Source organism: Microcaecilia unicolor, chromosome 11 (assembly GCF_901765095.1).
Source record: "Microcaecilia unicolor chromosome 11, aMicUni1.1, whole genome shotgun sequence".
In the NCBI taxonomy this organism is placed as follows: Eukaryota; Metazoa; Chordata; class Amphibia; order Gymnophiona; family Siphonopidae; genus Microcaecilia; species Microcaecilia unicolor.
The window spans coordinates 195,262,514-195,324,959 of record NC_044041.1 but is presented as its reverse complement, the minus strand read 5'-3'; the positions used below and the strand labels follow the sequence as shown (position 1 = coordinate 195,324,959).

Genomic DNA, 62,446 nt, shown 5'->3' with positions numbered 1-62,446 from the left:
ATTTTTCTTTGATCTACCACAGCCCTGTTAAGGCATTTTCTATAAAGGTTTTAGAGCATAAAAAATAGGTGAACTGGGATGGTGAAGCTATTTAAAAAATGTTGCCGAGGGCTGTCTTTCTCCTCCCCACCACCCTAGGTACACCAGAAGTCCGAGCTGTCTTGATTCCTGAATTTTGAATCATGTGGTAAGTGGTGATTGGGCTGGGATATGGGATACCTTCACCAGCCATCAGGTGCTGTGTCTGTCATTTCCACAGCATCCACAGCTCTGCCTCTTTGAGCAGATGAAAATTAACAAGTTCAAAGGAAAGGTCTTAAAACCCACAAGCCTTCTGACTCTCTCCCTCCTCTTTTCTCAGGGCTGGTGTTAGGAGATGGCAAACAGGGCTAATGGAGGCATAGTTTGCAGGCAGGATTCGGGGCCCTGCTGTTCCCAGTTTCTGCCCTGGACCCCCTACATGTCTAACACCGACTTCTCTATCACATAAGAAATTCAGAAAGGGAGAGGGGTGGGGAAATCTAAGAGAGCACTAAGATTCATGATAAAGCACCTAGTTCACTTCAAGATAAACATCAATCATGCAATTCATTCCTGCTAACGTGGAAGGCCATAGAGTAGGATTTAATAAAATAATTATACATTTTAAGAAGGCTATTTTTATTACTTCACTGGGAACTATTCTAGGAGCCTAGTCTCCATCACCTTTATACAATAGGTCGAGTTTTTGCAATCTTTATAGATGTCCTTTTATAGAATGACCTCTAAGTCAACTATGATGTCATCAATTATATAGATAACATCTGTAGAAGGGAACGATCTAGTCTTCAAAGCTCAAGGACATCACCACCTCTGGATAATCTGTATATTAAAAGCAGGGCTGACCCAACCATTAGACAAGACTAGGCAGTGCCTAGGGCAGCAGCTTCTGGCAGGTGCAATAGAGCAGCTGCACTCAATGCAAAACAATAGGTCCTGACAATCACACAAAGTCACCAGCAGGGCGGCACATTTTAATGGAAGGGGTGGTGGAGTGAAAATGATTGTTGGGGGAGGGGGTAAGGTGCCTAAAGGTTAATTGGGGGGCAAGATTGAAGGTTTGCCTAGTGCATTTAGAGACATTTTCAATATGATGTCTAAATCCAATTTTGGACGTTTTGTGGAAAACGTTCAAAAATCCAGTAGTGAATATGGCCATTTTCAAACCAGGAAAAAACAGCCAACTTTTCGTTTTGAAAATGGCCATTTTGCTAGATGTTTTTGTGCTCAGTGCGTCTATCTCTTTGGAACATTAAAAAAAAAAAGTCCAAGGGAAAAATGTATGAAAACAAGCCATTGGGATGTGTGGAGGGCCAGCATTCTTAGTAGACTGGCCACACAGACATCCCAGAAGAGCAGTGGGGCACCTTAAGGGGAACTGCAGTGGACTTCACTTAAAAGCTCACAGGTGCACATCTCACTTGTTGATTCCTTATATTTTATTTTGTTACATTTGTACCCCACGCTTTCCCACTCATGGCAGGCTCAATATGGCAGGCAATGGAGGGTCTAGTGACTTGCCCAGAATCACAAGGAGCTGCCTGTGCTGGGAATTGAACTCAGTTCCTCAGTTCCCCAGGACCAAAGTCCACCACCCTAACCACTAGGCCACTCTTCCACTGTTGCTACTATTTGAGATTCTACATGGAATGTTGCTATTCCACTAGCAACATTCCATGTAGAAGTCGGCCCTTGCAGATCACCAATGTGGCCGCGCAGGCTTCTGCTTCTGTGAGTCTGACGTCCTGCACGTACATACGTCAGACTCACAGAAAAAGAAGCCTGTGCAGCCTTCTACATGGAATGTTGCTAGTGGAATAGCAACATTCTATGTAGAATCTCCAAAAGTAGCAGCATTCCATGTAGAATCTCCAATAGTAGCAACATTCCATGTAGAATCTCCAATAGTATCTATTTTATTTTTGTTACATTTGTACCCCGCGCTTTCCCACTCATGGCAGGCTCAATGCGGCTTACATGGGGCAATGGAGGGGTTAAGTGACTTGCCCAGAGTCACAAGGAGCTGCCTGTGCCTGAAGTGGGGAATCCAACTCAGTTCCTCAGTTCCCCAGGACCAAAGCCCACCACCCTAACCACTAGGCCACTCCTCCACATATTGTATAGTGAGCCCTCCAAACATCTACTGTACTCAACTGAACACCACTACAATAGCCCTTATACCTACAGGTGTCACCTTTATGTAGGTACTGTAGGTTTTTGGTAAGTTTTGGAGGGCTCACACTTTCCACCACAAGTGTACAGTTAGAGTGGGATATGGGCCTGGGTCCCCTTCTCGACAGTGCACCGCATCGACCACTAGGCTTCTCCAGGGACCTGCTTGTTGCTCTAATAGGACTGGCCATAACATCTGAAGCTGTTATAGAGGCTGGTGTGTACTGTTTCCTTCATATCTTTGGGGGTGGGAAGGGGTCAGTGACCACTGGGGGAGTAAGGGTAGTCATTCCTTTATTCCTCCAGAGGCTATCTGGTCATTTAATGCATCTTTTTGTTGTGACTTAGACATGACTGAAACAGGTCTAGAACAAACCGTCCAACTTTTAGCCCCGGATGTTTTTGCTTTGTTCCATTATAGCAGAAAAACATCCAAGTTTTGGGAACCCCAAATCCTGCCCCCAACATGTCCCCTTGTGATTTGGATGCACTGCATAGAAAAAAAAAACCCATCTTAAAATTTGGGTTTTGAAAATAGCGATTTGGATGCTTTGGCAAACAAAATGTTGCCACTTTGTTCTGCTTTTCTGTTCTGAAAATGAGCCCTTTAATATCCATGCATTGGCCCTGGATAAAATAAATCCATCTAGTGCAGGTGTGAAGACAAAAAACAAAACAAAACAGTAAAAGAATTCAGAAAAGCCTGGGATAAGCACAGAGAATCCTTAGCTCTAAAGGGGGAAGGCAGAGAATGTGGGGTCGATGAGAGAGTAGTGGATGCTCGGAATGCCCTCCCGCGGGAGGTGGTGGAAATGAAAATGGTAACAGAATTCAAACACGCGTGGGATAAACATAAAGGAATCCTGTTCAGAAGGAATGGATCCTAAGGAGCTTAGCCGAGATTGGGTGGCAGAGCCGGTGGCGGGAGGTGGGGATAGTGCTGGGCAGACTTACACGGTCTGTGCCCTGAAAAGGACAGGTACAAATTAAGGTAAGGTATACACAAAAAGTAGCACCTATGAGTTTATCTTGTTGGGCACACTGGATGGACCATGCAGGTCTTTTTCTGCCATCATTTACTATGTTACATTGTATTAGGGGAAGGTAATTTGACAGATGTGATGGGCCTTCTAGTCTTTATCTGCTGTCATATGACGGACTGCAACAAATGTCATTTTATTTGGACTCGAAGATACGAGAACATTGTGCTCTCAGTCATAAATCAATATATTCTTTCATCAGGAATGAGAGCTTGACAGGGTGGTTTCATTCTGGCGTTTCAAATCAAAATGTGGATTGGGAACCGATGAGGGTAAACAGAAATCTATTTGAGGAAAAAAAGTGTGGTATTATGGGAAATGGGAAAAGAATTAAGAAGCAATGGTAAAATGGGTGGGAGGATCTTAGGCTGATAATTACTAAATTGTATTATTCATATTTTTTGGCTTACATATTGTACCTCACCTTGAGTGAATCAGTAAGGCATATAATCAAGCTGGACTAAATACTTTTATTATTTATTAGGATTTCTTTACTGCCTTTTTGAAGGAATTAATTCAAGGTGGTGAACAGCAAAAATAAGTCAGACATAAGCATTAGACAATTACAGCAGTAAAAATATTTAAATAACAATATAAAGTATGGCATAGTATGCTACATTACAATGTCAACACAATACACAATAAAAAAATTTTAATAGTTAGTGTAAGGAGTGGCCTAGTGGTTAGAGCACCGGTCTTGCAATCCAGAGGTGGCCGGTTCAAATCCCACTGCTGCTCCTTGTGATCTTGGGCAAGTCACTTAACCCTCCATTGCCTCAGGTACAAACTTAGATTGTGAGCCCCCCCTGGGACAGAGAAATATCCAGAGTACCTGAATGTAACTCACCTTGAGCTACTACTGAAAAAGCTGTGAGCAAAATCTAAATAAGTAAATAAAGATTCTAGAATTCTAAAGAACAAGATTCCATGCAGAATTTCAAAGTGTAGCAACATTCCATGTAGAACCCCAAAGAGTAACAAGATTCTTTGGGGTGGAGGAGTGGCCAAGAGGTCAGAGCACTGGTCTTGCAATCCAGAGGTGGCCACTTCAAATCCCACTGCTGATCTTGGGCAAGTCACTTAACCCTCCATTGCCTCAGATACAAACTTAGATTGTGAGTCCTCCTAGGACAGAGAAATATCCAGTGTACCTGAATGTAACTCACCTTGTGCTACTACTGAAAAAGGTGTGAGCAAAATCCAAATAAATAAATAAATAAATAATAATAAGGTATAAGCAAAGATGGAACATATAGATAGGCAAGACAGGAATAAGGGGATTAATTTAAAAAAGGTGTCTGAATATGATCTTAGCTAGGGTAGGACTGGATTAACATGTCCTGCTTTAGTATATACAGCAGAAGCCAATGCCACTGTGTGTGTGTGAGATTAGGACTATAAGAGGTAATCATGCCAAGGAAACTTGGGTTATTAATGAAATCTTTAAATGAATGAAACAGGGTTATAATGCTGCGATTCAGATCCACTGAATGGTATCAAGGGACTTGCAGTAACCTTGCTCACCAGTAGATGTCACCTTTGCCCTGCTACTACTGCTTTACTCCAATGTCCACTGGGATAAAATTCCGTTGTCACTGTTAGTCCACTTGAATGTACAGAAATAAAGGCGTGTCGAGACCTTCTTATTGGACTTAATGCACATCTTGACTAACTTGTGGCTATTTTTATTATTTCAGTGGGAAATATTCTGTGTCACATTTATACAAGAGGTGGAGTTTTTGCAATCTTTATAGTTGTTCTTTTATAAAATGACCTAAATAATGTTCTAATGGATGCTTATTAGATGTATCATTAGTATTGCACTAACATTGTATTATATTTCTGGAATTTGAATTCCAGTGCTGCTAAATGTGTATATTTTGGATAGTTACTACTACTACTACTACTACTATTTAGCATTTCTATAGCGCTACAAGGCGTACGCAGCGCTGCACAAACATAGAAGAAAGACAGTCCCTGCTCAAAGAGCTTACAATCTAATAGACAAAAAATAAAGTAAGCAAATCAAATCAATTAATGTGAACGGGAAGGAAGAGAGGAGGGTAGGTGGAGGCGAATGGTTACAAGTGGTTACGAGTCAAAAGCAATGTTAAAGAGGTGGGATTTCAGTCTAGATTTAAAGGTGGCCAAGGATGGGGCAAGACGTAGTGGCTCAGGAAGTTTATTCCAGGCGTAGGGTGCAGCGAGACAGAAGGCGCGAAGTCTGGAGTTGGCAGTAGTGGAGAAGGGAACAGATAAGAAGGATTTATCCATGGAGCGGAGTGCACGGGAAGGGGTGTAGGGAAGGACGAGTGTGGAGAGATACTGGGGAGCAGCAGAGTGAATACATTTATAGGTTAGTAGAAGAAGTTTGAACAGGATGCGAAAACGGATAGGGAGCCAGTGAAGGGTCTTGAGGAGAGGGGTAGTATGAGTAAAGCGACCCTGGCGGAAGATGAGACGGGCAGCAGAGTTTTGAACCGACTGGAGAGGGGAGAGGTGACTAAGTGGGAGGCCAGCAAGAAGCAGATTGCAGTAGTCTAAATGAGAGGTGACAAGGGTGTGGACGAGGGTTTTGGTAGAGTGCTCGGAAAGAAAGGGGCGGATTTTACGGATGTTGTAAAGAAAGAAACGACAGGTCTTGGCGGTCTGCTGGATATGAGCAGAGGAGAAAGAAGAGTCAAAGATGACCCCAAGGTTTCGAGCTGAGGAGACAAGGAGAATGACAGAGCCATCAACAGAAATAGAAAACGGGGGGAGCGGGGAGGTGGGTTTGGGGGGGAAAATGAGAAGCTCGGTTTTGGTCATATTTAATTTCAGGTGGCGTTGAGACATCCAGGCAGCAATGTCAGACAAGCATGCTGAAACTTTGTTCTATTAGGTTTCAATCTACTTTTTTCAAGTTTACCTCATTTATTGTATTTATGTTTATTCTTGGTTATTTTACTATTGTTATTCAGTTAACACAATTGTAAGTTTTATGTTAAGCTGTACCTTCTGTACACTGCCTTGGGTGAATCTCTTCATAAAGGTGGTTAATAAACCCCAATTTTAAAAATTCGAACAGAATGAGCGCAAGATGGCAATTCTAGTTTCCTAATCACAGTGGGGTCATCACAAAGGGTGTTAACCCTTTTCTCACCTCCTCCCCTTGGTGACAGTCTCATCCCCCCCCCCCACCCCTTCAACTCATCTCCCCTGCCTACCTTCTTTTTTTGTTTTTCAAGTCACTTAACCCTCCATTGCCCCATGTAAGCCGCGTTGAGCCTGCCATGAGTGGGAAAGCGCGGGGTACAAATGTAACAAAAAAAAGCCGGCAGTGATCCCCAGATCGGCACCAGCATTTCCTCTGTACTGCGGGCTGCCTCTCTGATGTAACTTCCTGTTTCCTCAGAGGTGAGCCGCAGTACAGAGGAGATGCTAGTGCCGGCAGCGTATGGGTATCGCTGCCGCCAACGCCGCCTTCTGAAAACAAAAAAAGAAGGTAGGCTTGGGGAGGGGGGGTTGAGGGAGGAAGGGGGAGGGAGGTGGGAGAGAGAGAGTGGGGAAAGATGTTGGACTCGGGGGGGGGGGGGGGCATCTTATCCCTCATCTCATTCCTGCCTCAGGCAGCAGATTGCCTTGGGCTGCCCCTAATCATTGCTATGCAGCCCAGTTACAGAGAAGGCTAACACAAAGTTGGGAATCATTGTGTTACTGTTCTAACAGTTTTTCATATGATGGCAAACTGTTTGAATATCTTCAAGAACTGATGGATGAACTTTAAACGTGTGGGAACCTTTCAGTTTTAAGGCCAGACAAGCAGACTTCTTCTCCAAAGATTCTTAATCCAAGTGGACAGTCACCTTAATGTAAACTTTTTCATAGAACGACTAACAGTGTGTTGTAGTAGAGACATATGTGTGTTCACCAAGAACTGCTAAAAGCTTCAGCTTCATCTCTGCTTCTGTTTGGCTGGAGACCAGTAACCAGTTTCACAAACATAGGTAACAACACCGTTCTTATAGGTTATACTCACTGAACAGCAAAACTTAAGATGAAATGATCAACGGTTTGCATGACAAGGATTTTGCAATAGTAAAATCCTGTTCATTTGCTTTTTCATTTGGTTTACTACTTTTCATCTGGCTTTCTACTTTTACTTGTAAGCATCAGATGTAACCAAGTGAAAGTAGCAAAACTTGGTGAAATTACTACTTTGATAAAAGCAAAAATTGTTTCTTCTTAATTGATTTAAATATAGTAAGTAGGAGTGGCCTAGTGGTTAGGGTGGTGACTTTGGTCCTGGGGAACTGAGTTCAATTCCCACTTCAGGCACAGGCAGCTCCTTGTGACTCTGGGCAAGTCACTTAACCCTCCATTGCCCCATGTAAGCCGCATTGAGCCTGCCATGAGTGGGAAAGTGCGGGGTACAAATGTAAATAAAAAAATAAGTAGTTACATTTTGTAGATAACTGTCACAAATTAGCTGCAGTGAAAAACAGGTTCAGACTTTCTAGCAAACTAGGCCTGTAAAATCATAGGATTTCTCAGACCTGATATTTCACTGGATTTCAGCAAACACAAGAAATGTGACAGTCTGACTAAGCTAATGAAGCTTGGCAGAGTTACAAAGTTGGCAAGGATTGTGTAACATGCAGCTGGACATAGGCATTTTGAGAAATTTGATAAGAGATAATTGGGCAAAGATAAGGCCAGGTGCAGAAAAGTTGAATTTAGAGGGGGGCTGAGCCAAGCTTGGAGATAAGCAAACTCACTAAGGTTGAAACTTGGTCATAATTGGATGTGTGTGGCCAATTACGATGAAATTGCAGGTGGCCAAATGTATGGGCTAATAGAAAACAATGGTAGAAGGAAAGTATAAATACTGGCAATTTGTTAAGTCAGTCGAAGAATATAGTAAACTGTGATGGCACCTGTTGCGTGTCGCGGAGCGCTGCTCTCCCAATATGAGAAATGAAATGACTGACATATGCACTTTGATGATCTTGTGCTAATCCTGCTTTTGGTGAGTAATTAATAAACTACTTTGAGAGCTAATTTCTCATAGTCACCTAATCCCAGTGTCCTTCTGCTTATTGACCAGGTCTCATAATTATTTTATATTCAATTTACTTTTAGTTACTATACAACACTACAAATAACAACATCACCACCCACCAAAATCCCCATGCACAAAACACTCCCGAGGAAGCTCTGCTGCGCTCGTTTCTCCAGCAAATAAAGGGTTACTGAATGGAACGTACTAACCAGAGGGGTGGTCGTCTGATAGTCTTTAACAAACTTTTCAAACTCCCACTAGCGCCGCGTTATATAAAATCAGTACTATTATCATCACATTGTGGTATAACTACAAACCGGAGAAATAATTCTGCATCCTATAAAACGAACCATGCGAGGTGAAAACCGATTACGACTCCCCCCATTAGTTCCATAGAGTTGTCCTTCGCGTCCCCCTTGCGCCACTGCGAGGAAGGGAACTAGATGGGATCGTACCATCTTGGCGGGGGGGGGGGGGGAGCTCAAGGAGGCCTCTATTTCGTTCCACATAACGTTCATTAAACCAAGCACGCAACCTGCTTTTATGCCAGAATAGCAAAAAGAGGAAAATACGGACCTTAATTCTATATCTCACGTAGTAGCATTTCCTTACGCCCGCGACCCCCCCCCCCCCTCGACACTGGAGCCGAGCAGATGAGCCATTCCCAGCAGCGCGTGCACCAAATTCAAACCCTCGTTCTGAGCGCGAAGGGCGGTACTTTCTTGGTATTCTTCACTGTGGCGCTGCGGAGGGGGGGCTGGGAGGAAGAACAGGAGACAGGACGAGATCATGGAACGGGAAGGAATGAAATGACAGCTCGCGATGTAAACAGAGAAGCACGCGCCGTTGTGCGCGCGACGAAATTAAACAAAAGTGAGGAGGGGACGGAGGAGGGCTTTGGAGAGGCGGAAAACGCACAAAAAAATCAATACGAACGCTAAGCTGCGTGCGTATTTCGTAATTTGTGTGCTTTAAGGCCTCGCTTTTTTTTTTCCCCTCGCGAGCCTGCCGGAAGTCATCCTCTCCGGCTCGCGCGGAGAAGGAAAGAAGAGAGAGGCTCGAGCGGGGACGAGAAGGAGTGTCCGCGAGACCGGCGGAGAGAGAGCGTGAGAGAGGCGCGCGCGGGGAGGGAGCGAGCGAGCGACGACAGAGACAGCAGGGCGCGCGAGCCGGGCGGATAATGGCGGCCAGAAAATGGAAAGCGAGAGAAAAGGAAGGAAGGAGCCCGCGGTGCTGAGGTACCGAATCGTTTCTCTCTCGGGGAGAGGGGGGCGGGTCCCCCGTGGCTGAAGGAAGCCGCCCAGGCCCTGCTGCTGCTGCTGCTGCTTCCCGGGGCCTAGCGTGGTGGCCGAAGCCTGCGGCCCTGCTGTCAATACGCAGCTGGCAGCGAACGCACCGGAGCCTCCGCGGCCCCTCCTGACCTGAGCTCTTTGGTAGCTACGTGACCTCTTTATTTGCGCTGCCCCAGCTGAGCTCACGGCCTCCCACTACAGCTGTCACATAGCCCAGGACACACGGAGTGTTGTCACCTGCTGCTTCCTAAGGTCCCTCCTCGCCCTTTGCAGAGGGTCTTGAGAGCTGATTTCGGGGGAGGGGGCAGCTTCTTCCTGGAAGTGAATTTGCTCCTCCTGCTCAACCTAAAGCTTGCACGCCGCCGCCCCCCTTTCCCTGGTCAAGTACTGAAATATATATATATACAGGTCTGATGATAAATCCTCGCCTGTAACCAGATGCAGCGCTGATCTTTATTGCCATTTTTTTTGCTTTAGTAGTAGTAGTAGTGTACTGTTTTGGTAACTTTGCACCGTTTAAAACAGATTTGTGCACTGTGCAGGTGGTCTGTGAGCAGAGATTTGATGCAGATTTATTTATTGCATTTGTTTCCCACCTATTTGCAGGCTCAATGTGGCTTACATAGCTTTATTAACATTGTGGTTGATAGGAAGTGTTTAGAAGATTGTACCGTTTAAGCAAGAGTGAAAAAAAAAAGGCCTTGTTTTTGTTTGGTATGAGTGTAGCTGTATTGTGATTTTACTGTGTTATCAATTGCCAATATTATGTAGTGTTTTTCACAAAGCCTTGGATCCTTTCATGCTGCTCCACAGTGCTTGATGTCATACAATTGACAGGTTTTATGAATAGCAAGGTAGCACACAAGCTTGAAAGGGGGGGGGGGGGGGGATATATTTCTAAAAACACTAGTGTCTGTTGAAAACAATGTAAATGGAAACTCTGCAACCTACGCTTCATTGCACGCAGTTGATTACTTCACCTGTTGATAATCTGTGGGCAGAATATCTAATACTGCAAATGTTTAGAAATTTCCAAAATTGTAATGCAAGAAATTTGAAGTAAAAATACACCTGCAGTTAAAGCTATGCTGAATTAAGCCTGAAATGCATTGTGAAAGTAAATATTCAATATCTTATAGACCTAAAAAAACAGATTGGGTAGCAGATTTGTGCTTAGTGCAAAGCATGCAGGCCGTAGCTAAATTAGAGGCGTTTGGTAAACTAACAGATGTGAAAGTTGTTTGCACATGCCCCTTTTCACCCTTCCTGAGCTCCTACATTACATCATTTGAACTTTAGCACATTACTGCTTTAACTGTTATTTCGATTGTCATCTCTTTATACCTGATGCTTTATTCCATTATGTTACCCATATTCTTATGCTTGCTTTATTTTTGTCTGTTAGATTGTAAGCTCTTTGAGCAGGGACTGTCTTTCTTCTATGTTTGTGCAGCGCTGCGTACGCTTTGTAGCGCTACAGAAATGCTAAATAGTAGTAGTAGTAGTAGTTATGTAATTACTAATTGTATCTTTTACTCTAGTATGGCATTAGCCATGGCGGAACAGTGTAAGCCACATTGAGCCTGCAAATAGGTGGGAAAATGTGGGATACAAATGCAACAAATAAATAAATTTAGAACTACTTATAGTTAGTGTTCACCAGTTCTCTGCAATAATAACACATAATTGTTTCTAAAGTTTGAGGATTCTTTTGTTTCATAGTTTCACAATGTAAAAAGTGTGTCAGAGAGAACCTGAAATAGACTAATGAGAGATGACTGGACATCCAGTAACATTCCTAAGTAGTGCACTGCCTATGCTATTCCTTTTTTTTTTTTTCCCCAGAGACTTGGATATTGAAGATGGTGAGTAGTCAGCCAAAGTACGACCTAATTCGGGAGGTTGGTCGTGGCAGTTACGGCGTGGTGTATGAAGCAGTCATTAGGAAAACTTCCACACGGGTGGCAGTTAAAAAGATCCGATGCCATGCTCCAGAAAACGTGGAGCTGGCATTGCGTGAGTTCTGGGCACTTAGCAGCATTCAGAGTCAGCATCCAAACGTGATTCATCTGGAGGAGTGCATCTTGCAGAAGGACGGTATGGTGCAGAGGATGTCCCATGGCTCCAGTTCCTCCCTTTATCTGCAGGTATGTCAATCTGAGCAGAGATGTTGCAATGGAAGTTTACACTATTTCCTTTATTTTTAAATACAGTGTAGTCCTTCAAAATATACACGTAACAAATTGGAGAAAAAAAACCAGACCTGAGATGCAGATCTTACATTTCAGGATCAAAGATTTGCAGTGCTGCTGGTAAGGCCTTTTCACTGCTCATTAAAATATTTTTGAAATGCAGAATGTGGTTATAATCAAAGGTGGTTAGTAGCAAACACTGCACTGGCTCATGCAGCAAAAGCGTGCAGACGTTGGTGTGGGGTTAGTGCAGTGTCTGTGCACAATTTTGTGGGTGAACAGTGTAGAAAAGGGTTTTGCAGAGAGGCTAACACTATGCAAGATGGTACATTAAACCAATGCTTCTCAACCCAGTCCTTGGGGCATACCCAGCCAGATTGGGTTTTAGGATATCCACAATGAATATGCATGAGAAAGACTTACATAACAAGGAGACAGTGCATGTGAATCTATCTCATGCATATTCACTGTGGGTATCCTGAAAACCTGACTGACTGGGTATGCCTCAAGGACTGGGTTGAGAAGTGCTGTATTAGACACTTCATTCACAGCATATTGAACTCAGTGGTAATGAGGCTGTTAGCTGTTCTGCCCTAATGCAAAGAAGTGTACAGAAAACTTTGGATGAGCACAACACAGGAGCACTCATGCCACATGTGGGGAGGCATGGAAGGGTTTGCTCGCTCCTCGTCAGTAGGATGGAATGCCTTCTCTTTTTCCTGCAAGTTTCCATTAAGAGCATGGATAGAAAAAAGGACAGGTGACAGTTCTGAGCCAAGTGAAGCTACAACTGTGCACAGGTCTGAATAGGAAAAAACATTGTACTGGCACAGGTGCTGGAATGTATCTCAAAAATGTTATGCACAGAAAAACATTTCAGCACACGTGCAGATGTATGCCGATAACATTTCTCCACCCACGTGCACAGCACTAGCAGCCCTTAACACAGAACCTTGTTCCCTGATTAGCACAGGTCCTATTTGCATATAATTTGCTTACTGTATCGATGAGGAACAATTATGTGTTAATACTGCATCACCCCCAGGAAGGTTAAGTGCTTTTGGTAAGGTAATGTTTGAGGTAGGTGATAAGGAGAGATTTGCATGCACTGCTTCCACTGCATGCAGATCTATCTCATGAATATTCATTCTGGGTATCCTGAAAACCCGACTGACTGGGATGCCTCCAGGACCGGATTTGGGAACCCCTGCTCTGGCTATATATCTAACACTGCCTGTCGAAGCAGATTTTCATTTAGAGGTGCCACTTAAGTGGTGTTGGGACAGAAGAACATTAAGCAATGCAACATTTTTCACGCAACTATTATGTAGTAATCCGGGATTTTAGTGTGAATCAATCCAGTGGGTAAAAAAGAATGACAGCTGATAGTGTGAAAATGGAAGACGGCGTTCCATCCTATTCACCTGAATCTTGATTTGTAGAGATTTATTGAATATCTGGTGGTGGTGCAGGTTAGTGAGTTGTACAGTTTGCATATGAACATATGAAACAATCATCAATTATTTTCCTGATTGTGAAGAGCAGGTACAGGTGCTTTTTGCATCTAGATCAGGGGTTCTCAACCCAGCCCTAAGGAACACACTTCGTCAGTCAGGTTCTCAGAATGCCCACAGTGAATATGCATACCTCCATTGTATGCAAATCTATTTCATGCATATTCATTGCGGGTATCCTGAAATCCTAACTGGCAAAGTGTGTCCCGAGGACTGGGTTGAGAACAGCCACTCTAGATAAAATGCTCTTTTCTTCCGTCTTTATAATATAATCAACCAGGCTACCAACTTTACAGTAAAATAACCTGTGCAATCTATCATTTAGCTATTGTAACAGAAGTTATTTGTTTTTCTATTTTAAATTGGATGGACAAACCACACTCTATTATGTGCTTCTTGTAAGACCCAGCGTGGCTTACATAAATAGAATAAAAAAAAAAAATCACCAGTTCTACATTTAATAAATATAATTCAGATTCGTAAAATTCAATCAGAAAAATACAATACATCCTGTATTACAAAACTACTTAAGCAAAGATTCACTCCTGCCTGAAGAAGGTTCATCCAATAAGACTACACAAGAACCAACTCTGGGCTGGGCAAAGCTATATCCAACAGATGAAAAAGGTTCAAAGGGAAGATCTAAAAGGAAAACATACCTGAATATGTAACTCTCCTTGAGCCTGAATTTGTAAAAATAGTAATAAATCTGAAATCCAAATTCTAACAAGGGAAAAACAGATGGAAAGAAAGAGGCTTTGGGGGGGGGGGGGGGGGGGGGGATGACAATAGTGAGTTAGAGGAGGGGTTAAGTACATAAGCATTGCCTTACAAGGACAAACCAAAGGTCCAAGTCCAATATCATGTTTCCAACAGTGGCCAATCCAGGTCACAAGTACTTGGCAAGATCTCAGAACAGTACAACAGATTTTGTGCTGCTTATCCCAGGAATAAGCAGTGGATTTTCTCAAGTCCACCTTAATGGTTTATGGACTTTTCTTTTAGGAAATTGTCCAAACCTTTTTGGTAAACTCTGCTAAGCTTACTGCTTTTACCACAATCTCTGGCAACAAATTCCAGAGTTTAATTAATTACACATTGAGTGAAGAAATATTTCCTCTGATTTGTTTTAAATTTACTATTTAGTATCTTCATTGCATACCCCTGAGTCCTTGTATTTTGAGGAGGAACAAACAAGCGATTCACTTCTAGTCGTTCCACGCCTCTCGGGTTAAGTGTTGCTTGCAAGGTGTGATGCAGAGACTAAGAGGTAGATGCACTAAACGTTTTTCATCGTTAAATGAGCCCTCAGGGAAGAATTTCCTATCCTTTCCATGCACTTAAACCTATTTTCCGACGACAGTAGCAGCTAACGAAAACGGAATGGAGATGAGCAATTAGTGTGAAAACCCCATTGAAACGACATGCACTAACCTTTTCCGATTGCCTTTACGCAGGAAAAAGGCAGGAAAACTAACGAGAGGTCTGGACCTCTCGTTAGGACAGCTCCGTGGCAGGAAAAAGTGTTAAGTGAAAAAATAAACAAACTTTGAGCCAATCCCAGCGCATTAGCAGAGCTAAAAGCGCTGTGATTGGTCCAAAGGACCTCAGAAAACACATAAAAAAATAAAATAAAAAAAGGATCGGGAGGGGGCAAGGGCGCTCATCAGGAGCGTCCTGTACGGACGGCCTTGCCCCCCCCCCCCGCTGCTCCCCACTTTCCGCCGCTCCCCCCACCCCGAAAAAGCAAACTTCTAGAAGCCCCTGCCCCCCTCCCTTCCTCACTACTCTCTCACCTCAGCTCCGCCTCCCGACATCCTCCATCCGTGCCCCGCCCCCTTTTGGGGTCGTCGCCGCCATTCCCCTCCTCCATCGGGCCCCCCTTCCTCTTACCGGGCCCGTGCAGCGCCTCTCTCCTCTGTCCGAAGGCGCTGCACGGGCAAGAAGAAAGCTGAATCAGCTGATGCCTGCCTTCGCGATGGCGCGTCTTTCTTCTGCTGCGCCCGCCCCTGTCTGACGTCAGTAACCTACGTAGGTTACTGACGTCAGACAGGGGCGGGCCCAGGAGGAGAAAGACGCTCTATCGAAGCTAGGCGAAGGCAGGCATCAGCTGATTCAGCTTTCTTCTTGCCCGTGCAGCGCCTTCGGACAGAGGAGAGAGGCGCTGCACGGGCCCGGTAAGAGGAAGGGGGGCCCGATGGAGGAGGGGAATGGCGGCGACGACCCCAAAAGGGGGCGGGGCACGGACGGAGGATGTCGGGAGGCGGAGCTGAGGTGAGAGAGTAGTGAGGAAGGGAGGGGGGCAGGGGCTTCTAGAAGTTTGCTTTTTCGGGGTGGGGGGAGCGGCGGAAAGTGGGGAGGGGGCAGGGGCTGCTAGAATTTTGCTTTTTCGGGGTGGGGGGAGCGGCGGAAAGTGGGGAGCAGCGGGGGGGGGGGGGCAAGGCCGTCTGTACAGGACGCTCCTGATGAGCGCCCTTGCCCCCTCCCGACCCTTTTTTTTTATTTTTGTTTTTATTTGGGAGCCATGTGCTTGCGATTTGACTGTGTTTTGACTGTTTGTGGCATGCGCAGAGCAGCTAACATAACGCTTGGCTGCTCTGCGCATGATTTGGGGGCCGATTAACGATGTGTATTGTGATTCTTTGATACATTGTACGTTTCACTACCGATCTCAGCATGTGTGACTTTTTTTTTTGGTGCATTTTTCGTTATTTTAAAATCGTTAGGGACTTTAATGATTTAGATTTTTTTTACGTTTGGTTGCTGCATCTGCCTCATAGTGGTGTAGATTGTTAGCCCTGCTCACTTCCCAGCAGGATATTTATTTCATTAACTTGCATTAAAAGAAGAACCAAGGAAATATTCTACATCAGGAAAATAACAATAGCTTGGCTTTATTGTACATTTGTAGTGTGAAGGGTATTAAATGCACAGGTTTGGCTATCCTAAATTACACAGCATATTTGGGGGATTGTAAGATTTTAGTTCATAGAGATTGGGTACATTTTTGCCTGTTATCTTTGGGTATAGGGTTTGTCACACACTTAACGTTTTTCTTTACATCCTCTAGCTTCTATTAAACTGTACTTGTGCTCCATTACTGAAGATATGTGAAATCTTTTTTTCTTTTTAGCTTGTAGAGACTTCATTAAAAGGGGAAATTGTTTTCGACCCCCGGAGTGCATATTACTTGTGGTTTGTGATGGATTTCTGTGACGGAGGAGACATGAATGAGTACCTGCTGTCTCGGAAGCCCAGTCGAAAAACCAATACCAGTTTCATGCTGCAGCTAGGCAGTGCCCTAGCATTTCTGCACAAGAATCAGATTATCCATCGCGACCTGAAGCCAGACAACATCCTGATCTCTCAAACCAGGATGGATGCCAGCAATTTAGAACCTACTCTGAAAGTGGCTGATTTTGGGTTGAGTAAAGTGTGTTCTACCTCGGGACTAAATCCTGAAGAGCCTGTGAATGTGAACAAATGCTTCTTGTCCACTGCCTGTGGCACAGATTTCTATATGGCCCCTGAGGTGTGGGAAGGCCATTACACCGCCAAAGCAGACATCTTTGCACTAGGAATTATAATTTGGGCCATGTTGGAACGAATCACAATTGTGGACACGGAGACAAAGAAGGAGCTCTTAGGGAGTTATGTAAAACAAGGAACTGAGATTGTACCTGTTGGAGAGGCACTTTTAGAAAATCCCAAAATGGAGTTGCTGATTCCTGTAAAGAAAAAGTCTATGAACGCTCGCATGAAACAGCTTATTAAGGAAATGTTGGCTGCCAATCCCCAGGATCGGCCAGACGCCTTTGAACTTGAGCTCCGGCTTGTCCAAATCGCTTTTAAAGACACCAACTGGGACACGTGACGTTTGCAGAATATGCAAACCTCTTGTTGAGTGAGGCATGGACTTGGAGAGCAATGTGTAAAGTCTTACTGAGCAAAGCAAAAAAATACTTAGCCAAACTCAAACTTTCAAGGTGTAATAACTTTTCCCTATATGTTTTTCTTTTTCTTTTCTTTCTTTCTTTTTTTTTTTTTAATTTAAAAGAAAACTAGACTTTTTGATTGTATAGAACCAGTGTTGCAGGTATAACATTAATCCCATACCTGAGTTGAGAGTATAAAACAGGAAGTTTCCAAGTCCTGGTTTCCAGCCATTTAACCCAGTGTTTTTAAACATTCCGCTATCTTGCAGGAGTATTAGAAAATCCGCTGGGACAAGAGGTTTGCATGCTGGTAGTGCAAATCTGGGGAGGGGGGGGGGGGGTGTAAAATTTATAAATATTTATGTATATATTTGTCTGTATGGGTGTATGAGTTTTTCATTCCAGACTTTGAAAATTGCCTCTCTTCTTAAATTATTTACTTCAGGTCTAGGGTGCTTGTGGCTGTTGAGCTAGGTTACAAAATGAGACATGGGTTTCCCCCTTCTGGTTCTACACTCCCCATTTGTACTTAATCTAGGTGCATACACAAAAGAGGTTTTATGTGCTTTGAAAATGTAAATTGGTCACTTTAGATGATCTTTGGATCTTCTAGCACGTAGAACCCCTTTTCTGTGGGTAGTAACGTGCCTGGATAAGTTATGAATAGGGCGAGTTATTTTTCAAAGGTAGTGAGAAGGTTTGATGTTAGTAGTCACTTTTCTTACGCACTGTGACACTGATTAATATCCTTGAGAAGATAGTTATTTTTCTAGGTAAGTCAACTGTAGTGGATAGAATTCATTGGAGTAGGCAGCAGGCAACTTACAGCTTTGACCTGTAAAATTCAAATTGTTTTCAGGAAACTAAATAGTTGGTTAACTGTTTAGATAACTATCAACCCAAGAACATGGTGTGCTGAAAGACTAGCATTTGCTATACATTAAAGTAATACATTTCTAGTACTGGTTAAAGTTAAGCTCCCAATATTAGAAGTAAGACTATAAAGTGTTATGGCTTGGTCAGAAAAGGTAATTTAAGTAGTCTTTTCCTCTCTTAAGTATACTGAGGGAGCTGTACACCTGTTTGCATTAGTGTTTACAGATGAATTCTGCAGGAGGCTGAGGCTACATTAGAGGGTTAGTATGTGTTTCAGGAATCAGTTTTCCTGACATTATAGCTAATCCTAGTATCTCGGGGACCTGATAGCATTAGGACCCATCTTTACTTCTCTGGGAACGCCTTTTCTTTGAGAGGTCAGCACTGATTACTGTCAGTCCCCATCTAATGCTTAGGTAAAATAGTCTTCTTGAATGCAGGGAAGTTCAGAAGTAGAAATTTTCAATGTACATGAGAATCTTTTGTCTATTGAAAAGTTTACTTTGAAAGACTGACCTGGATTTTGGGCAGTTCCTTTATACTAGTACCTGTGGAGTCCTTTTTACCAGTGTTCCATTTGAATTAGGGGTTTCTATTTTTTAATCATTGAGATTGATCAGACCCAAAGCTTCCATTAAAAAGAACCATGTTTGTAAGACTGATTAAAACCATTACAGTTGGTGCTGTATATAATAAGGCACTGAAAGTGCTGCTAAAGAATGCAGTGGAAGTCCAGTGAAATTGTGGCTTCAAATATTCTAAGCTTTTTAAATTGTTTTTTTTTTTTGCACTTGATTCCACATTTTGTGGAAGTGAAACGGACTCTATTTGGACCATGTTGCCGCTAAACATTTCTCCGGTTTTCAGCCTTTTTCAAAAACCAGTGCTTTTCCCCCAGGTGTATCTGTAATGCATGATTGTAGGGTCCTTGTGTTCATTTTTTACCTCTGTGCGTCTCTGTTGAAAAGAGTGTGAGGTGGAAGACCACTGTTCCTAGAGTTCATTTTACTGCACATGCTGTGTACCAAGGGCACTTTGGGTTCGAGGGAATGATGGCACATGCCTCTCTATTTTAATGCTGCACACCTTTATAGTAGAAAAAAAAATGAATGCCTCGTTCCTGTCCTGTCTTTGGTGCACAGGTTGTACAGTATTGTAGCAGGAAACCAGATGTAGTTCAGAAAGAGTGCATCTTAAGATACGTATGTGTACGCACGTAAAAGAAACACATACATATTTTCAAAGCACTTAGCCTTCCAAAGTTCCATAGAACTTTGGAAGGCTAAGTGCTTTGAAAATATGCCTCTATGATAGTGTCAGAACATAATATTTGGGTTTTATTTTTGCAGCCCTTTATAGGAAGTAATAGAGGGAAATCATACCTATAGTAACCTGAGTTACACTGACATCTATTTGGTTGAATCTCGGAGAATACAGGCTCTTAGTTTACAGCTCTTGTGGAAGCCTTGGCACTTCTGTTGCAGCTTTTACTTTTTTTTTTTTTTTTTTAGCTTAGCATGGAGCGCACCTGAACCATGCAGGGTTTTTATTTTTCTTTTTAATTAAAAAAAAAAAAAATCTTTGTAGGAGATGGAGAATGTAAAAATCGGACTTTTAGAAGCTCCTGAATGACTCCACCAGCACAAAACAAATGATTCAGCACTTCTTTGAAATGGCAAGGGGGAAAAACACAGAGCAAAACAATCTTTTTACATTTTCTTTTAAAAATTATAAAACTATATTTTATGAAGAACATTTTCAAAAAGGGAAAAATGATTGTGTAACTTATTAAGTTTTTGACTGAAATAAAGTCTAAATTTTAAAATTGAGACTCTTGGAAATGAAATTTTGTTCAGTAGATGGGCTTAGTGTATCAGTACCATGGATCATTACTGACTTTGTACATTCAATAAAAATAAAAACTTCCCAGGTTTATGGAGGTCATGTGCTTACGGCCCCAGTTGGGAGGGAAGCCAACAGCAGCTACTGCAGTAACCAGGGCTGTGGAGTTGGAACACCAAACCTTTGACTCTGACTCCAAGCTACTTTATTTTTCTACTCTCTGATTCCTACTGATATTAGGCTTTACATTAACATATTTACCAGTCCTTTATTGTATGTTTTTATTTTGAAGATGGAGTCGTTGTTGGTATATTTTTACAGACTCTGACTCCATAGCCCTGGCAGTAACTCCAGTTGATGGGGAGAGGGACCTGAGAGACCTTAATGGAGACCTTTCCCCCTCTAGTGCAAGAACACAAGAAAGTGAGGTGGTTTGAGGAGGTTTAAAAACAGGAAGAAAAATGGCTAATCTTTAAAAGAATAAAACCTAGTCATGTAAAATGCTTTAAGTTCAGAACACTTTTCACCTACTTTCCAAAATGAATGCTTATGAGATCACCATATCTGTATGCCTATCTGTGCCCTCGACACCCTTCCTTGAGTTCAGTGTCCTGCTAAACTTTCAAGACATTCAAGAGATCCTGACAGCAAGTGTGTTTTTATGCTCATCGGTCTGTAGGGGATCTTTGCCTCAGTGCTTATCCAGAGCATAGCTTCAAAACTTATGGATAAATCCTTCTTATCTGTTCCCTTCTCCGCTACTGCCAACTCCAGACTTCGCTCCTTCTGTCTCGCTGCACCCTATGCCTGGAATAAACTTCCTGAGCTCCTACGTCTTGCCCCATCCTTGACCATCTTTAAATCTAGATTGAAAGCCCACCTCTTTAACATTGCTTTTGACTCGTAACCACTTGTATCCACTCGCCTCCACCTCTACACATTAATTGATTTGTTTGCTTTATTTTTTGTCTACTAGATTGTAAGCTCTTTGAGCAGGGACTGTCTTTTGTCTATGTTTGTGCAGCGCTGCGTACGCTTTGTAGCGCTATAGAAATGCTAAATAGTAGTAGTAGTAGTAGTAGGAAGAAATGGGATCTGGCTACTCTAGCTTTAGTACCATTACACTTCCTGCCCAATTTCATATGTTGCCTAAGCCGATGTTTGTGTTGAGAATTTTGTGGGGGATTGCCCTGTTGTAACTGTGCAAATGTCCCAGCTTGCCCTTTGCACTCTAGTGAAGATTGTTGCCTTCTGTATTTAGTAAAGAAATGTAGATCTGCAATTACATGGAAAAAGATGATTAAAGGGAGGGGTCCTAGACTATAGAATACGCTCCTCATCCTCTTTGAAATTTTGAAAGGGACTAGATCATTTTTAGGATGATCAACCCCTACTCCCCACCATTTCTTAAAAAAATAACAGTTGTCTAGGATGTGAGTGTGAAAAAATGGAAGATCCGTGGGGAATTTTAACTTTAAAGTAGAGGACGCTGACTTCTATTTTTTATTATCATGCCCTGTCTTGATCCTAATTGATAAAAGTGGGCTATAAATATCTATTTTGATTTCTGCATGCATTGTCCCAGAAAGTAGGCTTATTCTGTATAGAAGTTTTGAAAGAAAAGCAGTGAAGACCTTCCTCTTTCAGAAATATTTATCTGCTAATTTGTTTATAGATTTCTATAGAATTCTTAGTTTTGACCTAGCCTTCTTATTTTTGTGGAATATAAGAAACATAGTAATGAGAGAGAATTTTTTGTTTATCATTATCTAACTACCATATTTTTCTGTAGTTCATGATAGCATGGGTTTTGTTTTCCAGCAGGAGCAGAGGGCTTTTAGACTGGAGGTTTCTGTTTCCACTTTGAGGGGAGAGGAAGGTGTGACTGACGACAGATCAGTTGGCCGGCTGTATTTACGAATGCAGTGGCTTGGTTGTTTTTTATTTTGGCTTTTTCCTCTTAATTTAAATGTTGCTCTTTTGAAGGGCTGAGCCAATCTTTGTTCAGTTATAGACTGCAGTGTCATTGAACCTTGAGTCTGTATTTGATAACATATTGCTTTGTCATGGAGACAGGCAGGCCACTCCTCTTCTAAGTTCAGAACTTTTTGTCAGGAGTCTTTACAGGTCATCTAATTAGTCTTCCATAAAGTTAGAGCTTTTTGTATTTCCTGGGGCAATACCCGTTGGATATGAATATCAAGTTTCAGGTTTCTCTTTTATTTGATATACCACTATGCGAAATTCTATCATAGAAGTTTACAATGTCAAATGATAGAAACAAGAAAAGAGATCTTCAATGTTTCTTTCGGCACCTAACCTTTATACCTTTCAGGAAATCTAGACTGCCCCTATTTGACTGACTGTACATTTGTCCTTTAGATTGTAAGCTCCTTTGAGCAGGGACTGTCCTTCTATGTTAAATTGTACAGCGCTGCGTAACCCTAGTAGCGCTTTAGAAATGTCTAGTAGTAGTAGATCAGAAGAAAAGAAATAAATATAGGACAGACAAGGAAGAAAAGAAATGAGGCAGTAGCAGGGAGGGCAGGAAAGGGGTGCTGACAGGAGAACTTAGCCATAGGAGGGGATGCAGAACAAACACAAGCTGTTCACATGGAAACTATCATTCCAATGTCATTGGGGGTAGAGGGGGGCATAGACCTCTGTAAACAGGTAAGTTTTCAGATCTGCATGGAATTCTAAATTGTTATAGCCGGAGATTTCCAGGAAGGGCATTCCAAAGAGCAAGGCAGGCTGTTGAGAACATTTGCTTTCTGGAAGGTGACCAATGGGGCTTGCTTGAGTGAGGAAATCTCTAGTAATCATTGCTCTGAGGAATGAACTGAAGCTATATTCAATTTTAGCATGTGTTTTAATTCTCTTCTTTGGTAAAGGTCCTTATATCGCCTGCCCCTGATGTGGTCAGGTTTTAGGGTATTTACACCCCCCCACCCTGTACTACATTTGCATTTCCTTTCCTGTGCCAGATCGCGGATTCTGAAGGGTGAGGAGCACACGGCCACCCTTGCCTATGCTGACTGATACATATGCAGAGCAAAGTGAAAAAAGGAGTATTTATTGTTGTGCTATCTATATCATGCAGTATAGAGAAGATGGAAAATTCTCTTGTTTAAATGAATATTCAATTCTGCAGAAATCAGATGAAATATAGTTAACTGAGTCCCAATGGCTTTCAGGGTCTGCTTTTAAAATTATTTTATACACCACCAAAGGTCATTTTCAACGCATTCTCAAATGGAAATGGTGGCATAAACCCATGTAAGTGATAATGTTCAGAAAGCTGCTGTTTAGATACTCCCCCAGATGCAGAGATTTGAAGGAGGCATGGTTTGGGTAGGCTGAAAATTTGTACATGTATTCTGCATCGTACAATGAGAATACACAGATATAGAAAAGATTCCTTGTCAGCTTAGAGAGGCACACAGATTAAAAAATAAAAGCGCTTGTTTTGGCCAGGGTTTAACGTGAGGGATTAAGGGAGTAATTCTCCTTAATCCCTCATTTATTTCTGCCTCCCAATTTAAAAAAAGCTCCTGCACTAGTTAATTGACAGTATTTATATTGTATAGGTATGTAAAATGGTCCCTCTATTACATATAACTGCTGATAAACATGCAAAATCTGTGTCTCTGTGGAAGCTGCCAAATTAATGCCTGCTCTTTTTGCACACATGTACATTTGCAGAATGGCTGCTCCTGCTGTATATGTGGGTAAATAACAAGTGCCCTTGTGTATAGCCTTATATGTATTTTACAAAAGCTTGCATTCGACAGAGCCTTTTCTAAAGTACTACTGGAATTGTGACTGTCCCCACTAGGGTGTTCAAGTTCTTACTCAATCTGTGCAAATTAGACCTTTCAGTGTGACCTCTTGTAAAGTGAAGTTTCTTATCAAGCTTCTGTTCTAACCACAAAGCTGCAACTCGTTAGAAACATCCACAACTTATTGTGAGTTTATTTTATTTCTAGTTCAAAATTTGTTCTAGTTTCTGTTAAAAAAAACCAAAACAAAACACAAAAATACAAGAGGGTATGGATGTGTAAAGTCGGGACTTGGTTCAGCATCTGCTGCTCGAACTGGAGCCATTTGGTAACTTGAAATTAAAATGGCACAGCAAAGCCCCAATTCCACAACTGAAATGATGGTGCTTCCAGGTAGGACAGGGCGAGTGCATCAAGCTTGGCCTATGTAAAATGTACTGACAAGTCAGACCAGTTCTTCTGTAGTTGTCTATAATTATGTAATTGTTGTGTTTGGTTCTTTTTGAGAGAAAGATGGATGACCAAAGGCAGAAATTCAAATTGGAAAGGGCTTCCAGAGTGCGTATGTGTGTGTGTGGGGTGGGGGAGGGGAGGGGTGGTAGAGAGATCCTTCTTAAAATATAAGGGAGTGGCTGTGAGTGAGGCCCACTTTGTTTGGCCCCCAAGCACAGCAGAAGCTGCTGAGGAGATATCAATGCAGTTCAATATTCTCATAACTGCCTTACAACCCTCTTTTCCTGAGGTAAAACAGACAGTAGAGTGAAAAAAAATATCCTGCCTTACTCCAGATATAAAGTCCCTGGATCAACGTTTTTCCTAGAATTTAATAATGTTAGCAAACCTGCTGACCTTTTCCCTTTAGGCACTTCGTCTATATGATTCCTGAAATTAAATTTTGGCCTTTTTTTTCTATGTGCTCTGTTTTACTGCATGTGTCCGGCTCTGGGAAAAAGGTGACTAAAAGACTGGATCTAAAATGTTGAGTTGCTGATTTTTCATGTCATGGGTCCATAAGCAAACCGAAAAAGTCAAATGTTTGAAAGTCCGTAGCTTTTTATTCCCCCACATAAAATGATGGGGCTTGGACAATTGTATTACAAATTGTTTGCTTTAATAGAATTCATTAGAAATAAAACATGGAAAAGAAAATAAGATGATACCTTTTTTATTGGACATAACAATACATTTTTTGATTAGCTTTTGAAGGTTGCCCTTCGTCAGATTGGAAATAAGCAAATGTTGGTAGATGACAGTATATGAGTGAAACATCAAAGCGTTCCAGTGACAGTCTAACAGGATGGGGTGGATAGGTGAGAGACAGGAAGAGGGAGATATGCACGGAGACAGGAGGGGGACAAAGCAGTACGATTTTCAAAGCCCATCATAAACCATAAAAATGTACTGCTTTGAAAATTGTACTGCTTTGTCCCCCTCCTGTCTCCGTGCATATCTCCCTCTTCCTGTCTCTCACCTATCCACCCCCATCCTTTTAGACTGTCACTGGAATGCTTTGATGTTTCACTCATATATACTGTCATCTACCAACATTTGCTTATTTCTGATCTGACGAAGAAGGGCAACCTTCAAAAGCTAATCAAAAAAATGTATTATGTCCAATAAAAAAAGGCATCACCTTATTTTCTTTTCCATGTTTTATTTCTATTGATTACCTTTAAAAGTGGACTAACACGGCTACCACACCTCTCTACTCATAGAATTCATTAAAACCTCATTTTTTGTTTCTGGAGACTAGTCACCTTTTCACAGAGATGGACACATTTGCTGTGGGTTTTTAGGCAAATCTTTCGATGCCACAGTGGCTATGACTAGTCCCTTTAGCATTTTCTCTAAACAGTGAATCAAAAAAAGCGATTGGCCCAGTCCCCCAGTAATTTAGTTTCTAATGTCACCCACAAAGGGACTTATAATACCCTCTCTTTGTTTAGTTAACATGAAGTTGTTTTTCCCTGTCTTTAGCAGCCTCAGTCCTTTGTTTATTTTAGCTTATTTCATTACACTTATGTAGTTTCTGCAAGACTTCACCTGCCATTAAGTATCTTTCCCTTTTAACTAGGCAGCATTCATAAATCATTTAGTAGCAGTACCATTATTTATTTGGATTTTGCTCACACCTTTTCAGTAGAAGCTCATAAGTACATAAGTAATGCCATACTGGGAAAAGACCAAGGGTCCATCGAGCCCAGCATCCTGTCCACGACAGCGGCCAATCCAGGCCAAGGGCACCTGGCAAGCTTCCCAAACGTACAAGCATTCTATACATGTTATTCCTGGAATTGTGGATGTTTCCCAAGTCCATTTAATAGCGGTTTATGGACTTGTCCTTTAGGAAACGGTCCAAACCCTTTTTAAACTCTGCTAAGCTAACCGCCTTCACCACTTTCTCCGGCAACGAATTCCAGAGTTTAATTTTACGTTGGGTGAAGAAACATTTTCTCCGATTTGTTTTAAATTTACTACACTGTAGTTTCATCGCATGCCCCCTAGTCCTAGTATTTTTGGAAAGCGTGAACAGACGCTTCACATCCACCTGTTCCACTCCACTCATTATTTTATATACCTCTATCATGTCTCCCCTCAGCTGTCTCTTCTCCAAGCTGAATAGCCCTAGCCTCCTTAATCTTTCTTCATAGGGAAGTCGTCCCATCCCCGCTATCATTTTAGTCGCCCTTCGCTGCACCTTTTCCAATTCTACTAGCTCAAGGTGAGTTACATTCAGGTACACTGGGTATTATTGGTGTATGAGTCAATATGATACCTATTTGCTTTGTTTCTGCCTTTGTTTTAAAATCTATGGGCCCAATATTCATCTGGTCACTGTCGGCATTATACCCAGAAATTCAGTTCCAGGGCATGTCCAGGCTCTGGCATTGAATTTCAAGGTACAGGGAGCCAGGGGCGTAGCCAGACAACAGATTTTGGGTGGGCCTAGGCAAGAAGTGGGTGGGCACCAAGTGTTCTTCCCAACCCCCACCAGAAAAATATCTGAGCTAGCGGCAAAACGCTTCTTTCCACCTTGGCAGTCTGCAGTAGGCATGCGCTGAAAACTGAGCATGCACAGGTGCCAGTATCGTGGAGAGCAGCATTTTAATTACTATCAGGGGTATGTCTTCAACTGGCGGAGCTTGGGATCCCCACCAGCTACCGTTAAACGTGTGCTACTGTTGGGTGGGCCTGAGCCCACCCAGGCCCACCTGTGGCTATGCCACTGCAGGGAGCCAGTCAAAATATATCTGATTTAAGGGCAATATTCAGCACTAACAGGCTACAAAGAACTGTATAAAGATAGGACTGCCTTTTAAATTATTTTGAGTATTGGGTCCTGTATTTCTGCCACTGGTTTAGTGGTGTAATCTGCTGCATTTGACAGTGCACAACAAGGCAAGTAACTGACCATCACGAATGTAGCAGCCAGCAGCTGGTTTGAGGAAACCTGTAGCATGGCCACCAGGAGACGGTTTCTATAGTTCTTCGTGCTTGGAATTTCCTGTTGAGAGTTTTCTGATTGTATGAGTGCATCTATATTTAGGTGCCTACTTTCCTTTATAGAATACTTGCTATAGAACTAGTTTAAGTGTTCACACTAAATGCCAGCAGGATGCGTGTTAACTTAGAGTGTACACTGCCCAGGCTCTACCCATGTGTATCCATTCTTTGAACTCTGTTGACAGTGACATCTAATGGTCAGGTGTGTATTCCTACCTGTAAAATATGTGCTATGTAAGAGACATATTTGTACAATATCACTTAGGTGAAGTTACGAGCATAAAAATAGTCATACTGGGTCAGACCAATGGTCTTTCCAGCCCAGTATCATGTTTCCAACAGTGGCCAATCCAGGTCACAAGTACCTGGCAGAAACTCAGATAGTAGCAACATTCCATGTAGAGTCTCAAAGAACAGCAAGATTCTGGAACCCCAAATAGCAGCAACATTCCAGAATCCTAAAGAGTAACAAGATTCCGGAATCCTAAATAGTAGCAACATTCCATGCTACCAATCCCAGGGCAAGCAGTGGCTTCTCAGTGTCTGTCTCAATAGCAGACTATAGACTTTTCCTCCAAACCTTTTTGAAACCCAGATATGCTACCACTGTTACCACATCCTCCGGCAATGAGTTCCGGAGTTTAACTATTTGTTCAGTGAAAAAATATATATATTTCCTCCTATTTGTTTTCAAAATATTTCCATATAAACTTCATTGAGTGTCCCCTGGTCTTTGTACTTTTTAAAAGAGTAAAAAAAAATCAATTCACTTTTACCTGTTCTATATTGCTCAACATTTTATAGACTTCAATCATATCCCCCTTTAGCTGTCTCTTTTCTAAGCTGAAGAGCCCTAACCTCTTTAGCTTTTCCTCATCTGAGAGTAGTTCTATCCCCTTCATCATTTTGCATTTATATATCATTATCCTAATCATTTACATATGTAATTGCCACCTAAATTTAGAAACCACTTCACAGAATTGCTCACCATGAGGTGAAGGACACAGACTGAGAGAGACCTTAGGTTGCCTAAACTGTTTATTATGTGTAACCTATCTGTCAAGGATTAGTCATGGCTTTTGGGGAATCATTAAAAATAGGCCTTGGAAGCTTGCTACCCTATCCCCTGCTTGCCTCTCAGTATCGGCTGTTGATGAGTCTTTAATAAAATGAGGGCTTCTATGTCTGTTTATACATTGCAAATTTAAGTCTTTTATTTTTCTGATAATTGTGGTGGGACTTAGGCTACAAAAAGTCTAGTTACGGCTTTCTGCACCACAGACACTTTTGCTGGGTGCCTTTTCTACTGGGATCAAGCATGTATGTTTGATTTACTTAGGAGTGACCTGCACAGAAGAGGCACAAAAACTTAGTGGAGAATCCAAGATGAGCCATGAGAAGGGTCAGTTGTTTTTTTTTCTTTTGTGTGTGTTTATCTAAATAAAAAAAAAAAAAAAACCATCTGTTTTTAGTTTTGTTTTTTCTTCAGGGGTGTTTTATTGGTGTCTGTTGGATGAAATCGAAAATCAGAAGCTTGTGCCTGCATAAGTGGGAGAATGTGGGATATAAGTGAACAATAAATAAAATGTTAACATTCACTATGGGGGGGGGGGGGGGGGGGGGGGGGCAGAACCATCCTTAGCGTTGTCTAGCAATGTTATAGAACTGACAAACCACTACTAAGGACCCTCCAGTGTGAGTGAATCAGAATAAAAATTGAAAAAACACTGCTCCAAAGCAAAATACTACCAAACATGGCTGAAGTAGATTTGGAAAGGAAAATTTATTGTTGATGTTAATATTAAACTGCTTTGAAAATGAGCCACGTGGAGGGGCATAATCGAATGGGGTGCCCAAGTTTTCCTGGGGCTGTCCTCGCAGGACGGCTCCATGAAGGGGCAGGGAAACCCATATTATCGAAACAAGATGGGCGTCCATCTTTTGTTTTGATAATATGGTCGGGGACGCCCAAATCTCAACCGAGGACGCCCATCTCAGAAATGACCAAATGCAAGCCATTTGGTCATGGGAGGAGCCAGCATTCATAGTGCACTGGTCCCTCTGACATGCCAGGACACCAACCGGGCACCCTAGGGGGCAATGCAGTGGACCTCAGAAATTGCTCCCAGGTGCAAAGCTCCCTTACCTTGTGTGCTGAGCCCCCCCCAAACCCACCAAAAACCCACTCTCCACAACTGTACACCACTACCATAGCCCTAAGGTGTGAAGGGGGCACCTACATGTGGGTACAGTGGGTTTCTGGTGGGCTTTGAAGGGCTCACATTTACCACCACAAGTGTAACAGGTGGGGGGGATGGGCCTGGGTCCGCCTGCCTGAAGTGCACTGCAACCACTAAAACTGCTCCAGGAACCTGCATACTGCTGTCATGGAGCTGCGTATGACATTTGAGGCTTGCAAAAAACAAATTTAAGTTTTTTTTTTAGGGTGGGGGGAATTGGTGACCATTGGGGGAGTAAGGGGAGGTCATCCCCAATTCCCTCTGGTGGTCATGCACCTTTTTGAGGCTTGGTCGCAAGAAAAAATGGACCAAGTAAAGTTGCCCAAGTACTCATCAGGGACGCCTTTCTTTTTGCCATTATCGGCCAAGGACACCCATCTCTTAAGCACGCCCCGGTCCCGCTTTGCTATGCTGCTGACACGCCCCCGTGAACTTTGGTCGTCCCCACGACGGAAAGCAGTTGAGGGTGCCCAAAATCGGCTTTCGATTATGCCAATTTGGGGGTCCCTGAGAGAAGGACGCCCATCTCCCGATTTGTGTTGGAAGATAGGCGCCCTTCTCTTTCAAAACTAAGCCTGATAGTGAGTTAGATCTGAAATTCATCTAACCCTCTCGTGACAAGTGGACACTAGAGGCAATGTATTTAAACAGTTCTGGTTGCCGTATCTCAAAAAAGATATAGTGGAATTAGAAAAAGGTTCAAAGAAGAGCGACAAAAATGATAAAGGGGATGGAACGCCTCTTGTATGAGGAAAGGCTAAAGAGGTTAGGGCTCTTCAGCTTGGAAAAGAGATGAATGAGGGGAGATATGATTGAGATCTACAAAATCCTGAGCGGTGTAGAACGAGTAGAAGTAAATCGATTTTTTACTCGTTCCAAAAGTACAAAGACTAGGGGACACTCGAGGAAGTTACATGGAAATACTTTTAAAAGAAATAGGAGGGAATATTGTTTCACGTAACGAATAGTTAAATTCTGGAACTCTTTACCGAAGGATGTGGTAGCAGCGGTTAGCATATCTGGGTTTAAAAAAGGTTTGGATAAATTCCTGGAGGAAAAGTCCATAATCTGCTATTGAGGCAGACATGGGAAGCAACTGCTTGCCCTGGGATTTGTAGTATGGAGTGTTACCACGATTTGGGTTTCTGCCAGGTACTTGTGACCTGGCTTGGCCACTGTTTGGAAAACAGGATACTGGGCTAGATGGACCATTGGTCTGACCCAGTATGGCTAATCTTATGTTATGGCCCGTGGAACACGGCTCCTGTTTCCCGGTGTCGTCGTAATTTCTGGTTGATCTCTTCTCTGTACATAAGTACATAAGTAATGCCACACTGGGAAAAGACCAAGGGTCCATCGAGCCCAGCATCCTGTCCACGACAGCGGCCAATCCAAGCCAAGGGCACCTGGCAAGCTTCCCAAACGTACAAACATTCTATACATGTTATTCCTGGAATTGTGGATTTTTCCCAAGTCCATTTAGTAGCGGTTTATGGACTTGTCCTTTAGGAAACCGTCTAACCCCTTTTTAAACTCTGTAAACCTATGTATGTATTTATTTATTTATTTATAGTACATTTCTACCCCACATTTTCCCACACACGCAGGCACAATGTGGCTTACAAATTCAGTTAAAACTCAAATTAGCATCTTAGTGTGGGCCAGATGTACTAAAGCGTTTCCCTGAGTTTGTAGGAAAAATACTTGTACAAGCTGCCACTGTGCCAAATGACCCTAGCTGAACCTTTTGGATAATTAGGTTGTGACCAGCCAAGTGAGAAGTGTCGAGCCAGATATAGTAACAGTTCCCTAATTAATACAATGGGACAAACTCTTTAGTGCATTCTGGCCCATAATGTTTCCAGTATTCCCACAAACATGCTCTTCACATTTCATAAACAATACCATGAATAGAAAAGAGAGCCATTATTCAGAGCAGTGGGAAGTGAGGAATAACACCATCACTCATTTACGAATAGGTGATGAGAATTCACTTTCCTTCCCTGAAATCTATAAATACACTGTGTTTTTCTGTCTGTAAACCAAGACTCACTACAGGAGAGCTAATCCTGTGTGGGAGAGGAGCTGTTCTGAGGGTTTCCCTTCCTCTCCTGGTCCCCTGGGCAGCCGCAGCCGACTCCATCACTTTCCACTCCGCATATGAGGAAAGCAAACTTTTTTTTCCACTCCCTAGTGCACCTGGCTTAATCTTAGAGCATGGCGAAGGAAAATTATTTTTAAACAGCGTTTTAGCGTGACCTTACACAAGAGGGCTTTCCTTTAAGTTTTTAGCTTTTTAGGAATTCTTACAATAAATGCTGTAGGAAAGCTTCAAGCACATGACCGTTTGTTCATTTTCGTCTGCACGCATGTCGATTTATAGATCTTGATTTTCCAGTGATGGCAAGTTAGGAAGGTGCCAGGAAAGTCACACACATAAGATTAAAACACAGGGTCCAGCCCACAGTGCTGCACATGTCAAGGGACCTAGATTCAATTCCCACCTCAGGTCTTCAGCTGCCTAGGTCAGTCGGGGCGGGGGATACTGTGCGCCTAGAATTCATGCTTCCTCAGGATGCAGGAGTCATGGTCATTGCACAATGCTGACACCTACTGGCTGGATTTAGGCCTGTGATTATAGGGCTTTACATAGCTAAGCCTTCAGTCCTGCTTTGAATATACATAAAGAAGATTCCATTCTTCAGGAGGAAGGCAGACAATCCCACAATATAAGGAAATTGGAAGACTGGACATCCAAATGGCAGATGAAATTTAATGCGGACAAATGCAAAGTGATGCACATTGGAAAGAATAATCCGAATCATAGTTACCTGATGCTAGGATCCACCTTGAGGGGTCAGCACTCAAGAAAAAGATCTGGGTGTCATTGTAGATAATACGCTGAAATCTTCTGCTCAGTGTGTGGCGGTGGCCAAAAAAGCTAACAGGATGCTAGGAATTATTAGGAAAGGGATGGTCAATAAGACCAAAAATACTATAATGCCTCTGTATTGCTCCCTGGTGCAACCGCACCTTGAGTATTGTGTTTAGTTCTGGTCGCCATATCTCAAAAAAAGATATAGCAGAATTAGAAAAGGTTCAAAATAAGAGCGACCAAAATGATAAAGGGGAATGGAACTCCTCTCGTGTGAGGAAAGGCTAAAGAAGTTAGGGCTCTTCAGCTTGGAAAGGAGATGGTTGAGGGGAGAGATGAAGTGGCGTAGCCAAGGCTGGGCCTGGGTGGGCCCAGGCCCACCCACTTTGAGCTCAGGCCCACCCAGTAGCAGCACACCTATGATGTGGCTGGGAGGGATCCCCAAGCCCCACCAGCGAAAAACTCCAGACGACTGTCCCTCCTGCGTACCTTGTAAATAGCAGATCTTTGCCTGCACTGAGCAGTGACTGATACGTACTGCTCGCACCAGCCCCGCTGCCTTCCCTCTGACGTATTCCCGCCTATGCGGAAACAGGAAGTTGCATCAGAGGGAAGGCTGTGGGGCCAGCACGAGCAGTGTGTATTAGTTGCTGCTCGCTGCTGGTGAAAATCTGCTATTTAAAAGGTATGCAGGAGAGGGGGGTATTTTTGATAGACCATATGGCATGCAGGCGTGTGGGACAAATGGAGTTCTTCTGCCCACCCATCTTGGACCCAGGCCCACCCAAAATTGGGTGTTTGGCTACGCCCCTGGATTGAGGTCTACAAAATCCTGAGTGGTGTAGAACGAGTACAAGTAAATACATTTTTTACTCATTCCAAAAGTACAAAGACTAGGGGACACTCAAGGAAGTTACATGGAAATACTTTTAAAACAAATAGGAGGAAATATTTTTTACTCCACGAATAGTTAAGCTCTGGAACTCTTTGCCAGAGGATGTAGTAACAGCAGTTAGCGCACCGGGGTTTAAAAAAAGGTTTGGACAAGTTCCTGGAGGAAAAGTCCATAATTTGCTATTGAGAAAGACACGGGGAAGCAACTGCTTGCCCTGAGATTTGTAGCACGGAATGATGCCACGATTTGGATTTCCTCCAGGTACTTGCGACCTGGCTTGACCTCTGTTGGAAGCAGAATACTGGGCTAGATGGACCATTGGTCTGACTCAGTATGGCTGAGCATGTGAGAGAATTGATGGCTCGTGCAGAACGTAGAACCCAGCAACGCAAGGATGAAACAACAGCAAAACCCTATTTCTTGTGAATCATATGGCCTCCAGTTTCAGGGGATTAAAGTTTCAATTCATGAGTAGCTAACTACTCTGAGATTGTAGACAGCCCTTCATAGATGTTGGCCTGAAATGCAGTATCCCATATATCACTAAACAACACAAACGCTTTGTTGGTTTGGAAAGAATAATAAAATGAAACCAACTGTTATAATTCATTTGGCCATTAGATGTCACTGTCAACAGATTTCAAAGAATGGACTTTATAATTTAACCAAGACAAAATTTGGGATTTCTGATCCAAGCTTCGCTGCATAAAAACATATTGCCTCTGACCCTTCATTGCTGTTTTTTTTCATGGCTGCCCTAGTTGTGTCATCATGGAAGATCTGAAATGTCCACCTTTGATGATGTGCTTAGACGTCTGCTTGGCAGCAGCTTAATTTTCAAGTACTGGAGTTGTCATTAAAGCCTGCTGCAGTCCAATCAGATCTATCTAGCCATGATCGGGACATAGACCATAGAAGTCTGCATGGCACTAGCCTTACTTCCAAGCCCTAGGTTTTCCTAGGGTGCCTAAAATCATAATACTGACCTTGGGTTGGTAGGAGGGTTGAGAGCTTCTATTGGTTATAGCTGTGTTGGTTGATTGGACACTACCTCTGTTATTGATAAGGCAATATATAAGAAACACATGAAATTATATCAGTTTTCATAAGACAGAACTGGAACAGACTCCACAAGAAAAAGACTGATTAGACACAGCTTAGCTTAGCACCAACGTTGGCACGATCACTGACCCGAGCAGCTAATTAATCACACTGACTTTCACGCTAAGCACTATTCTATATATGGCACACTCCCTTTAGCGTGAAATTTTTGATCTGCGCTGAAACTGAGTGTTGACGTCAGTGTGCAAAACGTGATGTCAGTACCCTTATTTTATCATTCCCACCTTAGTAATTCCCTTATCTCTTATTTGCCCTGTTTGTCTGTCCTAATTAGATTGTAAACTTTGTCGAGCAGGGACTGTCTCTTTATGTCCGGTGTACAGCGCTGCGTACATCTAGTAGCGCTATAGAAATGATAAGTAGTAGTAGTCTTTGGGATTCCGGAATCTTGCTGCTCTTTGGGATTCCGCACAGAATCTTGCTACTCTTTGTCCTTATCCCTTGTTTGTCCTGTTTGTCTGACCTGATTAGATTGTAAGCTCAGTCGAGCAGGGACTGTCTCTTTATGTCCTGTGTACAGCGCTGCGTACATCTAGTAGTGCTATAGAAATGATAAGTAGTAGTAGCAGTAGTAGTAGTAAAAGCCATATTTGATGATACCAGTTTGTCTGTTCCCTCCCCCCTCCCCCCCAGGTTACCCTTGCTGTTCTTAGCACAAAGGCTTCTGTTTGTGTTTTCTTGTCTGTTCTTTCTGTCTTGATTAGATTATAATCTCCAAGGAGCAGAGGTTGTCCATTAACCCCCTAATTCTCTAAGGTTGCTTGCCCAAATTTGCACTAGTGTGCACATTTGCATGCATAATTTATAGACTAGGACTAATTGTGCATGTAACTTAATTTAATAATTATATGTTAATTAGCCTGAACAGCCAAGTATTGGCTATAATTGGCAGCTACACATGCAACTCTTCTTGGTCAGTATTCTTTAAGTTGTGTGCTCAAATTCCAGACCACGCAACTCAGTGGCGTAGCCAGAGGTGGGCCTGGGTGGGCCAGGGCCCACCCTCTTAGGGCTCAGGCCCACCCAACAGTAAAACACGTTTAGCGGTAGCTGGTGGAGATTCCAAGCTCTACCAGCTGAAGAGCTCCCCCTGATGGTAAAGAAAAGGCTACTTTCCACAATACTGGCACCTGCACATGCTCAGTTTTCAGCGCATGCCTGCTGCAGACTGCCATGGTGGAAAGAAGTGTTTTCCCGCCAGCTGAGATATTTTTTTGGTGGTGGTGGTGGTGGTGGGGGGGGGGGGAGAACACTTGGTGCCCACCCACGTCTTGCCTAGGCCCACCCAAAGTCTGTTGTCTGGCTACGCCCCTGACGCAACTGCAAGGAAGCATGGACTGGGAGGGGCATGGGCGGGTCAGGGGCATGCCAGGCAGTTATGCATCCATCTCCAGTTAGACATGAGCATTTACATCAGTCATTTGGCTGGCACAAGTGCTTGTGCGTAAAGTTGAGTGCATAAGATAAGTGCATATGTTCTTTTCACATGTCCTTTGTAATGCCTTTCATAATGTAAGTAGTTATGACCATCACAATTTATAATACTGTTCCTACATTTCCTTGTTTTTACTGTATTCTTTACCAAGCAAGATGCTTTCTTTTACTATGTAAGCCGCACTGGACCTGCTGTATGTGGGAAAGAGCGGGGTACGAATGTAGTAAATAAATAAATAAATAAAAGCCTCGAGAAGCTGCTAGAATTTTTCGACAATCTTACAGGAGCGAGACTTCGTCATCATCGGCAAAACCCTCCTTAGTTGGTTAGAACAGCCTGCAAATCTTTACAACACAATCCGGCTTTGGCTGTCAGGTCTTCTACTGTTTTCAGAAATCTAACAGCACAATAATTCAATAAAGCAGAATTTAGCTTTGGCTACTTTTCTCGAGATCTCTTCAACCGATCGCGATCCCCACTGAGGGGAAGAGAAATCTTCAGTTGCCCGACCTGCTCTGGATTTTACCAGGACTTGAACCTTTTGAAACTTGCTCTCTACATGTACTGGTACTGCTGTATGTGGGAAAGAGCGGGGTACAAATTTAATAAATAAATAAGCACAGACTTATGCTAGCATTCTATAGTGGTAGTTACATGTGCATCGTCCCAGCATCTAATTTTAGGTGTCTTTTTGAGAATTACTCCTTAAGGAGACAATTCTATAAAGGGCACTAAAAATTAGGTGCCCAAAGTCTGTGTGCTAGGACCGTATTCTATAACCACGTCTGGGCACCCAGATTCCATCGTGGAATAGAGCCTCAGTTGGCTTTTGGATGCCAACATTTATACCATGTAAAAGGTAGGTATAAATGTGCACATCTTACAGTATTCTATAAGTTTGGCACCTCAGTGTGTGCCCCACCCACATGCCCCACCCCCCTTTGCAGTTACGGGCTAAAGCACATGCTTATACAATAGAATCAGATCTTGGATCTGGAATTTGTTGCCAGAGAATGTGGTTAGCTTAGCAGAGTTTTAAAAAGGTTTAGACGGCTTCTTAAAGGAAAAGTCCATAGACCATTATTAAATTGGACTCGGGGAAAATCCACTATTTCTGGAATAAGCAGTATAAAATGTTTAGTACATTTTTGGGATCTTGCCAGGTATTTGTGACCTGGATTGGCCACTGTTGGAAACAGGATGCTGGGCTCGATGGACCTTTGGTCTGTCCCAGTGTGGCAATACTTATGTAATTATGTACTTGGGATTCTGAATGGAATCTTGCTACTCTTTGGGGTTCTGCATGGAATCTTGTTATTCTTTAGAATTCTAGAATGTTGCTACTCTTTGGGGTTCTACATGGAATGTTGCTATTCTTTGTTTTTCTGCCAGGCACTTGTGACCTGGATTGGCAATACTTATGTACTTCTGTACCTGTGCAGTTAGGCGCTCAAATTCTGTTTGACTGCCTACATTTTGGCGCCTAACTTGTGATGCACTTATTTATTTGTTTGTTTGTAACATTTGTATCCCACATTTTTCCCACCCATTAGCAGGCTCAATGTAGCATACATAATACCGTAAAGGCGATCACCGGGTCCAGTAGATGTCAAACAAATACAGTATAAAATAAGGGTCAGGTAAGGTTAGGGTATACAAGTACAATAAGGGTCAAGGAAATAAGGAATATATAATGTCCAATACGATGTAAGGGTTTGATGCATTGCAGAGTTGAGGCATTTAAGTTGGGTCAGTAGGGTAGACCTTGCAAAACAGTTAGGTCTTTAATGATCGCCTGACGTTTAGATGGCCATGGATCGTTTTCACACTCTTTACTGCCCTTTTGAAGGAATTCACTCAAGGCGCTGTACAGTAAGAATAGATCAAACATGAGCAATAGACAATTACAGCAGTAAAAATATTCAAAAACAATACAAAGTATGGCTTGGCATACTATTTACAATGTCAAACACAATACGTAATAGAGCATTATAATTGATAGTGAAGGGGTAAATGCCTCTATACAGAACTGTGTGTGCATCTAATAATAATAATAAACTTTTTCTAACCCGCTGTGTCTGAAACATTCTAAGCGGGGAACAAAAAATACATACAAAATAAGATATAACAATACAAACCAGACAACATAACTCAGCACTAATACACAGTCATCCACTACCAAAAATAAAACAGCATCATTAATCTAATGACCCGTTTGCTTAAACAAACACATGGGTTTTTAATTCTTTCTTGAACTGAGCAATATTCTGCACAGAGCGAAAGGAGAAAGGAGCCCTTTACAGATCCCTCACACTAACTTCGGCTGGCCTGTGACAATTGGGAAGGAAACTGTGAGTTCTGGATAGGAAGGACCTATTGTTAGTGCCCCAGTTCCTTTTAATATAAATAAACACAGCTTGGCTGGAAAAAGGGTGTAACTTCCAGGACAACTCAATCCCACCTTTCTCCTGGCCCGCCAGACTGGCTACAGAATTTCCAATCAACATGGCCAACAAGAGGAGAGCTCATCATTATTGTACAGTGAGGATGGTAACGGCTGAAGGAACCTCATTATACAGCACCACTCAGTTCCCCCCCCCCCCCCCCGTCCCCCCACCAGTGCCTGCTACTGACTGGGAGCAGGTCGGTCAGCTGCCTCTCATCTGTTAGCTGGAAGATTAGCATCCTTCCATCCCTACCACACTCACAGTGCTATGGACAGAGTAAAAATAAGCCAGATGGAATGATATAGACTTCCTGTAAGTTTCAAACAATCTCCCTCCCTCCAACACAAACACTAGTATGAAAACAAGTGCTAGTTCGTTCAAAAAGAAGTCCATGGAGGAATTTACAGTTTTAGACTTCTCCCTTCACATGCAAACCATAGCTGCCAATTTTCCCTATCTAGAAAAGATCTCTCTTTTGTGGCCATGAAGCTGACCCTGCCTCTCTATGGGATCCTTTTATTAAGCTGCATAAGCGTCAGTGGCGTACCAAGGGGGGGTGGTGGGGGCGGTCCGCCCCGGGTGCACACCGCTGGGGGGTGCTGCGGCGCGCGCCTGCTCCGAAGCAAAGTTTTGCAAACTCGGAGCAGGCGCGCACCGCGGCACCTCCCCAGCGGCGTGCACCCGGGGGGGTGTCATTTCGCCGGAGGGGGGGGGGGAAGGTGTCATTTAGCAGGGGGGGCGTGCTGCACCCGGGGGGGGGGGGGCGCATTGTTGCTCCGCCCCAGGTGCCATCCAGGCCAGGAACGCCACTGATAAGCGTCTATGTGCACCCAATGCATGCCAAAATGGAGTTACTACCTGACTACCATGTGGCTCATAAGTACATAAGTATTGCCATACTGGGAAAGAGCAAAGGTCCATCAAGCCCAGCATCCTGTTTCCAACAGTGGCCAATCCAGATCACAAATACCTGGGCAAGATCCCAAAAAAGTACAAAACATTTTATACTGCTTATCCCAGAAATAGTGGATTTTCCCCAAGTCCATTTAATAACAGTCTATGGACTTTTCCTTTAGGAAGCCGTCCAAACCTTTTTTTTAAACTCCGCTAAGCTAACCGCCTTTACCACATTCTCTGGCAACGAACTTCAGAGTTTAATTACACGTTGAGTGAAGAAACATTTTCTCTGATTCGTTTTAAATTTACTACATTGTAGCTTCATCGCATGCCCCCTAGTCCTAGTATTTTTGGAAAGCGTGAACAGACGCTTCACATCTACTCATTCAACTCCACTCATTATTTTATAGACCTCTATCATATCTCCCCTCTTGCAGTAATTTAATTTTTGGCGCACATCCAATATGCGCATCTGAAAAATATTTTTTATTTTTTGGACACACGTAGCGGGACGCGCGCCAAGTGGCATCTGACGCACATACTAGGTCATTACCGCCCGAATTATTTACCGCTAGGTCTATGACTGCCGGTAAGGTCTCAGACCCGAAATGGGCGCGTGGCCATTTTGGGTTTGCCCGCATGTCCATTTTCAGCAAACAAAAGACCTTTTTTTTTAACAGGTGCGCTGACAAATGTTTCTGCATGTGCCCGAAACCTGCGCCTACACTATCGCAGGCCATTTTTCAGCATACCTTTGTAAAATGGACCCCTGAATTGGAAGATTGTCTCAGTTCCGTGGATTGTTGGCTGGCTACTAACCATCTGATCTTAAACCCTTCTAGATCCTTAGCATTCTAGGTTTCTAAACATATCCAGGCACCTAACGTTACCCTTTTGATTTGTAGTTCTCTGTTAAAATTAGTTGATTCCTTTAGATATTTGGGCGTCATCATTGTTTCCAATCTTACTTACCCCCCGTTACCTCTCCTCTCTCATCTCTCCCTACATTCCTCCCCGTGATCTCCGCTCGCTGGACAAATCTCTCTTGTCGTCCCCCTTCTCCTCCACTGCTAATTCCAGGCTTCGTTCCTTTTCCCTCGTGGCACCTTATGCCTGGAATGGACTTCCTGAGCCTGTACGCCTAGCTCCATCTCTACCTGTTTTCAAATCTATGCTGAAAACCCACTTTTTCACCACTGCTTTTGGCTCCTAGCCTCTGCTCAATTGCCCTCCCCTTGTTCCTTCTCACCCAGTACTTCCCTCGCCCTTAATTGTCTTGTCTGTCTGTATTTTTTAGATTGTAAGCTCTATCGATCAGGGACTATCTCTCTGTGTCAGGTGTTCAGCGCTGCGTGCGTCTGGTAGCGCTAAACAAATGTTAATAATAATAATAATAATAATACTTTTGTTCCTCAAATTTCAGCTGTAGTACGATCCAGTTTCTCATCACTTCTTTCGATCCGTATTCCACACCCTTTTTTGGATAGTGAGGCATGCATTAGTTATTTCAAAGGTTGATTACTGCAATATCATTTATGCAGGTTTACCATCTTCTCAGCTTAAAAGAGTATAAATGGTCCAGAACACAGCTATACCCCTCCTCTTCTCCATCTATACCTCTTCCCTTGGTACCCTGATTTCATCCCATGGCTTCCAGTACCATCTTTATGCAGACGATTCTCAAATCTACATCTCCACCCCTGAAATCTCATCCTTAATCCAGGACAAAATTTCATCCTGCTTGTCTGACATTGCTGCTTGGATGTCTCTTCGCCATCTGAAGCTAAACATGACTAAAACTCAACTTCTCATTTTCCCCCCTAAACCCTCCTCCCCTCTTCCCCCTTTCTCTATCTCTGTTAATGGCTCTCACATCCTCCCTGTCTCCTGGGCTCGTAACCTTGGAGTCATCTTTGATTTCTCTCTCTCCTTCTCTGCCCATATTCAACAGATCGCCAAAACCTGTCGCTTCTTTATCTACATTAGCAAAATTCGCCCCTTCCTTTCTGAATACGCTGCCAAAACCCTTATCCACACCCTTGTCACCTCTCGCTTGGATTATTGCAATTTACTTCTTACTGGTCTTCCGCTCAGTCACCTCTCTCCTCTCCAGTCTGTCCAAAATTCTGCAGCACGGCTTATTTTCCGCCAAAATCGTTATGCCCACACTAGCCCACTCCTCAAGTCACTTCACTGGCTCCCTGTCCGCTTCCGCATACAGTTCAAACTTCTCTTACTGACCTTTAAATGCATCCATTCTGTAGCCCCCCATTACCTCTCCACTCTCATCTCTCCCTACATTCCTTCCCGTGACCTCCGCTCGCTGGACAAATCTCTCTTGTCGTCCCCCTTCTCCTCCACTGCTAACTCTAGGCTTCGTTCCTTTTCTCTCGCAGCACCTTATGCCTGGAATAAACTTCCTGAGCCTGTACGTCTAGCTCCATCTCTACCTGTTTTCAAATCTATGCTGAAAACCCACCTTTTCACTGCTGCTTTTGACTCCTAGCCACTACTCATTTGCCTCCCCCACCCCTTGTTCCTTCTCACCCAGTACTTCCCTCGCCCTTAATTGTCTTGTCTGTCTGTATTTTTTAGATTGTAAGCTCTATCGATCAGGGACTATCTCTCTGTGTCAGGTGTTCAGCGCTGCGTGCGTCTGGTAGCGCTAAACAAATGTTAATAATAATAATAATAATACTTTTGTTCCTCAAATTTCAGCTGTAGTACGATCCAGTTTCTCATCACTTCTTTCGATCCATATTCCACACCCTTTTTTGGATAGTGAGGCATGCATTAGTTATTTCAAAGGTTGATTACTGCAATATCATTTATGCAGGTTTACCATCTTCTCAGCTTAAAAGAGTATAAATGGTCCAGAACACAGCTATACCCCTCCTCTTCTCCATCTATACCTCTTCCCTTGGTACCCTGATTTCATCCCATGGCTTCCAGTACCATCTTTATGCAGACGATTCTCAAATCTACATCTCCACCCCTGAAATCTCATCCTTAATCCAGGACAAAATTTCATCCTGCTTGTCTGACATTGCTGCTTGGATGTCTCTTCGCCATCTGAAGCTAAACATGACTAAAACTCAACTTCTCATTTTCCCCCCTAAACCCTCCTCCCCTCTTCCCCCTTTCTCTATCTCTGTTAATGGCTCTCACATCCTCCCTGTCTCCTGGGCTCGTAACCTTGGAGTCATCTTTGATTTCTCTCTCTCCTTCTCTGCCCATATTCAACAGATCGCCAAAACCTGTCGCTTCTTTATCTACATTAGCAAAATTCGCCCCTTCCTTTCTGAATACGCTGCCAAAACCCTTATCCACACCCTTGTCACCTCTCGCTTGGATTATTGCAATTTACTTCTTACTGGTCTTCCGCTCAGTCACCTCTCTCCTCTCCAGTCTGTCCAAAATTCTGCAGCACGGCTTATTTTCCGCCAAAATCGTTATGCCCACACTAGCCCACTCCTCAAGTCACTTCACTGGCTCCCTGTCCGCTTCTGCATACAGTTCAAACTTCTCTTACTGACCTTTAAATGCATCCATTCTGTAGCCCCCCATTACCTCTCCACTCTCATCTCTCCCTACATTCCTTCCCGTGACCTCCGCTCGCTGGACAAATCTCTCTTGTCGTCCCCCTTCTCCTCCACTGCTAACTCTAGGCTTCGTTACTTTTCTCTCGCAGCACCTTATGCCTGGAATAAACTTCCTGAGCCTGTACGTCTAGCTCCATCTCTACCTGTTTTCAAATCTATGCTGAAAACCCACCTTTTCACCGCTGCTTTTGACTCCTAGCCACTACTCATTTGCCTCCCCCACCCCTTGTTCCTTCTCACCCAGTACTTCCCTCGCCCTTAATTGTCTTGTCTGTCTGTATTATTTAGATTGTAAGCTCTTTTGAGCAGGGACTGTCTCTCTATGTCAGGTGTTCAGCGCTGCGTGCGTCTGGTAGCGCTATACTAATGCTAATAAATAATAATAATATTCACTTTCTCACAGGTCTTCATCGATTTGATCACATCTCTCCAGCACTTAAAGAATATCATTGGTTTCCGCTCACTTACCGAATACAATATAAAAATTTGACTCTGACATATAAGGTATTTTACAGACAGATCCCGTCATATCTATCATCCTTGATCATTTCTTATTGTTCAAATATGTTCTTTCTATAGTGCTACTAGACATACGCAGTGCTGTACACTTGAACATGCAAGACACAGTCCCTGCTTGACTGAGCTTACAATCTAATCAAGACAGACAAACAGGACAAATAAGGGATTAGGGAAATCAAATGCTAATAAAATATACATACAATTCAAATTAAAAGCTCAGTCATATATGAAATGCCACCAAGGGAGGCCCTGGTAGCTGGGTCTGCCTGGCAGGCTAGATGCTTGAGCAATGGCCTTGCTAGTACTGTTAGCTCGTTACCCTATTACAGAGCCTTGCAATTAGGCAAGGGAGAGGTGGGGGTTGAAGTTCTTATATGCTTTTCTACTCAAGGTGGTGGAATCCAAAGGAGGAGGACAAAATGACTGTCCAGAATAAGAAGACATCTTGAATAACTGGGCAGACAGAATAGGCTCTACGGTCATCTCCATCCTTCTCTGACTTCAAATAGCCTTCTTCCAGTCAAGGAAAGGCTGGCATACCTAGTCCAAATACATCCACCAATGGATTTTTTTCTTGGCTATTATTAGGAAGCATAGTCTAGGCTGCCATCGCAAGAGCTTGTGGTTAGATTCCGAGGCCAAAAACCTTATTTAGTAAGAACCCCCTCCCTAATGTACAACATAAACCTTTCCAAAGTTAGTCCATCAAGGATCAGAAATAGATTCCAACCAGGGGTGAACTGACAATGTGATCTGGGCCCCTAGTGGAGAATGGGTCCCTGTACTGCTGTGGGTCCTCGGGTGCTGACCTATTGTCCCAATGGTCAGTCTCCTGATTCCAACTTATGAATTTCTAAACATATCTAGTCAGGGCTGCGTCAATTTCTTCTTGGCTTTCCTACATCTGCTTATCATATTGTTTCCGCCCATCTCTCCCCATCTCTGAAGGGCACCTGCTAGTTAGTCTGGGGTTGATCCAACATGTATTGAGCAATACAGGAGATAACATTAAGAAATAATGGATGAGACAAAATGAACAAATTGAGGGGGTTTCCACAGCGAGATCCTTGCAGTGTCTTTCCTTCTTCCTGCACTTAAGAAGGGCTGACCTGAAGGCCCCTCTTTGATTCCAAGGTCTTGTTGCACCCTGGTATTTTAGCTTCATCAGCTGGTATTTGATGGACTCTCTAGGGGAGGTAAATCAAGTTACTGCCTGGTAGACCCCCATCCTCTGAGTAATGAGGTGTAAAATGAGAAACAGCTGTGGCTTCCTCTGACTTCTTCTGACTTCTAGAAGCAGGATGGAGGAGGGGACTTGGTTGGAGTCGTATAAGATACAGAAGTGTGTATCTCACTGGGCTTGTGCAAGGCTAGCACGGCGGCTCGGCCGGCTCACACAACATGAGGTCACAGCAGGTCACGGTGCTCACGGACGGTGCGTGTGAGTGATGAAAGCGGAGGTAACATAGTAACATAGTAGATGACGGCAGAAAAAGACCTGCACGGTCCATCCAGTCTGCCCAACAAGACAACTCATATGTGCTACTTTTTGTGTATACCCTACTTTGATTTGTACCTGTCCTCTTCAGGGCACAGACCGTATAAGTCTGTCCAGCACTATCCCCGCCTCCCAACCACCAGCCCCGCCTCCCACCACCGGCTCTGGCACAGACCGTATAAGTCTGCCCATATAAGGTCTCCAAGCCCATTTTCAGGCACGCAGGCATACTTAAAGGAAGCCTGCACCCACCTTCTCAGGGCTTCTGTTGGTCCAATATTGGCCCAATAGAAGTCACCAATAGAAATGCGCCCAACCCATGGCCGCAGCGGTAAAAACCGCCCAATAGCCACGACCCACGGTGTTCAAAAAATACCACCGGGGGGGGGGGGGGTGACGGGAACCAGCCCAATCCCCCTGGAAACGCATCTCTGCTACTAGGCACCATAGGTGAACCTTGAACCTTATGTCTGCTCCCCACCCCCAATTGCTGTAGGCCCCCTGGCCTCTCCCAAACAATCATGATCTCCTCAACACCACTTCTTATGAAATAATCTGGGTAAATGGGTTAATTGAAAACTGCTCCCACCCTACTGGTAATTTTTTTGAGTTCTTGTGGCTATCAGGATCTACCTTCAGTTGCTTCCCCCCCCCCCCCCCCAGCTGCTGCCCTAGGTGACTGCCTAGTCTTGTCTAATGGATAGTCCAGCCCTGGTATCTTCCTTATTCTCCATGTTTCTTCAATCTCCTTCTATCCCCAGCATCTGTCTGTTGACTACTGTTGTCGCGGCTCTGATGTCACTCTGGTGTTGGTGAGCTCTCGAGTCTTCCCGAGCCCCACTAGGGCCAGGAAATAACCGAGCACCCCGAATCTTCACCCGCGGCGACCGCCGTTCACCGAGGGTTGAGCCCTCAGCTGCGGGCGGCCAGCAGGACTGCTGGAACCGCGGGGTGACGGCTGGCCTGGCTGGAGGTGGGTACAGAGTCCTTGATGAGCGTGGCTTAACCGGGCGGCTAGCTGAGCACTGGGAACGGACACAGTCTGAGGAAGTGGCTAGCCCCGGCTAGCCGATAGCAGGGACAAACACCGTCTTCACTGGCAATAGCTAGCAGGACGGCTAGCTGACACGAGGAACAAACACAGTCTTCACTGGAAATAGCTAGCAGGACGGCTAGCTGACACGAGGAACAAACACAGTCTTCACTGGAAATGGCTAGCAGGACGGCTAGCTGACACGAGGAACAAACACAGTCTTCAATGGAGCTAGCTAGCAGGACGGCTAGCTGACACGAGGAACAAACACAGTCTTTACTGGAAATAGCTAGCAGGACGGCTAGCTGACACGAGGAACAAACACAGTCTTCACTGGAAATGGCTAGCAGGACGGCTAGCTGACACGAGGAACAAACACAGTCTTCAATGGAAATGGCTAGCAGGACGGCTAGCTGACACGAGGAACAAACACAGTCTTCAATGGAAATAGCTAGCAGGACGGCTAGCTGACACGAGGAACAAACACAGGCTTGGGAATAGCTAGCAGGACGGCTAGCTGTCACGAGGAACAAACACAGGCTTGGGAATAGCTAGCAGGACGGCTAGCTGACACGAGGAACAAACACAGGCTTGGGAATAGCTAGCAGGACGGCTAGCTGTCACGAGGAACAAACACAGGCTTGGAATGTGGCTTCAAACAACAAAACGGAAGCACTGGACCCCTTCCGTGTTTCTGTTTAAATCCCCCGCTCGTCCTGGCTGGGGAACAGCTGGAACCAATCCTCTTCGCCCAGACCGGCAGCGGGACCCCGGATTGGTCCTCCCGTCCGATGGGCGGAGTTCCTACGCGGATGCGCCAATCCGGCGCAAGTGGGCGGAGCCTCCTCGCTGGTCCCGCTGCAGCGAGGAGGACGACGACGCCGGCGCCGCCATCTTGGCCGGCGGATCTCCTTCTCCGAGGCCGGCGCTTGCTCTTCTGGATCACTGGCCTCGGAGCAGCTTGCAGTCGCGGCGATCCCCGTGGCAGCCTTCCCCCGCCGCCCCGCATCCCACGGGCGCCCCAGCCTCCCGCTCCAGCCCGCGGACCGACAGGTAAGGGCCCGGAACGGGACAACTGTAAGCTCCTCAGAGCAGGGACTCTCTCTGAATGAGTCTGTGAAGCACTGTCCCTGCCTTGATGCACTATCCACCTTATAATCGAAAGAGAAAAACGCCTAGATTTCGACCCAAATCGGGAGATAGACGTTTATCTCACAAAAACTAATAAATCGGTATAATGGAAAGCCGATTTTGGACGTTTTCAACTTCACTCCATTGCGGAAGCGTACAAAGTTGATGGGGGCGTGTCAGAGGTGTGGCGAAGGTGGAACTGGGGCGTGGTTATCGGCCGAGGAGAGATGTACGCGTTAGGGCGATAATCGAAAAAAATAAAGGCGTTTTTAGCGAACATTTAGGACACTTTTGTTGGACCCTTTTTTCACACGAACAGGTCCCAAAAAAGTGCTCTAAATGACCAGATGACCATCGGAGGGAATCGGGGATGACCTCCCCTGACTCCCCCAGTGGTCACTAACCCCCTCCCACCACAAAAAATGATGTTTCATAACTTTTTATTTTCACCCTCAAATGTCATACCCACCTCCCTGGCAGCAGTATGCAGGTCCCTGGAGCAGTTGTTAGGGGGTGCAGTGGACTTCAGGCAGGTGGACCCAGGCCCATCCCCCCCCCCCTACCTGTTACAATTGTGCTGCTTAATGCTTAGTCGTCCAACCCCCCCAAACCCACTGTACCCACATGTAGGTGTCCCCCTTCACCCCTTAGGGCTATAGTAATGGTGTAGACTTGTGGGCAGTGGGTTTTGAGGGGGATTTGGGGGGCTCAACACCCAAGGGAAGGGTGCTATGCACCTGGGAGCTCTTTTACCTTTTTTTTTTGTTTTTGTAAAAGTGCCCCCTAGGGTGCCCGGTTGGTGTCCTGGCATGTGAGGGGGACCAGTGCACTACGAATCCTGGCCCCTCCCACGAACAAATGCCTTGGATTTATTCGTTTTTGAGCTGGGCGCTTTCATTTTCCATTATCGCTGAAAAACAAAAACGCCCAGCTCACAAATTGTCGAATAAAACATGGACGTCTATTTTTTCCCAAAATACGGTTCGGTCCGCCCCTTCACGGACCCGTTCTCGGAGATAAACGCCCATGGAGATAGACGTTTTCGTTCGATTATGCCCCTCCACATAGACATTTAACAGCCCGGGGGGGGGGGGGGGGGGCGCGGTGACAGAGAAGAAAAAAAACCCAGGGGAAGTAAGTAGGAGACAAGTTTAGCAGGTGGAAGGAGATAGAAGGATAAAAAAAAAAAAGAATGAAAGCAAGAAAGATGAAGAGAAAGATAAGCAGAAAGAGGTTTAAGTTCTAGCAGGTTATCAATAGAAATCGAACAAAATAAAACATGGAAAAGAAAATAAGATGATACCTTTTTTATTGGACATAACTTAATACATTTCTTGATTAGCTTTCGAAGGTTGCCCTTCTTCGTCAGATCGGAAATAAGCAAATGTGCTAGCTGACAGTGTATATAAGTGAAAACATTTCAAGCATTACTATGACAGTAAAATAGATACCGTTGGAGATTCTACATGGAATGTTGCTACTATTGGAGATTCTACATGGAATGTTGCTACTATTGGACATTCTACATGGAATGTTGCTATTCCACTAGCAACATTCCATGTAGAAGGCTGCGCAGGCTTCTGTTTCTGTGAGTCTGACGTCCTGCACGTATGTGCAGGACGTCAGACTCACAGAAGCAGAAGCCTGCGCGGCCACATTGGTGATCTGCAAGGGCCGACTTCTACATGGAATGTTGCTAGTGGAATAGCAACATTCCATGTAGAATCTATAGAAATCAAACAAAATAAAACATGGAAAAGAAAATAAGATGATACCTTTTTTATTGGACATAACTTAATACATTTCTTGATTAGCTTTGGAAGGTTGCCCTTCTTCATCAGATGGGAAATAAGCAAATGTGCTAGCTGACAGTGTATATAAGTGAAAACATTCAAGCATTACTATGACAGTAAAATAGATACTATTGGACATTCTACATGGAATGTTGCTATTCCACTAGCAACATTCCTGCGCAGGCTTCTGTTTCTGTGAGTCTGACGTCCTGCAGTCAGACTCACAGAAGCAGAAGCCTGCGCGGCCACATTGGTGATCTACAAGGGCCGACTTCTACATGGAATGTTGCTAGTGGAATAGCAACATTCCATGTAGAATCTATAGAAATCAAACAAAATAAAACATGGAAAAGAAAATAAGATGATACCTTTTTTATTGGACATAACTTAATACATTTCTTGATTAGCTTCTAGCAGGAAAAGTGCAAGGCTTGCAAAAGGAGATGGGAAAGAGGACAGTGTGGAACTGACTAGTCTAGATAAGGTTAATTTGGTGGAAGCAGAAGGAATGGGAGGAGCTGGGCTGGTGGAATAACGGAACAGAGTGATGCTGTTGCTGCTGCAACCGTGCAGGAAGGGGTTAATACAGCAGAGGGCGGAGGATGTGCGGAGCCTGGTGCGGTTAACCTCAGCTCGCTGCCCCTCCTGCCACCAGTCTTCCCCAGGACTGGCAGGTCCCCAACACGTCCCTGGCACACGTCGTCCTTGGCTTCTCAGCTCAGGTGAGTTGCTCAGGTCTCTTGGTACAACAGCGGTGCTGGGTCCTCTGATCGCCCCTTTCACTTACATTTCCCAGCGACGTGAGATCTCTCCTATTTTAAAACTTCCCGTGCTTTGCAAGAGCCACACAGCAGACTCTGGAAACAAGGCTGCAGCATCCTCGACCCTGAAACTCATTGACACACAGCTGTCTCTTTGCTGGCTCCCAGGGCCCCGTGATTGCTTATTTTTAGCTCTCTGTATTTTGGGAGATGTTTCACGGCTGTGAGTCTGGATGGGAGCTGGATTTGGGCTCTGTGGTTTCCCCTATGCTACTTGCACTGTATTTAGGTGGGAGGTTTGTCTGCTGAGCCTCTGGGCTGCCCTGTGTTTAAGAGGTTGGGCCATGTGGATGTATTGAAACCTTTTTCAGTTTGTCTGTTTTTCTGGCAGCAGGGAGTTGAGCCGTGTAGGGTTTTTCTGACCAGCAAGTGGGTTCATTTCTAGGGCACTGTGGAATTGATGCTGTGTTTACACTTTTTACTGCTTACCCTGTTGGTACTCTGTGCTGTAGTATCATCCCTTAGGTGTATTTCAAGTGCCTGCGTAACCCACCAGGCTGGCATGGCCATGGCACCCTCTGGTTCTCTGGCAGAAAGGGCATATTCTATTCCGATAACAGGTTTGTACTGTGGGGCAGGGCAAATATTTATTTATTTATTGTTTGCATTTGTATCCCACATTTTCCCACCTCTTTGCGGGCTCAGTGTGGCTTACAATAAGATATGAATAATGAGAATACAGTTGTTACAAATTGGTTATGGGTTACATTGTACAAGTTATGCGAGATAATCGAATTATCATTAGGAATATCACAATGGGACATCAACATTTAGTCTTTGGGAGGAGACAATGGGAAGCTTAAGGGCAGTGTTAAGACACATAGGCACATGGTGTACATATTCCTGTAAGTATATGTATGAGTAATGTGGAGTTAGGGGGGATGAGAGATCATAAGTGGATGTGTGATGCATTGATGTAAGTGAGTGTGGACTCTATGTGTTTTGTTTTTTTCCGTAAATTGTCTCAAACAGATGGGTCTTCAGTAATCTGCGGAAGGATGCTTGTTCGTGGATCGCTCTTAAGTTGCATGGCAGTGAGTTCCAAAGCTGCGTGCTCGTGTGAGAAAAGGTTGACGCGTGTAGCGTCTTGTATTTCACGCCCTTGAAGGTAAGGAAATGGAGGTTGAGGTATGTTCGGGAAGATCTCCTAGCGTTTCTCGGTGGTAGGTCAATCAACTCGGACATGTAGGCTGGGGCTTCGCAGTGAATGATCTTGAGGACTAGTGTGCATACCTTAAAGGTGATGCGTTCCTTCAGTGGAAGCCAGTGTAGTTTCTCTCGTAGTGGTGTTGCCCTTTCATATTTTGGTTTTCCGAAGATGAGTCTGGCTGCTGTGTTCTGGGCTGTTTGAAGTTTCCTCAGTGTTTGCTCTTTGCAGCCTGCGTATAATGAGTTGCAGTAATCCAGATGGCTGAGGACGAGGGATTGCACTAGGTTACGAAAGACGAATCTTGGGAAGAGTGGTCTTATCCTTTTCAGTTTCCACATGCAGTAGAAATAGCCCTCACACTCCAGTTTAATCCTCTTATGTACGTGTTTCATGCCATCTTGTCTCCCTGTTTGGATTGGCATGCTTATAGACTGTGCCCGTGTAACCTTGCACTGTATGTCTGAACAACATGAAACTGTAAACTTTATAGGATAAATAACCACTCCGGCATTAAACAGAGCTTAATCATTACTGCAGCGTGTCTTAGGTGAGCACCTGGCAGCAGCCAGACTTGCCAGTGACCCCCAAACAGGCTAGCGAGTGTCACAGCCCATGCTCAGATCTATGTCTTGCAGGGCATTGGGGTGGGGGGGGGTGGGGGTGGGGGGAAAGGATATATGCAAAAACACCTGAAGTTTACTAAGACACTTTCTCGGGCATAAAGTGAGAGCATCGTCATGGTAAATCTCCATGGTGGTGAGGCTTTTTCGATCTGTGGTGTGTCAAGAACTGTCCCTTCTGAACCCCTCATTCTGTAAAATTCCAATTATTTGTTTATTTACAGGCGCCTGATCGTGCCAATCCCACTGGAGTGCTGCTGGGCCAATCAATAGTCTATAAAATGGAGATCACCCACCTGCACCCCAAATGCCCACATTATTTCAATGTAGCCTTTTCTTCCCTCCTCCCCCTGCCCCCTCCACTTAAACATTTATCATAGAGTCAAGCAGGCATGATTACCTGAAAAAGTGTAGTCGCCGGTGCCAAGATCCTGTCCGGGGATTACAACCAGACCCCTGAACTGGGATTTGGAGAAACAGCTTGGGAAGGAAGGGTAGGAGATCCAGTGTCAAGCGCACCCAGTCTTCCAGTGTTTTGCGAGGATGGCCAGTGTTTAGGTCCTGTAGATTTTCTTTTTGTTACATTTGTACCCTGCGCTTTCCCACTTTTGGCAGGCTCAATGCGGCTTACATGGGGCAATGGAGGGTTAAGTGACTTGCCCAGAGTCACAAGGAGCTGCCTGTGCCTGAAGTGGGAATCGAACTCAGTTCCTCAGTTCCCCAGGACCAAAGTCCACCACCCTAACCACTAGGCCACACCTCCACTGTACCTTTGCTGGTTTCTCTATATTCTCAGCTTCAGAGACTCCATGAAATGTACCTGTAGGTGTCCAGCATTTCTTGTCTCATTTTTTTTCTCTCTCTCTCCTCTCTCCTATCTGCAATGATAGCCTGTAATTTGTTTTGGATGTATTTCCTTCATCCAGTGATGATTCAGACCAAAAATCTTCCACACTGAGATGTTGAACCTGTTTCTTAGATTCATGGAGGGTCCTTTGCTGGACCAGGATTGCTGTAGGTTTCTTCTGGCACACAGGATAGAGAGAGAGATAGGAAAGTCTCTCTGTGCATTAAGATCCATAGAACATCCTGGCATCAGGTCAGGAGCCCTGCAGTTCACACCTTACCTCAATTTCCTGTGGTTGGTACTGAGCATAAGGCTGTGACCCGATGATAAAGTAGCCTTATCAGACACAGGTGGATGAGTAGCTTAGGGGTCCTTTTACTTAAGCCGCGCAGGCGCCCTACAAGAGCACAACGCATGTCAATTTGGAGCTACCAAATGGCCCAGGCGGTAAATCCATTTTTTACACGCACCCAAAAAACCTTTTTATTTTCAAATGCACGGCGCTAACCGGGCGGTAATCGGCAGTGTACGTGCATTGATGGTTACCGCCTGGTTATCGCGTGAAACCTTACCGCTAAGTGAATGGGGTGGTGGTAAGGTCTCAGACCCAAAATGCATGCGCACCAATTTTTATTTTGCCGCATGTCCATTTTCAGCTCCCCCCCCAAAAAAGGCATTTTTTACAGGCGCGCTGAAAAATGGATCTGTGCTCATCCAAAACACGTAACTACACTAGAACAAGGCCATTTTTCAGCACACCTTAGTAAAAGGAACCCTTAGTGACTAGATCAGTGGGCTGAGAACCAGTAAAGTCCAGTTTAAATCTCACTGTAGCTCCTTCTGATCCTGGGTAAGTCAGGTAACCCTCCATTGCCTGAGTTACAAACTTACAAGTCACTATTCAGTGTTGGTTAACCGGGTTCGAGAGGTTGACCAGGATCTGACAGGACATTGAATCAGGGGCGTAGCTACGTGGGGCCACGGGGGCATGGGCCCCCGTAGATTTGGCCCTGCCCCCCCACCGCCAACCCCTTCAACCACCCCCTCCCGCCGCCAACCCTCCCCTGCTGCTGCCGTCGGGTACCTTTGCTGGCGGGGGTCAGCCGCATTGCTGATCTGCAAGGCTTCTGTTTCTGTGAGTCTGACATCCTGCACGTACTGCGCATGATGTCAGACTCACAGAAACAGAAGCCTTGCAGATCAGCAACGCAGCTGCGCTGGAGAAGAGGACTTCAGTTAGTGGGGGTTGGGGACCCCCACCAGCAAAGGTACTCGACGGCAGTGGTGGGGGAGGGTTGTCAGCGGCGGGAAGGGGGAGTCGAAAGGGTTGGCACTGGGGTTTCAAAGGTGGTGGTGGTGGCGGTGGCGGCGGTGGGGGGGGGGTCAAAAATGGCGAAGGGGAGGTCAAAAATGGGGGGGGGGTGGCTAAATGTACCCCCTCACCTCAGGCTCTCGACCCCCCTCCTGCCAAAGTCTGGCTACGCCCCTGCATTGAATGGCACGTCAGATTGCCCGACTGCCACACTACTATCTGGTTACTGCTTGAGCGACCCAGGGGTGAAGTCACGGCAATGCCGATATTCAGTGGCAGTTCCCGGATATTGACTTAGTTAACTTAGGATAACAAAAAGGCCATCCTAAGTTAACAGCTATTGCCATTGAATATTGGGGGTACCTGGGTAACTCCCGCTGGCTGCCTCAGACCTGAACATACAGTTCTTGTAGTCCGATAGGGGTTAGCACTGGGTCTAATTCAGCTAACTTTGGTCAGCTGAATTAGACCCACTGAATATTGTCCTCTTAGATTGTAAGCCATCCAGGACAGGAAAATACCTATTGTACCCGAGCTACAACTGGAAAATAAAAGCCTGAGCTAAATCCAACGTCCCCTTCCTTATAAACAAGCGGACAAGGATAGTAGCAGGGAACCCCCAGCATGCACCATTCTCCCTATATCTGAGTACCTGGTGCTGAGAGTCACCTTTTATTCTAGGGATCTTGCCAGGTATTTGTGACCTGGATTGGCCACTGTTGGAAACAGGATGCTGGGCTTGATGGACCTTTGGTCTGGCCCAGTATGGCAATACTTACATACTTAGGATTCTGAATGGAATCTTGCTACTCTTTGGGGTTCTACATGGAATGTTGCTACACATTGAAATTCTGCATGGAATCTTGTTAGTCTTTAGAATTCTAGAATCTTGCTACTCTTTGGGGTTCTGCATGGAATGTTGCTATTCTTTGTTTTTCTGCCAGGTACCTGTGACCTGGATTGGCCACTGTTGGAAACAGGATGCTGGGCTTGATGGACCTTTGGTCTGGCCCAGTATGGCAATACTTATGTAATGGGTTTCATTTCATAAAGAGTCTCATCCACTGACTCTGGGGTGTTCCAGTCTCTTCTTGTCATGCCTTCTACGGCTGTAGGTGGTACTTGATGGAAGCAAAGGCTGCTGAGCTGAGTAGAGGGACAGAATGCGTAAACAAAAGAGCATTAGCTTGCACTGCATATCAAGGACATTGGTGGAATCTCAGCGCTAATGTATTTGCTTTTGACTTGGCCTGCAGATAGATGGCTATAGGATCTCTTTGAATCTTTCCGTTTGCATTGTCTGATTTCCTGCTGTAGGAAGTTCATTGCAGGAGGGCACCAGGGCTAGAATTTTTCCCAGAGGTGCTCTATTTCCTTCTGGCCTAACAGTCACCTCAGAACCGGGCTGGTTATTTAACAGAAGTTTGGAGAGTTGGGGGATCAGCAAAGACTGAGAACAATCTATTATTTTATCCATTTGGATTTGGCTGGTGTCCGTTTCAGTTGTAGCTCAAGGCGAGCTACGTTCAGGTACAGTAGCTGTGTATTTTCCTATTCTCTAGTCCTATTTGGATGGAGGAATTTTCAAGTAGAACAGTTAAGGAATGATTAACCTTGGTATGAAGTTGGGTTGTACCAAAGAGCTTTGTGGAGAACAGAAAAATGAGGAACGTCTTGAGATGGCATGACGTGGAAGGTATGCCCTACAGCTCCCCTCTTCCACCCCTGATTATCAATACTTCGGCTCTTCAAGTTAATAATTCACCATTTCACAGCCTGCGCTGTCAGAGATTTCCCTAGATCTATTAGTTGGTTTCCTCTGTACAGAAAGAAACCATCTGTTTTGGGCAGTAGCCTTCTCCCCCTGGCCCCTTTCTACAGCATTTCCTCAGTACTCCTTATTGCTTCTGTCCTCTGGTTATCTGCCCCCCCTGCCCCAAACATTCACCAGCTTCTCATTAGCTTGACCTCTTTGGAGTTCATCTCTTCTATTCTTCTCTCCACCCTTTGATAGAGGGATGATCAGTGCATGAATAAAGACCATTGAGGCTAATAAATGCCCTCTGGCACTCATCAGGTGGGGGGAGGCATGAGTGACCTCTTGACTGTCTGATTGAGGAGGAGGAGGAAGTCATGAATTTAAGCATTAGATGCAAGGTTTGTCAGGGTCCTGCTCTTGTCATTGAGGGAGGCAGGTAGAGGGATGAAAGCAGAGGTGTAGCTAGGTGGGGTGCAAGGGGAGCAGCTGCTCCCCCAAACAGATTTTGAATGAAATGGTGCCTATGCAGATCAGCCCTTCAGCCTTTACAAAAGGTCTGCTCCCCCTAACATCAAAACCCGGCTACGCTTCTGGATGAAAGATGATGTTTTAAGGGGCCTTTTCTCACTCTGACCCTTTGAAAATAGTTTCTAATTTAAGTAGATTTCATGAGGATAAAGATACTCACAGATGTCCTAACGGACTTGTGAACAGACGCCAGTAAAAGGTTTATGTTATCATCCTCACTTATCTCTTGTTTGTCCTGTTTGTCTGATTGTAAGCTCTGTCGAGCAGGGACTGTCTCTTCATGTTCAAGTGTACAGCGCTGCGTACGTCTAGTAGCACTATAGAAATGATAAATAGTAGTAGTAGTCTTTGGGATTCTGGAATCTTGCTGCTCTTTGTCCTTATCCCTTATTTGTCCTGTTTGTCTGTCCTAATTAGATTATAAGCTCTGTCGAGCAGGGACTGTCTCTTCATGTTCAAGTGTACAGCGCTGCGTATGTCTAGTAGTGCTACAGAAATGATAAGCAGTAGTAGTAGTCTTTGGGATTCCAGAATCTTGCTACTTTTTGTCCTTATCCCTTATGTGTCCTGTTTGTCTGTCCTAATTAGATTGTAAGCTCTTTCGAGCAGGGACTGTCTCTTTATGTTCAAGTGTACAGCGCTGCGTACGTCTAGTAGCGCTACAGAAATGATAAGCAGTAGTAGTAGTCTTTGGGATTCCGGAATCTTGCTACTCTTTGTCCTTATCCCTTATTTGTCCTGTTTGTCTGTCCTAATTAGATTGTAAGCTCTGTCGAGTAGGGACTGTCTCTTCATGTTCAAGTGTACAGCGCTGCATACGTCTAGTAGTGCTATAGAAATGGTAAGTAGTAGTAGTAGTAGTGTTTGGGATTCTAGAATCTTGCTGCTCTTTGGGGTTCTGCATGGTATCTTGCTACTCTTTGGGATTCTACTACTACTACTACTACTACTACTTAACATTTCTAGAGCGCTACTGGAATCTTGCTGCTCTTTGTCCTTATCCCTTATTTGACCTGTTTGTCTGTCCTGATTAGATTGTAAGCTCTGTCGAGCAGGGACTCTCCATGTCCAAGTGTACAGCGCTGCATACGTCTAGTAGTGCTATAGAAATGATAAGTAGTAGTAGTAGTCTTTGGGATTCCGGAATCTTGCTGCTCTTTGGGGTTCTGCATGGAATCTTGCTACTCTTTGGGATTCTGGAATCTTGCTGCTCTTTGTCCTTATCCTTTATTTGTCCTGTTTGTCTGTCCTGATTAGATTGTAAGCTCTGTGGAGCAGGGACTGTCTCTTCATGTTCAAGTGTACAGCGCTGCGTACGTCTAGTAGTGCTATAGAAATGGTAAGTAGTAGTAGTAGTGTTTGGGATTCTAGAATCTTGCTGCTCTTTGGGATTCTGGAATCTTGTTACTCTTTGTCCTTATTTGTCCTGTTTGTCTGTCCTAATTAGATTGTAAGCTCTGTGGAGCAGGGACTGTCTCTTCATGTTCAAGTGTACAGCGCTGCGTACGTCTAGTAGCGCTATAGAAATGATAAGTAGTAGTAGTAGTTGAGCTGCAAAGAGGAAGGGAGGGGGAGGGGGAGGGGGGAGGGGGGTTTGGGGGGGGGTAAAATATAAAAACTTGATGATGGTCTGTTTATTGACTATGTATGATACACAATTGTAACGTTGAAGTTTCACATTTTTGTGTTATTCACTATGTTATGTTTATTTCATCATCAATAAAATGTTGAAACATAAGTAGATTTCAATCAACCAAGCTTGGATCTTATACAGTTGTGTAAGGCTGACCTAGGCCTGAGGGCCGTGGAATGCTCTGCCAATGGACCTCACTCCTAACCTGCATTGCCCCCTGAGCTCATACACACAAGGCATCCTGCTAATGTTTTTTGCTCTTGGTTTCCTTAGAATGTAATTACACCCTTTTTCATTGCAGTTTATGAAAACACTATCCATCAACTCATGAGCCCTATAGTTTTGTCCATTTCTCAAGCCCATCTGTCTTGCCTGTGCCCTTTTCCCATCCCCATCCCAGAAACCACATCCTTTGCTGGACCAGGATACAGAAACTTTGTTGTGACACACAGGAATTTGTGTGTGAGGGACAGGCAGAGATATGTCTTGTTCAAGGGCAGGGTGAATAAAAAAGGCTGTGTCTGGCTTCCTGCGATTCCCTGGAAAGGTTTCTGTTGTTGATCCAGGAAGTTCAGCTCTTTCCTTTCCAGGTTTTGATTTCCACCTCAGTCAGCAGCTCTTCCCCTCAGGACACTGTCAGTAGCATTGAGAAGCTACCCAGAATACTCTTGGGGAAAGGAGACTCTTCCAAGGAAGGAAGGGCAACTTTCGGGGGGGGGGGGGGATTACTGAGGAACTTGAAGCACTGGCTAGAGCTAGGGACAACTGGGTAAGGAGTTGCATTAATCTGTTCCCCCAACATATGGTTGCGCTCAAGAAATTTCTGTTGAAAAGGTCATCAAACCAAGATGTCTAGATACACCATAAAGAAGTTATTATAGTAACGTTCAACAGCTAGAGGACATACATAAAATAAACGTAGATTACTTTGGGAGATGTGACTTCACAGATTTGCTTTTGAAAGGTTTAGAATCAAGGTCTATTGTAAAAGGGACTCATCATAAGGGTGAACCATCTTAATAATCTCATTCCTGACATAAAGCACCCCTTGTTGTTCCAGTACTGAGACCCTACACATTCTATAAATTTACTTCAGTTCTCATCTGCAGCCTAGTTGTACTGGTCTAATATTTAAGATCCACATGCAACATAGTGGCCAAGGCACCTTAATCTTGACCTGATGACCCTTTGCTTTTCTACTATGCAAACCTAGATGTGTCTACCAGCACCCCAAACTCCAAGAATCCCTTTTCCTTTCTGACCACTGCTCTCCTGTGCTTTTTTTTTTCCAGAGCAACATCTGAGCTGTCTATGGTGTTATGGAAGAAATGAGTTTGTGACAGATCACGTGCCATAAAGTGATCCGTTGGACAGTCTTTTACCGGCCCAAGAAAGGGGGAAGGGAGCACAACAGGTCTTCTGTTTACTATTTGGAGCTTCCTTGACCCAGGATCAGGACATCATGATGACACCTATAGGAGATTTTATCTGGACTCATGGAATCAACTGGTAATTATTTCTATCTTCCTTAAGTCCATTGGAGAGTGTGGGGCTCAGTCGTTGGATGATCTTGAACACACTCAAAGCCCTTCCAAGCAGATGAGAATTATCATAGGATAGTTGTACGGAAGCTCTGACTTCAGCATCCTCCAGCCCTAAAGGCATACGTTCTTCAGTCTTGGGATTCGATTGAATGAAACCATGAAAAGGGCTCCTCTGGTAGCTTCTTCCTCTCCTCTTGAGCTGCTGAACCGGGGTCCAGAGTATCTGCGTAGACAAATAGAAATGGGTAGTGGCTCAAGGACTCCCAGTGCTGTTGAGAGGCTGGAAGCAGATAAAGCTAAGTACGTGAAAACACAAGAAGTGATGAACACCCGGCAGGATCCTGTACTCACAGCCTGTACTACACCACTGCTTCACCACAGCAGGGGGCTAGTGATGGCCCAGTGGTGCAATAGTCCTGATCCAGACTGCAATCAGAACCAGCGCTGTGCACAGAACCTGAGCAATGGAGCCGCTTCCCTACCAGTGCCTGTGTTGCGGAGAAGCACTGGGAAGCGTCTGCTGAGGCCTGACTCGCTTGTCATGTATCGGCAGAAACGGGACTGCAAGGTTGTGAACAAAGAAAATGCCAAGGGTGGCAGCCTGGTACGAAGGTTATTTCAAGGATCCCTGAGAGAGAAGCAGAAAATTTCTCCCAATGCCCTCACAGAGGAGCCATCACCAACTCCCAAAGATGAAAGCCAGATGCTCTGGGTCCCGGTGGAGAAGGAGGGGTTGAGACTAGCTCAGAGCCAGTTTAGTCCCATAACAAGGCGCAGAGCTCAGAGCAGCCACCTCAGTCCATTAATATGCCGCAGAACTTGGACGCCAGAGCAAAGGCGACGGAAGTCAACCGGCACCTATTTGCCCCTCAACCTTGTCAAAACCCCATGGCCTGAGGTACATCTGTGCTGCTCCCTTGCTCTGTCTGAGAAGGAAAGATTCTTTGATCACTGCGGCCTGGACAGGGATTTGGTGGAGCTGCTTGGGATGGATAAGTTTTTCTCATCCGAGTGGGATGTTATGTCTTTGCCCCATGGGAGTGGCGGTGACTCTAGGGAGAACAGTGAATGCTCCCAGTACAGCTGCCTGGGGGCAGAACTCACTGAGGAGGAACCAAGTGAAAAGACCCCTTCTCCCATCTCGGTCATAGAGAGGAATGCTCGCGTCATTAAGTGGCTGTACAGTTGTCAGAAAGCCAAGGAAAAACCACGAGAATCCACAGTGTGAGCAGGGAGCCACTGATCTGCCTCGTACCTTCTCAACGAGAATAGAGACTGCCCTTTATGTTGCTTTTTATTGGGATTGGTTTCTTTGGTGAACTGGGTTGACCTGGATGTGTTATGGAGGTGCCATTTCCTTTAGAAGTCCAAGGTCAAGGGGGTGAAAGGTCATGGATTTTTAGATGACCTTTCTTATTTGCCACAGTGGTTCCCAGCCTGGACCTTGGAATGCACCTAACAAGTTAGGTTTCCAGAACATCCATAATGAATATACATGCTATATTTACATAAATACATTGCATCTCATGTAAGCGTATATATCTCATGCATATTCCTTGTAGATAGTTTGAAAACCTGACCTATCTTGGGGCCAGTGCTGAAAGGTGCATAGATTATCCAATAATCTACTCTACGGCAGCTACCGTCCTTCCTTACCGTGGTTGGGATGCAATCTGGACATGCTGCTCACCTTTCCCCATAGAAAACCACCTACTGAGTGAGCACAGCATAAAAACGCATAGCTTTCTCGACCCAGCAGGCTTCTTAGTTCATGCTCAGTGTCTCTTTAGCCTGCATTGGTCATGCAGAGTGATTTTGTAGGTATGTGGGTGAAGCCTGCACTTTACATTCTGTGACTTTTTTTTTTAACTAGTCAAATGAGACCAGAAAGCTATTCCCTCCCTGAGCTTCTCCATCCCTTCCTTTCATGTTTTCCTTCCACTGCTCTCTGATAAGGCAAAGAGAACCAGCTGGTCTTGCTCTCTTCCCCTCCTCCTCCGTCTTCCTTTTTTACTGTGTGCCACTAACATGGCTGGACTCCCCACCGGTTATAACCAGTGCCGCCGAGGGGGGGGGGACAAGGGGGACAAAATTCCCGGGGCCCGGCGCCGCAGTCCCACCTGCCACCGCCACTGGGCCCCTTCCACCCGAACCCTTGCCAGCAGCAGAAGTGCTGTCTTCTGACTCCGGCATGCGTGGCCCACACAGATGCGCTCCTCTCAGCTGACCTTTGCTGTACTCTGCAGGGCTTCTATGAGTCTGATGTCCTGCACGTGCAGGATGTTAGATGCACAGAAGCCCTGCAGAGTACAGCGAAGATCAGCGCGTCTGTGTGGGCCGCGCATTCCGGAGTCAGAAGACAGCACTTCTGCTGCAGGGGTTCGGGTGGAAGGGGCCCGGCCCAGTGGCGGAGGCGGGTGGGACTGTGGCGCTGGGCCCCCCTCAGGGGGGGGCGGCATCAACCTGGGGGTTGGTTCTTGATAAAGCTGGTTCATTTTCAGAAATTTTCTCAATTTGTGAGTATTTTTCAGTTCACTTCAAGCATTCAGTTTAATAATTTTTTTTTACATGCATTAGGGGAACTTTTGAATGCACACAAATCGAATTGTTAATGCCTAGGTTAATACATGTAATTTTGCTTTTGTGCATGGTGATGGACTGAGTATCTGTTAATAAATGCACATTCATACAAGAAACCTGTTTAAAGAAACCTGTCCAAAGTGATTTATACTGCTGGCAAAATGCTATTCAAAGCCTCGTTGTTTGTATCAGAAATGTCCAGCTGCTTATAACACAGATACAGGAACCCAACAGCTTCCCTGATCCTGTATACTAAAGGGTAAAGGTCAAAGTATAGTCTGACATGAAGCCGGGGGGGGGGGGGGGGGGGGGGGGGTCTTCCCATACAGTATTCAGTTTCTCTCCTAAAAAGACTTCTGCTGAGTTTGGTCTCAGTGGTGACTCAGACTTTCTTCACACACCTGTCTCTTCTCTTCTTTATGTCTCTCTCAGTTCTTTGATTTGTTACAGAGCCCACCCCCCTCTTAATTGTCTTCACTTCCTTTCCTTGTGTCTTCTTTAGGGTATCAAAACATGAGTGAAAATGTTGGATATTTGGTAAAACCAGTGCGTTTTTTCTAGCAAAAAAGGTGCCGGAACTCAAATGCCAGGCCACCCTTCAGGGGTGGGGTGATCACTGAGGGACTCATCCCACAATAGCCAGGCCCCCCTGCAACCATTCACAGAATCTATGACAAGGCAGAATTGGTGTGTATAGTCTGAGTTCCTTCATGAAAATATGGGGTCCATGGGTCAATTTTAGCAGTCAATGGAAAAGGTGCCAGTACTCAGTACCCCCCAAGTACCCCCTCAAAAAAAGCCCTGGGTAAAACGTATATAAGATAAAAGTTAACTTTGAAACTTGTGTCAAAAATGCCCAGTGTGCCTGAGAGTAACTCACCTTGGGCTAGCAAAATCCAAATAAATAAATAAATTCAGTGTAAAAAAAAATGTATC

At 44.4% G+C, this 62,446-nt stretch overlaps 2 protein-coding genes across 3 annotated transcripts; both read left to right on the top strand.

Annotated features, from left to right (window-relative positions):
- The first annotated feature begins 9,059 nt into the window (after positions 1–9,059).
- PDIK1L (PDLIM1 interacting kinase 1 like) lies at positions 9,060–19,927 on the top strand. Of its 2 annotated transcripts, none has more exons than XM_030218458.1 (3): positions 9,060–9,165; positions 11,430–11,731; positions 16,424–19,927. In XM_030218458.1, exons 1-3 carry the CDS (start codon positions 9,102–9,104, stop codon positions 17,162–17,164), a joined length of 1,107 nt encoding a protein of 368 aa, XP_030074318.1. In that variant the 5' UTR covers positions 9,060–9,101; the 3' UTR covers positions 17,165–19,927. The 2 variants fall into 2 exon arrangements, with proteins under 2 accessions (XP_030074318.1, XP_030074320.1); XM_030218460.1 differs by lacking the exon at positions 9,060–9,165 and adding an exon at positions 9,193–9,530.
- A 29,457-nt stretch (positions 19,928–49,384) lies between these two features.
- FAM110D (family with sequence similarity 110 member D) lies at positions 49,385–60,990 on the top strand. Its single transcript, XM_030219417.1, has 2 exons — positions 49,385–49,438; positions 58,679–60,990. Exon 2 carries the CDS (start codon positions 59,088–59,090, stop codon positions 60,156–60,158), a length of 1,071 nt encoding a protein of 356 aa, XP_030075277.1. The 5' UTR covers positions 49,385–49,438; positions 58,679–59,087; the 3' UTR covers positions 60,159–60,990.
- Positions 60,991–62,446: the final 1,456 nt, after the last annotated feature.

Excerpts from the sequence above, each read along its gene's own strand:
- PDIK1L (XM_030218458.1), top strand. The coding sequence starts at position 9,102 with ATGACAGCTCGCGATGTAAACAGAGAAGCACGCGCCGTTGTGCGCGCG. Across the intron at positions 9,166-11,429 it reads CGCGACGAAATTAAACAAAA|AGACTTGGATATTGAAGATG; the intron begins GTGAGGAGGGGA and ends TTTTTTCCCCAG. Across the intron at positions 11,732-16,423 it reads GTTCCTCCCTTTATCTGCAG|CTTGTAGAGACTTCATTAAA; the intron begins GTATGTCAATCT and ends TTTTCTTTTTAG.
- FAM110D (XM_030219417.1), top strand. The coding sequence starts at position 59,088 with ATGAAAAGGGCTCCTCTGGTAGCTTCTTCCTCTCCTCTTGAGCTGCTG.